We start from the raw sequence: 71,867 nt of genomic DNA on the forward strand, positions 1-71,867 counted from the left end.
TTTCCTGTAATTCACTCATGAGGACATATGGAACATAATTTTTTACTGTTACTTCAAACCTGATTTTGGCAATAGATGTACAGAAACAAACTCAGCTTTATTTCTTCAGTCAGCTTTGGTCGTGTGTGTCTTTCAGAACGCAGGGGTTCTCAAATACTCATGGAAAATGCATTTTAGGAAAAAAGAACCAGGCGTGGATTTCAAAAATTTTAGCACCAGAATAAACCACTTTGAATTCAGCTTGCTGCAGTTTTCTGAGTATGTGCGCCCCTCCACAGGGTGGACTCTGGCCTGCAGCTGCTCACTGTTGGCCCGACTGCCCCCTCCACAGGGTCCACAGCAAGCTCCCCGCTCAGCCCTGGCGTCAGTGACCGCATCTGCGCTCTCCTGGGCCGGTGAGCTGCAAGTTTATTACTTGTGCTGCATCTTTCCAGAGAATCCGTTTTTCTTTACATCAATTTTCTCTACTTTTTTTTTTTTTTTTTGACAGGCAGAGTTAGACACTGAGAGAGAGAGAGACAGAGAGAGAGTTATAGACAGTGAGAGAGAGACAGAGAGAAAGGTCTTCCTTTTGCCGTTGGTTCACTCCCCTAATGGCCGCTACGGCCGGCGCCATGCCGATCCGAAGCCAGGAGCCAGGTGCTTCTCCTGGTCTCCCATGCGGGTGCAGGGCCCAAGCACTTGGACCATCCTCCACTGCACTCCCGGGCCACAGCAGAGAGCTGGCCTGGAAGAAGAGCAACCAGGACTAGTACCCAGCACCACAACCGGGACTAGACCCGGTGTGCCAGCACCGCAGGCGGAGGATTAGCCAAGTGAGCCACGGTGCCGGCCCCAACTGCTTTTTTGATTTCCATCTTATTTATTTCTACTACCACTATTGTCTTCTTCTTTGGCTCCAACTTTCTCTAAGTGCTGATTGAGTTCCTATCCTCCTCTCTAATACAAGCATCGAAAGTGGCAAATTTCCCCTCATCAGTGCTCTGGCTGAATTCCACAAATTATAATACGCTGCATTCAGATTTTCACACGGTTCATTTATTTAGTAAATACCTTGTCATTTCTTGTCTCATTGGTTGTTTAAAAATATGGATGGTACCTAAAATTCAGGCGTTTGGGGATTTTGCAGATTGATTTCTGTTACTGAGTCCTGCCTTAATCTGATTTGGTCAAACAATATATTCCGCCTACTTTCTCTCCCCTCCCCTTATTTAATGAGGCCGCTGACCGGTCATATAGTCAGCCTGGGTTAATTTCCTGTGTGCACCCAGAGGTTACGTTCTACACCTTACAGGGAGATGTCAATCACATCAGGTTGGTTTCTGGTGCTCAAGTCTCGTCTAATCAGATTAATTTTTTATCTACTCTATCGGTTCCTGAAAGAGAACTCTGAAACTTCCAGCTACAGCCATGAACACACCCTTCATCTTCCCTGTGCCTTCAGGTCTGACATCATTTATTTTAGAGCTGTCTTACTAACACCTTCAGGACGGCAGTGGGTGGACACTCACCACCACAAAGTGTCTGCATGGCTGTGTACACCCGCCCTGGGGACTCCTTTGATGACAGTAATATAGCCACACCAGCTTTCACATGACCCACGTCTGCATCGTATGCTTTTTCCTTCCTTCTCGTTTTAACACTCCATGTCTTCCTGTGTAGCATAAATTTGCTATAAACAGAATACAGACAGATGACGAAGCTTTGGTCCGGCAGTCCCTGTGTTAACGACAGTGTTCTGACCAGTGCTGTTTAATGCCAAGCATTCCAACCTGCTAGGTGGTACCTGTGAGTCCCATTTGTTCTTTGTTCTTTTTCTGCTATATTTTGATGAGTTATATTTTACCACCCCATTTTCTGTTACTGACTTTTGACCTAAACCTCTCTGTGTTTTTCTCTTCTTTCAGAAGCTACTCTATGATTGACACTATACAATTTAACACTGGCGCCTTCACGTAACAATACAATGTTACCCACTTGACAAAGAACCCAAGAACCTTACAGCAGTTTATTTTTACCACCACCTGTCCTGGTCCTTTTCACTCTTACGTATGTAATAAACACCACAGTTAATTGTTTATTTATTCAAGATAGTTATCTATGAAGAAATTGTAAAATAAGAAAAAAAATGTATTGTCTCACATGGGGGGCTTCAAAAAGCACACGAAAATAGCATTAAACCACAGTGCCCACTTCCTAATATTAGAGATGTGTTTATTTATTTGTAAGCAGAATTAGAGAGAGACAGGAAAAGAGAGAGAGAAAGATCTGCCATCTGCTGGTTCACTTCCCAAACGGCCGCGACAGCGGAGGCTGGGCCAGGCCAAAGCCAGGAGCCTGGAGCTTCATCCAGGTCTCCCACGTGTTGGGCCACCTTCTGCTGCATTCCTAGGTGCACTAGCAGGAGCTGGATCAGAAGAGGAATAGCCAGGACTGGAACTGGTGGTGCTCACAGGTGATGGCGGCACTGCAGGCGATGGCTTACCCAGCTGCCGGCTCCAATTTCTCCATGCCCATTTGAAGCACCTGGAATTCATCATGTGCACCATCCCTCATTACTTTGTGTGGACCCAAGTATCCACCTCATATTTGTTTTTCTCCTAGAACTTTCAATAATTCTTATAAAACAGTTCTGCTCACAACAAACTGACACAGGCTCTTTGTGTTAGAAAAGTATATGTCTAAACTTCATTTCTAAGACGTGTTTTCTTTAACTATGTAACTTCGGGCTAACAGTTTGTTTCCTTCACACTGTAAAGATGTCATTCCATTTCCTCTAGCTTGCATAATTTCTGGTAAGAAGTCTGCAGTTCTGTTTCTCCCATAAAGTGTCATCAGTCTGGCTTGTTTCCTTTGCAATTATTTTCAGCAATCTGACTGTGCTGTACCTGCTGTCTAGAGTGTATGTGTGTGGGAGTTAATCCTGTTTGAATTGTGTGCATGTTCTTAGACCTCTGGGTTTACAGATTTTTATCAAAGTATATATTCTTCCAACTGTGATTCCCTCAAACATTTTTATGTTCCTCCTCCTTGCTTTCTGGGATTTTCCATTTGCTGGGTCAGCTGACATTTTCCCCATAGTCACTGATACCTGTGTATTTTTCTTGCAGTCTTTTTTCTGTATTTCATTTTCAATAATTTCTCTTACTACAAATCCAAGCATACTGCTCTGATGAACAGAATTTTTCCCCTATAGTATCAAATCTACTATTAATTCTACCCAGTTTTTTGTCTCATATATTTCATTTCCCATCTCTAGAAGTTTCATGTATTTCTTATTTTTATATATTCATCTTTATCCCATTACATTCATGTTTTATTTTATGCTGCTATAAACACACTGCATGCTTTATAAACAGCTGTCTCGGCACTGCTGCCTGCTAATGCCATCTGCTTTGTCATTCGCGGGTCTGTTTCTAATGACAGACTTCTCTCCTATCTGTGGGCCATGCCGTCCTGCCTATTGACGTGTTTAGTACATTTTCACCAAACGCTAGCTCCTGTGAACTTATGTTTTCACTTGCTGGATTTTGTTGTATCTCTGTAAAGGGCAGGAGGTTGCCTATGAATACCTCTGACGCTTTCAAGGCTTGCTTCAAAGCTGCTAACACCTTCCACCCAGCATCCCGTCTGTGTGCTTAGGGACGGTTCAGAATGGCCTTTCTTCAAGGACTAGGTTAGCCGCTCTACTCTGCATGGCCCTGTGTCCAGTCATCCCTGATCCTCTGTGGAATCTGGGAATGTTCAGCTCACAGCTCCCTGAAGACTGCTGTTCTTAGCTTCGCCCTGTGGAACTTCATATCATGCAAGTGCACAAAACCCTTGAGCAGGAGGCTCAAGGAATCCTTACACAGTTTCTGGAGCCCTTTCTCTGGCACCCCCTCCCCTCGGTACACACCCTACCCACCTCCCCCAACTGCACCTTCCACACCTTCACCTCTCCACATGACGCACACCTGCCTGCTCATCCCACTCGTGCGCCCCTGCCCCAGGATGATGATCTGGTACTGATACTCAATGTATGGAAAGTTGGTTCATATACTTTTATCAACTTTTCCTTGTGATAACGGTACTCAGGTAAATCCAGACACTTTACTCCCTAGCAGTCAGAAGCAAAAGTCTGATGTCAGATGTGGACCAGCCTTGGGGAAAGCGATCCAGGAGAGAGTATGGTACCTATCACAAGTTCTTCCAGGATGCGCTCAGCACGTGTCAGCTGCTTCGGGGGACACAGACATACACTATCTTACATCACTGCACAAAACAAGCAAGCACACGCGTGGCACAGTGGAGAGAGGGCGAACAGTTCTGCAGATGACTCTGTGAGGTGCTGTGCCCCGCTACACCAGTCCCAGCTCCCGCGACTTTCTGCTCGCTCCTCCCATCGAACTTTCTGCTTTTGATTGCTTCGCCTGTTTTACGTCTTTTTTTTCTCCTCTCCTTCTGGGCCCATTCTGTGCTTTATATGACCTCCCTCCCTCTTTCACTAACCTGACAATTCTTCCTATGCTTTTAACAGTTACTCTTGAAATTAAGGTCTAATAAAAATCATTAAATCTTTTGCCCCCTCCTGGACAAGGCAAGGACCATGGAGCACTCTGATGTCACGTAGCCTCTGCTGCCTTTGGCCATAATTTGCATGACTCCTCCCTTGCTGTCTACTCAGGATTGCACCGGAAAAGGTCGCTGCAGTCCCGTGGAGTCGGCTCGTTGTGACTTCCCCAGGCGTCGCCCCGCACTGCGCCTCCGCCTTCTGCTGCGAGGGACAGCTCCTGTCCCCACTGTCCTGTTTCGAAGGCCGCGTTTGTGCTCTGAAGGTGCCAGTGCCTCAGGTTGTGACCACCCCTCTCTGCCAGGAAGTCAGTTCTGTCCTACCGGGGCTCCTTCAAGGGCCTCCATCTTGTGCTCTAGCTCCTTGGATTGTTCCTTAGCTGTTTCACTGTCATGCACTCTGTGAGTCTCCCTAGCAGCATGTACAACCCATGGGATTCATAGTAATTCTTCTTCTTCTTTTTTGTACAGGCAGAGTTATACAGTGAAAGAGAGAGACAGAGACAGAGAAAGGTCTTCCTTATTTCCATTGGTTCACCCCCCAAATGGCCGCTACAGCTGGCACGCTGTGCCGATCCGAAGCCAGGAGCCCAGTGCTTCCTCCTGGTCTCCCATGCGGGTGCAGGGCCCAAGCACTTGGGCCATCCTCCACTGCACTCCCGGGCCACAGCAGAGAGCTGGACTGCAAGAGGAGCAACCAGGACAGAATCCGGCGCCCCGACTGGGACTAGAACCCAGAGTACCGGCACCGCAGGCAGAGGATTAGCCTAGTGAGCCACGCCACCAGCCTCATAGTAATTCTTGAGTCTATTTTAAAGATTTATTTATTTGTTTGAAAGGCAGAGTTAGAGTGAGAATGAGAGTGAGAGAGAGAGAATAAGCTTCCACCTGCTGATTCATTTCCCAAATGGCCACAATAGCCAGGGCTGGGTGAGGCTGGGAGCCTAGAACTCCATCCTGGTCTCCCACATGGTTGGCAGGGGCCCAAGTACTCAGGCCATGTTCTGCTGTTTTCCCAGGTGCATTAGCAGGAAGCTGGATCAGAAGTGGAGCAGCAGGGACTCAAACCAGCACCCTTAAGGGATGCAGCGTCTCAGGCAACAGCTTAGCCTGCTGCACCACAGTGCCAGCTCCCACTTTACCATTTCTGACCCATCTGGAGCTATCATAACCTCCAATTCTGCACCTCCCCCAGCCTGTCCCTTCTCCTTCTCAGGCTTCAGTTACAAACACCTGTGCTTCCTGGGTCCAGGGTGGGGCATTCCCACTCTTTCCCAAACAGCTCAGGCCCTCGCTCTTTGTCACCCCCTTTCTCTCCAGCCCCCAGAACAGCTCTTTTCTTCTCACTTACCCTCCCCGCGCTTCGTTTCTGCGAGTGGGAAAGGGCGACGATCGGGCTCCACCGCAGAGCGGCCATGGGGAGGAGCGGACCCACAGCAGCACACACTGAGAACAGGCGACCTGACCAAATCCCGGAGAGGAAGAGACGCCTTGCGAGCCCCCCAGCCGCAGGCGGACAGAGGGAAGAGCTGGGCACAGGGGACCGAGTGCAGCAGGGCAACTGGGAGGCAGACCACTGGGGCTGGATTACAGCCGTGGTCAGCTGCCCCACCAAGCCCCCAGGTTAACAGAGACTGCAAAGAGACAAAGGTGTGTCTGCCACTTGCATGACATAACGTGTGGGGGGGCATTTGAGGCACACTAAAGACACCCACTGCACACAGCAGGCCACAGTGCATTTGAAAGGGACCCCGTCGGGGGCTGGGCAAACCAGGGCCTCTCCACTGGCCTCACTGAACCCCCCCGCCCGTGCCTAACGCCCTGCCCAGCAGCTCACTGCCAGGCTCTCCCTGCAGGACCCCAGCGTGCCAGGGGCATTCTTTCCAGGAAGTAACTCAACACCTGCGCCTCCCCTAGTTACAGAGCAAAGTAAGGAGGCGCTGTGTCCTGAGGGCTTCCCACTTCCTTTCACATAAAATGCAAGAGAGCTCCACCGGTCTCCGCACTGCCCGGCCCGGCAGCCTGCTCTCCCTGTCACACTGCAGCGGGTCTGCAAAGGCCCTTTTGGCCTCTCTGCTACCTGGGGAGCTCAGCTCACACCGTGCCTCCCAGAGGGACCCCAACAGTCAGCCTGCACCCGCATCTCAGCCCGGGCGGCGGCGACCAGTGTGTGGGGTACCACTCAAAGGCTGCCGGGAGCAATGCGGGCAGCACTGGGCGCATCCTTCATGCCCCAAGCCCATCAGACAGTGACTGGATCCTTCCCAAGACTCGCTCTTGATGGAACAAAGACGTTCACCTCAGCCATTCTCACTCACTGCCCTCAAGACAAATGTTGGAATGTATCCCTCGTCCTTGAACCTCAGCTGGGTCTCACACCCAGCACCGTCACACCCCTGCATTCTTCCCAGGTCCCTAAGTCCCTGTGCAGCCACCTGAAAGACCAGTCCCAGGAACTCCACCCCCCCCCCCCCCCCCCCCGCCTGCTTCCCCTACCCCACCCCCATCCCTAGCCCTCCTAAAATATACAAAGGCCCCGCCCCCGGGGTTGGGGCCCTCTGCCACGTGTTCCATCAGTGTGCACGCCAGCAGCGTGCACGCCCATCTCTGCGGATTTATTTTCTCTGAATCAATTCGGTCTGGCTAGAGCTGTGTATACTGCCTCCTCTCCATTCTGCGCCTGCATTGCCCCAGGCTCAGCTCTCCGTATCACCTGTGTAGGAGCCCTCAGTCCACACAGCCTGGAAATCACCGCTCTTGGCAACTTGAAACCAAGCCCAGAACAGAACAGATAGCAGCTGGCAGCTTCCGAGATGCAGCTCTGAATCAAGACACGCCATGAATTTAAGTGCAGCCGGAAAAAAAAAAAAATCCTGCAATCCATGGAACTCAGGCCCTGGTCTGTGACCCAGAACCCTAAACACAGCATCAGCCTGGGCAGGGGACGCCCACCACAGAGCCGCAGGTGCTCCTCTGCCCTGGCAGCTCCTGGTAAAAGTAATTTTTTTTTTTGAGAGGTAGAGTTGCAGAGAGAGGGAGGGAGAGGCAGAGAGAGAGAGAGAGAGAGGTCTTCCATCCACTGGTTCACTCCCCAAATGGCTGGTGCTGGGCTGATCCACACCAGGAGCTGGAAGCTTCCTCCAGGTCTCTGTCGTGGGTGCAGGGGCCCAAGGACTTGGCCCTCTTCTGCTGCTTTCTCAGGCCATAAGCAGGGAGCTGGGTGGGACGTGGAGCATCCAGGACTCGAACCAGCGTCCACATGAGATGCCGGCACTGCAGGCGGAGGCTCAGCCTACTAACCACAGCGCCGGGCCTGTGATTTCCATCTCCATCTCTCTCCGTCTTCATTTGCTGAAGGGTCTTCTTTATCTCCGAATAACAAAATCATAAATACTGAACCCGCTGACTGCTGCTGCGATAAGACCAAGGAAACCATCCAAGTCCTGGGAGCCAACATCTTCCCCGTGGGCCCCTGGAGCAGCCAGGCAGGGAGGCCTCCAATTAGCAGGCAATCAGTGACTGGCGAGCTTTCGTACAGCGCTGGATCGGGGAGGGCTTTCCAAACGCTGAAGGACTCACAGGCGCGGAGTTCCCGAATTAGAAGGGAACTTGGAAGGAGAAGCGTCCCAGCCTGCTGTGCTCAGGCCCGAGGGCCAGGGTGCAGAGAAGCCCCACAAACCGCTGACAAGGGGCCCTTCTTGGACGTGGCACCAGCGAGGATCGGGGCGAATTCCACACTCGCCGACGGCTGTGTCCCGAGCTTCCTTCCTGGGGCCCCTCTGAACAGGACACCGCCGGGCGACTCTCTGGGGCCAAAAGGCGGCACAAGGGCCATTTGCCACCAGGCAGGCTCCAAAACAGGACAAGACCTGAAAGGAGGGGGAGGTCCCTGCCCATGAGGGCATCTACCAGTGGGAGGAGGGCTCCGGCCCACGCGTCTGCTCTCATGTGGTTTCGGTAGACTTTTTGTATTGTTTTAACATGTTTTTTGAATGTGTCTAAGACAGAAAACTTACATAACCCTTTGGACCAGTTCCCGAAGAGAAGAAGAAACCTTAAATGTCAATTTGCAGCTAATGAAGAGCAGACGCTACTTGAGCAGGCCGCCTGCCTCAGATGGACCACGGGACGGGCCCCGGCCACGTGACAGGTCGCTCCCAGTGTGCCTCTCCCGAGGACCCCCGGGGACCTCCCGAGAGCCAGCTCTCCACCATGCTGGCTCCAAGAACGGCTCCGGATTCCCAGGAACAGTCAGGCCTCCAGACAAACCAGCGCTCCCCTCAAACTGGGTTCTGTTTTTTTTTTTTTTTTTTTTTGAAGCTTCTGACTTGAGCCCTACCCTACACTGGAACTCTGAGCTGGTTTCGTGACATCGCAGGAATCTTAAACCACTTCAGATAAAAATTAACCTCTGAGAAGACTCGGTTGATGACTGGTTCTGTGATTTCATTTTCTCATTTTTTTCCAAGGAAAAGGCTTACCCAGGGAGATCCCAGTGATGTGCCAGCAGAGGCTCCGTCAGGTGCACAGGGACAACCCCGGGCGCCGGCATCTGCTTCCCTCACTTGACCCACAGCCCGGGCTGGGGGCTGTGCTCTGCAGCAGGGTCATTATCTCTGCGGAGCACCAAGGGGGGACCCTCCATGGGGAGCACTACAGTGGCAGGGAGCCAGCAGGCCCTGGGGGACCCTCCATGGGGAGCACTACAGCGGCAGGGGGCAGCCAGCAGGCCCTGAGAAACCCTCCATGGGGACACTGTGGGGGCAGGGGGCAGCCAGCAGGCGCTGGGGGACCCTCCATGGGGAGCACTATGGGGGCAGGGAGCCAGCAGGCCCTGGGGGACCCTCCATGGGGAGCACTATGGGGGCAGGGAGCCAGCAGGCCCTGGGGGACCCTCCATGGGGAGCACTATGGGAGCAGGGAGCCAGCAGGCCCTCGGGGACCCTCCATAGGGACACTGTGGGGGCAGGGGGCAGCCAGCAGGCCCTGGGGGACCCTCCATGGGGACACTGTGGGGGCAGGGGGCAGCCAGCAGGCGCTGGAGCCTCTGGTGGCCACCTGGAAGGGACCCAGATCCCGCTGTGCACAGCAGTTTGAATAGCCGCCCCTAACAAACAGGGTGGAGAAAGGCCGGCCTGTGGATGGCACACGGACACCCCAGGAAGGGGCCTGACCCACGGGGCCACGCAGCGCGCACCGTCCCGGCCACTGTGCAAACTGCAGAGCAACGCGGTCGAGCCAGCATCTGTCAGAGCTGAAGGCTTGAGGCGTAAGAGCGAGTGAGCGAGCGAGCACCCGTGGAGTCCTCCCAGACGGGAGCCGCTCAGGACACGCACACCTGCTGTGGGGTGAACACGATCATGTGACCACGAGGATGTCCCCGCACGGCACCTACAGCACCGAGAACATGACTCACTCCTCTGTGTCATCCACACTGAACCAGACGTCCTGGCGGGGGCTTTGTTTGTTGCCAGTTCGGGGGGGAGGGGTGCTGTCACCTCTCCACACAATGCACACATGGATGACACTGAGAAAGTAAAGTCATCCACAAACACACAAAGTCGCAGGATTGCTAATGCTTGCAGGGCCAGGAGCCCACCCCGGAGAGCCCCGCACCAGGGCCCGGCACACGCGAACGAGAGCTACCCTGGCCAACCCCGTGCTCCTCGCGGCTCCCTGCTCTCCACATCTCCCCAAGAACACGCGTGCTCTGGACCCACTGGGCTGCCTCTGCACACAGCTTGGTCTGGTGAAAGCCTGGACTCTCCGGAGCCTGCGTTTCCTAAGACTGGGACATTCCCAGGGACACAGAGGACCTGGACGTGTGGTCACTGAACGGAACTGAACCGGAAGGGAGGGAGGCCAGAGCGCAGGGTCCCAGTTTGACAGATGGCCCTGAGGACTGTCCTGAATGCCCCGGGGCCCTTGGTCAGCGCCCTGAAAGCACCTGCCCGGGAAGCAGCCGATGGTGTCCCACTGGGAGGACGCCACCCCCAGGGACGGGCGTGGGCCTGAACAGTGGACCAAGGCAGAGTGCGGGCCCCCAGACAGGCGGCAGGGTGGAGGTGGGCTCCAGCCCTCCTCGCTCCCCAGCCCTGCAGCTCCCACACTCTGCCACCTGTCTCGGGTGCAGACAAGGGAGCACCTCAGCTACTAACTCCTGGCAGGAGATCTCTGCCACCCAAGACATGCGGGAGAGAGAGAGAAAGCAACATACACACAGACACACATGCAGGCACACACAGGCACGCGTGCACACACACATGCACATGCACACACATACATATACATGCACACACACGCACACACAGGCATACACACATGCATGCACACACAGGCACACATGCAGGCACACACAGGCACGCGTGCACACACACACATACACACACAGGCACACATGCACACACATACATGCACATGCACACACAGGCACACTTGCATGCACACACAGGCATACACACAGGCACACACGCACACACATGCATGCATGCACACACACATGAATGCACACACAGGCACACACGCACACACAGGCACGCACACATACATGCACAGAGGCACAAACGCACACACGCGTGCATGCACACGCACACATGCACACACACGCACACAGGCACACTCGTATACATGCACATGTACACACAGGCACACACAGGCACACACACGCATGCGGGCACACACATAGGAACACACACATGCACACACAGGCACACACACGCACGTGGGCACACACATAGGAACACACAAGCACGCATGCACACACGTATACATGCACACACACACGGGCACACACGGGCACTGCTGCGTGTGCGTCAGGAAGGTAACGACTCCACTGCAGTGAGGTCTGAGTGCAGCTAATCCAATCCCATATTTTGCAGATGGAGCCAATGGAGTACACAGCCCCTTCACGTATTTTCACTTTTTTACTGTCTTCTTCGTGGTTTTGATGCTGCTTCAAAGTAATATAATGAAACAAGGGGAAGCCGTCCCAGGGCGACCGGCGCGAAGGCTGCCGCTCGCGGCGCAGCTGATTCGGCTGTGACCACCTCCCCGCGTTCCTCTCCGCGGCAGGGCGGCGCGCTGAGCCCCCGGCCCTTCCCTGCCGGCCCCAGTGCCTCCCCGCTGGCAGAGGAAGCAGCCCGCGTCCTGGAGCCAGCCCGGCGAGAACCGCGCACCGCGGCCCCACCGAGGGGGCAGCCCACTGCGCCGCCGGGAGGCCCCGCTAGAGCCCCGGCCACGGCCAGGGCGGACCCCGCCGCCGCCATCAGCCCGCCGTCTCCCCAGAACCCGCCCGGAGCCACGCGGGGCCGCGGGGCGCCGTGTGCCTCGCTGCTGCTCAGCCCGGGTTCTGCCGAACGCTCCGAGCCCTGCCGTTCGCTGGAATTAGAAATTTCTCAAACTTCAAAATTACACCCTAAAGTCGATTTTTCAACAAAAGTGGGACTTCTTCGTTTACCTTCACTGCAATTTGGTTTGGGAAAATGTGGTTCTCAGCCATAGCGAAAAAAATCGTCTTCAGAGCTCAAACTGTCTCCGGGGGATGTCATTCTTCACCCAACGTGTGTTTCCACGGAGAGTGCCGGCAGCGAGGCCAGCGGAGCTCCATTAAAATGGATCCCCGCTCTTCCTCGACTCCCCGTCCCACAATGCCCCGCTCCGCCCCACCCCCGTCCCACAATGCCCCGCTCTTCCTCGACTCCCCGTCCCACAATGCCCCGCTCCGCCCCACCCCCGTCCCACAATGCCCCGCTCTTCCTCGACTCCCCGTCCCACAATGCCCCGCTCTGCCCCACCCCCGTCCCACAATGCCCCGCTCTTCCTCGACTCCCCGTCCCACAATGCCCCGCTCTGCCCCACCCCCGTCCCACAATGCCCCACTCTTCCTCGACTCCCCGTCCCACAATGCCCCGCTCTGCCCCACCCCCGTCCCACAATGCCCCGCTCTGCCCCACCCCCGTCCCACAATGCCCCGCTCTGCCCCACACCCCGTCCCACAATGCCCCGCTCTGCCCCACCCCCGTCCCACAATGCCCCGCTCTTCCTCGACTCCCCGTCCCACAATGCCCCGCTCTGCCCCACCCCCGTCCCACAATGCCCCTCTCTGCCCCACAGCCCATCCCACAATGCCCCGCTCTGCCCCACCCCCGTCCCACAATGCCCCGCTCTGCCCCACCCCCGTCCCACAATGCCCCGCTCTGCCCCACAGCCCATCCCACAATGCCCCGCTCTGCCCCACCCCCGTCCCACAATGCCCCGCTCTGCCCCACCCCCGTCCCACAATGCCCCGCTCTGCCCCACCCCCGTCCCACAATGCCGCGCTCTGCCCCACCCCCGTCCTTTCAGCCTCCACTGCTCAAGCACCCGCGCACCAGGGTGCAGCCTGCAGGGTCACCGGGCCCTTCCGCTGCTTAGAGAACGCGGGCCGTCCCACCGCACAGGAAGGGGGCTGGGGTTCTGCTTCAAGACAGCGACTGCGCGAGCGATGGAACAGCGCGGGCGAGAGCAGGGGACGGGCCGCAGCACGGAAGAGCAGAGAACCAGCAGCGGCCCGGACCCGGAGTCCCCCGGGCAGCACAGGGACCCGGGTCGGCACACTGCGAGGACGCGCAGTCCTCTCCCTGACTCACCGGAGGCTCCGACTGCATCCTGAATTTCCCGCCACCAAATGGAAAGAGCGACGGAGAAAGGACGGCGGCCCCCTCCCGCGGCCCCCGGGGTGAGAGGTGGCTCCGAGCCAGGCCTGCCCAGCACCTGCGACCCCGTGGGGGCAGATGGCGCTCCGCAGGCCACGTCTGGGTGGTGCCTGTGCACAGGCGCGTGGGGGACAGGAGCCCGCGCCTCTCTCAGGCAGTGTCCTGGAGCAGTGAGAGGCAGGCCACCACCCACCCCTCCCCACACAGCATGGCCAGGAAGGCCAGCTGTCATTCTCCTGTCAGAACGGGAAACTGAGGCACAAGGGTGTCCAACCACTCGCCTACGTGGCCTGCAGGCAATGCAGTCACGTCTCAGAGGCCGCCTCCGCCCAGGGCCGCCCAGCGCCCACTCACGTGGGCGGGAGGAGGCGCTCGCCTGTCTCACCGCTTGGCTGCGAGGGCAGGCAGTGGTTTGCAGCGACAGTCCATCCGGGACGTTCCGTGGAAGCCCCGGGCTGTCAGCCGGGCCGCAACAGCCTGCCTCTCCCCTGGCCGGAGCCGAGCACACGGGCTGGCACTCGGCGCCCACCTCCCAGACTCACGGGGTGATGGGCTGGGACCTGACCGTACAGGACACGGAGGCAGGACGGTGCCACCTCCCTGCGGCCTCAGGGGCCAGCATCCCAGGAGAAGGACCGCAGAGAGCTCGGTGCGGCCCCAGCCAGGGCAGGAGGGAGCCCTGCGGGGCACAGGCTGAGAGCGAGCCCGCCCGCCCCCCGCGGAGGACAGGACGGGGCAGGTGCAGCCCAGCCACCCTCCCGGCCCCACGGAGGACAGAGGACGGGGCAGGCGCGGCCCAGCCACCCTCCCGGCCCCACGGAGGACAGAGGACGGGGCAGGCGCGGCCCAGCCACCCTCCCGGCCCCACGGAGGACAGAGGACGGGGCAGGCGCGGCCCAGCCACCCTCCCGCCCCCGCGGAGGACAGAGGACGGGGCAGGCGCGGCCCAGCCACCCTCCCGCCCCCCGCGGAGGACAGAGGACGGGGCAGGCGCGGCCCAGCCACCCTCCCGGCCCCCACGGAGGACAGAGGACGGGGCAGGCGCGGCCCAGCCACCCTCCCGGCCCCCACGGAGGACAGAGGACGGGGCAGGCGCGGCCCAGCCACCCTCCCGGCCCCGCGGAGGACAGAGGACGGGGCAGGTGCGGCCCAGCCACCCTCCCGGCCCCACGGAGGACAGAGGACGGGGCAGGCGCGGCCCAGCCACCCTCCCGCCCCCGCGGAGGACAGAGGACGGGGCAGGCACGGCCCAGCCACCCTCCCGCCCCCCGCGGAGGACAGAGGACGGGGCAGGCACGGCCCAGCCACCCTCCCGGCCCCACGGAGGACAGAGGACGGGGCAGGTGCAGCCCAGCCACCCTCCCGGCCCCCACGGAGGACAGAGGACGGGGCAGGCGCGGCCCAGCCACCCTCCCGGCCCCACGGAGGACAGAGGACGGGGCAGGCGCGGCCCAGCCACCCTCCCGGCCCCACGGAGGACAGAGGACGGGGCAGGCACGGCCCAGCCACCCTCCCGGCCCCGCGGAGGACAGAGGACGGCGCAGGTGCAGCCCAGCCACCCTCCCGCCCCCCGCGGAGGACAGAGGACGGGCAGGCGCTGCCCAGCCACCCTCCCGGCACACTGTATTGAAGCCAGCAGTGCTGCAGCCAGTCTGCGCCCCGCAGGTGCAGGGCTCTGCGTCTGAGCACAAGGCCCTTCCCCCGCGGTACCCCACCACGACCCCCAGCCAGCAGCAGGGCAGCTTTCTGCAGCTTCCAGCCGCCATAGATCTGGAATTTACATAATCACAGGCAAATAAAATGATAAAAGCGCTCTCTTTCATAACAGGCATATTGTTACTATTATTATTCTTAAGGCAAATTAGCTTCTGATTATAGAGATTAGTCAAAACCATGATTCTGTTGTCTGTGAGGTGGGACTGATTTTCTTTTCTTTCTTTTCTTTTAACAAGCAGAAGAGCTGTTGTTTCGATGTCAGAAAATTACATAAAGTGGCACGCAGAGAGAGAAAGTTCCTGAAGTCATCTAATTACCAGCTCTCGGAAGCAGGCAGGCACTCCAGCCTTTCAGCGCTGCTCACCCAGCCCAATATTTTACCCGAGTTTATTAACTTTTTTAAACTGTTTCTATTTAACCTCTTCCTTTTAAAAGGCTCTCCAGTTCTAAGGCATCCCGTGTTCAGGTTCTGGTGTGCACACTGGGGTTCTCCCGGCAACTGCAGGGACGTTTGTTCTTGGCCACCAGCCCTGTGGGAGGACGGCCCGGGAGGCACCGGCTCCTCTGGGCCGACGAAGGGCCTGGAGCCGAGGGCGGCCCAGGGCCTGCCAGACTCGGCGCTCCGACGGCCGGGACGGGGTGCGGGCGTGTCACCCACAGCCGGGAGGAGCACTCAGAGGCCCGCCTCCTTCCGTGGTTATCCCACGTCTCACCTGGAGGTCATCCTGCCCCTCAACTTGCTTCTGGCATCTGGCGGAGCGGGGACAGCCCCCACCACAGGCAGAGCCCTGGCCTTCCTGACATTCACCCGCTGTTGAGAGGCCCTGGTCCACTGGAAGGGAAACCCTTCAGAACCGGTCATGGCCTCTGTCACGAAGCCCACAGGGCTCTGGGCGCAGGGAGACGGGGCTCACACCTGCTTCCTTTTGGTTCCTTGGGACGCACCGGACTCATGATGACATTCTGCGTAGAATTAAACTGGGGCAGCACAAAAATTATAGCATTAACTGTCCCCATAGGTCTGAATATAGGGAGAATTTCCAAACAGAAAGATCCCTTCCATTCCCAAAACATGCACACATAAGCTTTTACGGATGGGGCTGATGAGGCCGGGGGCTACGCTGTCGCCGCCACATCGGCATCCCCTGTGAGCACCCGTGCGAGTCCCGGCTGCTCCGCTTCCCATCTGGCTCCCTGCTGACGCACCTGGAAAAGCAGCACAAAGTGGACCAAGTGCTTGGCCCCCGCCCAGCCCCCCACCATGGGAAACCTGGGTGGGGGTTCAGGCTCCGGGCTTCAATCTGGCCCAGCCCTGGTGGTTGCAGCCATCTGGGGAGTGAACCAGTGGATAGATTCTCCCCCTCCCCCTCCCCCTCCCTCCCCCAGATTTTGCCTTTCAAGTTGATTAATTGATTAAAAACAACAGAACTGCTCAGGGATGCAGATGAAACAGTCACTGGTCCACTTCCTTCACCCCGCCTCGCCCCAGCTGTGGTCAGGCGGGCTCTGCCGTGCCGCTGACCACCTTCTCGGTTCTCCCATTCACCACAGTGCTGGGGACTAACCCTGAGGCTGTGTTTCCTGACTGTCACAGGAGGCTTCAGAGGAAATCAGTTTCCCCTGCTTTAGCTCTCTGGAGTAAGACACACAGTTACATGCCCCAGGCTGCAGAGTTAAACTGGTCTCGGCTCCGCTGCCAGAGCCCCGAGCCCCACGGTCAACGGCCGACCTGCAATACACGGGTACAGCTGGGTTCTAATAAAACTTTATTTACACAATTGGGCCGTGGGAGGGACTTGGCCCCGTGACCTACTGCCGTCTTAGGTCACACATTTCCTGGAAAGCATGGGTTCAGGCAGCAGGGTGTGGGGTCCTGCAGAGACAGCCATATTCCCGCTGCCCCCAGGAAGGGGTCTGCAGGCTGCACGGAGCGGGGGTGGGGGAGAGGTTGTCGCAGCCACACCGCTCAGCACCCGGCGCCCTGGGAGCCTCTCTTGGGCTAAGGTATCGCGTTTGCTTCAGAACCCCCTGCCCCGCCCCTCACACACAGCAGGAGGGAGGTCGGCCTCAGAGGGGCGCGGTGGCCAGGGTGCCCTAGGGTCATGTGGAGCCAGGGCGTGGGCACTGATGGACTCCCCAAGAACGCGTCGCCATGCACACCAGCGCCCGTGGTGTGGGGTATGAGATCCGCATCTCCCGCGGGGCCGTGTCCCCGACCCCTGGCAGGCTGGGTGTCGGGATGTAGTCTGTGAAGGGCGCTGGGGTGCAAGACGCAGACTGGGTGTTCGGGGTAGGGGAGGCCGCCCCATGGAGGCGCAGTGAGGGCGGGGGCGCCGGTCCAGCCTGCCCACCGCTGCGGCCTCAAGCCCCGCCTGGTCCCAGCTTCCAAGCAGTCGCACCTTCCCTAGCAACCGTTGCTACTGAGAGCCCACGGCCTGACATTCCCGCACGTTACCGCACGGGCCGGGCTTGGACAGGAGCGCCGTTCCCACCCTGCAGCGGCAGGCCGGCGCGGCGGGCGTCCTTCTGTCTCCCTGTGGCCACATCCCGCTGCTCCCTGTTCCCACTCAGCGGGGTCCACGCGTGCCTGGAGCCCCTCCCTAGAGGGAAATCAGAGCAGCATCAGCAGCCCCAGGAATGACAAACGACTCAAGCATGGAGGCAGATGCTAAGTACTCCACAGTGCTCAGACGGCACCAGAAAAGCTCGGGTGAGAAAACACGCAGCTGTGTGCACATTTCCCTGAGCGCGCACCCGCTCTGCGCCCCGCCAGCCTTCAGTGTAACAGATACGCCCATTCGGCGGGGGCCACGGACCAGCAGCCCCACACGCTGCCCTGCACGACCGCGGCTCAGGCCTCCCCTCCTCCGGAGCTCGGAGCGGGGCAGAAAGTTCAGAACACACAGAGCCCGGGGCGTTCGTTTTCCCACTGGCCTCCTTGCTACATTAGCCCAACCGTGGCCAACTCGTCTGCCTCTGTCTCGGTCCTGCTCTTGGCCACAGCCATTCACAAAATGCTTTGTCATACTCAGGATGAGTCGGAGAGCCCAGGGGTGCCTTCTGCACAAAAGGCAGTCAGAGGGTGGCCGGCCTCCACCGTCCCGCTTTGGAGATGCAGGCCAGCTCTACGGTTAAACAGCGATGACAGCCAAAGGCCAGGTCAGCCAGGTATGCCATGAGCAAGATCCCCGGATGGACGGTGTGCAGGGGACAGGCTGGCCAGAGCACCAGGGTCTCCACCAACCTCCCAAGGCTTACTCTTGGCACGGCCACAAAACCAAGCAACAAACAGACCAGGCCAGCAAAGAGTATGGTAAGAACTCAGCCACCCTCACTCCTCAGACTCCCCAGGAGGGCTGGGGGTCCTCTGTCCATCAGCCAGGGGACAGGATCAAGGAGCCCCGTGGGCCAGGGCCTCTGCTCCTGCCTCTGCCTCAAACCAGGCCCCTGCCCTCAAGGAGCTCAGTTCCAGTGACATGACCAGCAATGACCACACTCAGAGACAGCATGGCCTGCACCTGACCCCTGAGCAGCCCAGGAGGTCTGGGCAAGGGCCTCGGAGGCCAGAGGAAGAGGGCTCAGTCCAGTGAGGACGAGCATGGGGAGCAGGAGAGCCTGCCCAGACAAAGCATCTGCCTGGAGCACATCCCCCTTCCTCCTCTGATGTCTTCTCCAGGGGACGGGGCCCTGGGCTTGACAGCAGCGGCCGGCCACGACAGGCACCCAGGGGCTTGAGAGCAGCAGCCGCCACACGGGCACCCTGGGGCTTGACAGCAGCGGCCGGCCACGACGAGCACCCTGGGGCTTGACAGCATCGGCCGGCCACGACGGGCACCCAGGGCTTGACAGCAGCAGCTGGCCAAGACAGGCGCCCTGGGGCTTGACAGCAGCAGCCACCACACGGGCACCCAGGGGCTTGACAGCAGCGGCTGCCACACGGGCACCCTGGGGCTTGACAGCAGCGGCCGGCCACGACGGGCACCCTGGGCTTGACAGCAGCGGCCGCCACACAGGCACCCTGGGCTTGACAGCAGTGGCCGCCACATGGGCACCCAGGCGTTCTTCCTGCTGTGTCCCTGCAGGAGTCAGAAACAACGCCCCCGCCCCCGCACCAAGGACAAACATCAAGCCCCCTTCCCACTTCTGGAGGTACGGTCTCCTCCATCTGAGTCCTGCTGGGGAAGCCATGGGGGGAGCCTCATGGCCGGCCACGTGGTCAGGCCCAGCCACTACAGGAGCACTCTCAGCCCAGGGGCAGGACCGACGTTTGCATGGAGCTGCCGGGTCGCTGTTCCTGCAGGCAGGAGGAAGGGCTGCAGACCCAGCCAGTCCAAGGCCAGGTGGGTGCAACCCTGCACAGGTTGCCGCCTCTCCCTCCGCCCCGCGATGCTGAGAAGTGGGGGACCTCTCCCTCCGCCCCGCGACGCTGTCTGAGAAGTGGGGGACCTCTCCCTCCACCCTGCGACGCTGTCTGAGAAGTGGGTGACCTCCTCGCTGTCCGGCAGGTCATGCTGCTTTCCAGCCGTGTTTATTTTCAATTGCTTCCCCCAAGCGGCTGCAAGGAACTTGTGTGTTTAAACCCCCTCACCTTTCTGTCCACAGCCGACTTCCTCCTGGGAAGGGCGGTCAGCGCCTGCGGACCCAGCATCATGTGACCCAGCTGGAAGGAACCAGGGAGCAGGGCCAGCCGGAGGCCGGGTTCACCTCGAGGGTCTGTTTCTCCATCCCCTGCCTTCCTACCCACCCTCGCCGGAGCCACGGATACACTCAGAGTCCTCACGGGGAACTCTGGACGGAACCAGGACAGACATCGATGGTGGCTGACATATGCTAGCAACACTGATCCGAGGACCACCATTTCCGAGGCACCCGCTAGCGCCGGAACCGTCCGTGCACTTCACACGTTAGCCCGCTTCTCTCCAGCACCTTACAGAGCAGGAGCGGAGGCGCAGGGCTGTGAGGTGATGCGCCGTCCACGTGTCCCAGGGTCCACCTTCGAGGCTCACGCCAGGACTCGCCACGGATACCAGGATGTTGGCATTCAGGAACCTCGCCGACCAAATGACCTGCAGTGGGCGGGAATCAGCCACGTCCGAGTGAACTTGGCGTCAGTGTCTGTCCCCAGCCCTCTGGTGTTCCGGGCAGCATTTCCTGGAGCCCCCACAGAACGGGAGAAGCCGTGTTTCAGATGCGAGGACCCCGTGTTGCTCCTGTACCCTAGCACCGGTCTCTAATGAGCCAAACGAGCAGCTGCACCCGGGCCTGCACTCTGCCTCCTTGCTGTTGCCACCTGCACGGCTCACCCTTCCACCAGGAGACCAGTGTCTGCTCTGTGACACAGAACCAAGTACGACTTCACCGGTGAACAGCTGAGCAACAGGCTGTGGCTTATGAGGTACACACGGTCACGGTCACGGTTAGCAATGCCCACGAGGTGGCTGGGTCCACGGAGGCGCGGAGTGCGTGGCGAGCATGGGCGCCCCTGGTGCACGCAGCTGCATCAGCCGCCCGTGCGCGTGCACGGCCTGCAGACCACGGCTTGCAGTGGCGCCATCCCGCAGCCGCGGCGCCCACCACGCATCAGTGTTGACATCTGCTCGTGTTTGCCTCAGGACTCAGCTGAACACAAGTGATTTTTTTTCAGGGAAGACTAAATCAAGACAGAAATGCCAGGATTTTTCTCCAAGTGGAAGTAGACATTCATTACTTAAGAAATTGCCTAAGTATCTGTTACTGAGGCCTATTATGGGGGTCCACAGGGTCCTGGGAAGAAAAACCGACCCCACTGATTCTGCAGCGGTGACTGCCCCGGGCGAATGGCCCATCTATGACCGACAGTGGCACAGACAGGCAGCACCTGCAGTGTCAGAATGCTGGGGGTGGGCGCACTCCGGTGACAACCACAGAGGAAAACTGGCCATTCCTTACAACTCAGTTCCCCTCACTTCTAAAATGAAAATGGCGAGCTTGTTAAGATGCAATGTAGCCCAACTCCCAAGAAAACGGGGGTGGAAATAACAGCCCAACGGAGAGCCCGAGCCGAGGAAACACCTGTGGGAGGGCTCTACCTCCGGGTGTGCCAGACAGCAACAATCATCTGACCTCTGACCTCCACAGCAGGGGCATCAGGCTCTCAGCGACGTCCATTCTGAAATCAGTCAAGAAGGCAACTGTCCAAATGCAACCATGGCGTCCGGATGGTGCCCCAGGCTCTGTTCCGTTGAGGTCTAACGGGCCCTCGTCCACTCTGAAATCAGTCAAGAAGGCAACTGTCCAAATGCAACCATGGCATCCGGATGGCGCCCCAGGCTCTGCTCCGTTGAGGTCTAACGGGCCCTGAGCGGGAGGATGGAGGACGCTCCCGCACGGCTGGCGGGGAGCTGCCGACTTGTGTCCGTCCACAGAGAGCGGGAGGCTCAGACCGGTTCTCCCTTCAAACATCTCCCATTGGGCACCAGCAGCCTTTCCAAGCGCATGATTCAGGCAAGGAGACTGGGCGGCTTTCTCTGTGAGCGGTCCCTGGGGTCCTGCACACCCCAAGGGGCCGAGACACGACGCGGACACCAGACAATGGCTCCTGTGCCATTGTCCTGCACCAAATATCTTTGCAAATTAGACAGTACCAAGAGAAAGAGAATGCACCTTTGCTGTCCTAGAGACCCACGTATTCTCCACCAATGCAGCGTGACTTAACTCTGTCCGGGGTTGCATCGTGTCCCCAGAACTCATGTCTGTCTGGAAGCTCAGGATGCAGCTGCATTTGGGGAGGGGCTTCTTGCAGGTTCCGTTAGTTAAGATGAAGTCAACCCAACGACTGATGCCCTCCCAGGTGGAGGATACAGATGGCGGGAAGAAGGCCACGAGCCAAGAGAGACTGGGGCGGGCAAGTGACAAGACACAACGCCAGCGAAGCCGGGGTGTGGAGAGGAAGGGTCCTCCTGGCACCGTCCACAGCCGGGACATGGAGAGGAAGGGTCCCCCCGGCACTGTCAGAGAGTCCATGGCAGCTGGTGCTTTGCTATCAGCCTCCAGAATACCTTAGTTTTTTGTAAGATATATTTATTTTTATTTGAAAGGCAGAGTCATAGAAAGAGGGAGAGACAGAAAGACATCATCCATCTCCATGTTCTCTCCCAAAAGGCCACAGTGGCAGGGGCTGTGACAGACTGAGGACAGGCACCTGGGACTCATCCAGGCCACCGCCACGGGTGCAGGGGTTCGCGCACTCGGGCCATGTTATCGCTGCTTTCCCAGCCTCGTCAGCAGGACCCTGGATCAGAAGTGACACAGCTGGGACCGGAATCAGCATTCCTGGGGGATGCTGATGTCCCAAGCAGAGGCCTAACCGGCTGTGCCGCCGCGCAGGCCCCATCTCTCTCATTTTAAGCCCCCCCTCCCCCCAGTTTGTGCTCATTTGTCATGGCAGCCCTAGGACACCAACACATTGCTGCAAATGAGCCTTGTGTGGATGTGTCTTATCCTGTGAGACTGCTGATGTGACTGGGCCATCTGCATCCCTTGTGGTGGGTGGGCCCCTGGCTACTGCAGATTGGAGTCCCCTACAAGCTTTTGGAAAAAATCCCACCGCCACGCTGCACCCCTGCCCACTGGAATCAGAACCTCGGAAGGTGGGCGTTTCCCAACCTGGGTGGGGGTGGTGACCCCAGCGGGCGGGCAGTGCAGTGGGAGGGTTTCTAGCAAAGCTCCCCACTTCGGGGTTCCTCGCGTCCTGGGCCGATTTCTGGCTCTGCTACCTCCTAGCTGAGTCCTTGGGCAAGTCACTTAATTCATCGGCTGACAATGAGACTGCCAAGATTAATCTTAAGTATGTGAAACATCTGAAACCGCTGACTCATATCCGACACCACTCAAATGTCCCTTGAGAGGCAACTCAGCGCAGGCCAGAACCCAGCTGCGGGCGCCAGGCTCCGAAGCCAGGCTCCGAAGCCAGGCCCTGAAGCCAGTCCTGAGCCACCGCGTGCCTGCCGGGAGCTGCCACACTTGCCAGCGCTCGGTTTCCTTATCTGTCCGGCATCCCAGGGCCGTCCCGGGGTGGACGCAGATGAATGAGCGATCCAATCCGGGTGCAGCACGATCCAGCGTTCTGCCGCTCGCGGTGCAGACCTGCCTGCGACACGCACGGCCCTCCCGACAAGGCGGGGCTCCCGCTTGGCTCCCTTCACTGTCAGCAGCAGGGGGCACACAGGCGACCACACGCTGTTCACGCAGAAGTGGGATGCAAGGACGCCTCTATCTGGGCTCAGGGACTTCTGAAACACGCAGAGTGTGTTCACAGTGAGCATGTCTCTGAGCCTGTCGAACACGCCTGTGTGCACGGAGTCAGAATGTTCTCTGCACCAAAATCAACTTCCTTTAAATGTCACTTCCATGACGTTCCTGGAGTCCCCCTGTCCACGGCAGAGCTGACTCAGCCCAGGAGCCAGAGCTGGGCGCTGAGCGCAGCAAACACACCGCGGCGCGTGGCAGAGCTCTGCTCACGAACACAGGGTCAATCGGCGGACCCCGGCAGCTGCCTGAGCGTGATTACACGATAGGTGAAATCGTACTTGTGCACGCGAACGACTCCAGTGGATTTATGGTTACCGTTTTATTCTGAGGTTAGGATTCACAAAAACCCACATCAGTAACTAGGACTAGAATTCTACTTCCTTGGGACAAAGGACAAAGTAGGGCTTTTTCCCCCCCCAAGAAGTTCCAGGTCAAAGGCACTGGAGTGAGCCATAAAAGCCGACTAAAGCTGGAGAGATGCCGCCGGGCTCCCACGTGCTGTGCCCTGGAGACGGCTCTGTGTGCGACCACAGGTTGGTACAACTGCTCTCCCTCTAACAAGAAATTAGGCGAGACAGATTACTAGTCAAAAAAATACACAGCGATGCCATTTCTAGGCATCAAGCTTGAAGAAATAAAATTAAAGTGGGAAACTACATAATATGATTAATAGTCTAAAAAGGACGTGGCAACTGCATTTCTGGGGATCTATCCTAACCAAATACCCTAACCAAATACCCTAACCAAATACCCTAACCAAATACCCTAACCAAATACAGTTACATTCTCCTTGTGCATGCTCCTGAGGTCAGCAGGTGGACAGCCTGGCCAGTTCCCTGGGAAGTCAGTTCACCAGGGAGCGCTGGATCCGCAGCACAGGCGTGCCACAGCGCGGTGTTACAGATCACGGTGCAGACGCAAACCCACTCATCCTCTTCCCAGAAGCACCGAGGCCCTGCCGAGAACTCACGCTGCAGAGGACTCGGACTTTCCTTACACGAGGCCTGAACTCCTGCTCCGAGTTCTGAGTTTGGGCCTCTGAAGCCGGCACAGCAGACTCCACACGGTCCCACGGGGATTTCCCCGCCTGCTCAACTGTTCACGGTACCTGGCCCAGGACCTAATCCTCAGCTGCTTGGTTGGTGAGCTCCCCGCAGCATTCAACTTGGATCTTCCAGGAACAACCACGTCGTCTCTTTCCTCACTCCCCTCTCATCAGTCAGGATCCCAGTCAACTCCATCCCAGCACCGCCACGTAAACAACCTGAAACACACGCAGGTAACCCCCAGTCAGCATCTCAACACTGAGAGCCCAGAGGCAGAGAAAGCAGCAAAGCGGTTCAGGGAGGCGTGGGGAGCAGGACCGCTCCCGCCTCACACGGTTCACACAGGCCACGTGCAAGGGAGGCGTGGGGAGCAGGACCGCTCCCGCCTCACATAGTTCACACGGGCCGCACACAAGGGAGGCGTGGGGAGCAGGACCGCTCCCGCCTCACACGGTTCACACGGGCCGCGTGCAAGGGTACTTGCAAGACTGGCAACTGTCAGGGGCAAAAACACGGTAGCGGAGTATGTTTTTACAATGGAAAACAGCTAAGTAAATTAGCAAATACCCATATGATGAGAAGGTATACAGGCATTAAAAAATGTGTTTTAAAGATTGTTTTCTGATAGAAGAAATGCCCACAATATAATCATAATAAACAATTCAATACATACTTATTATGGAAAACAGCATTTTGTAATTTTTTTGAAGATCATATTTTGTGTCTTATAAAAATCAAAGGCGGCCAGGACTCAGAGAAACGGGACTGATCTCACGCTAAGCTCTCCCTCTCCTGCACCCTCTGGCTTCGATGGAGCTGAGGCAATGCTTTTAAGAAAAAACACATCTGGGGCCGACAGGGTGGCACAGCAGGTAAAGCTTCCACCTACAATGCCAGCATCCATGTGGGCGCCGGTTCAAGTCCTGGCTGCTCCACTTCCAGTCCAGTTCCCCATTAATACGCCTGGGAAAGCAGCGGAAGACGATCCAAGTGTTTGGGCCCCTGCACCCACGTGGGAGACCGGGAAGAAGCTCCTGGCTGCTGGCTTCCGCCTGGCCCAGCTCCGGCCGTTGCAGCCACTTGAGGAGTGAATCAGTGGACAGAAGGTCTCTCTCTCTCTCTCCTGCTAACACTGCCTTTCAAACAAACAGATACATCGTAAAGAAAAGAGAAGAAAAGAAAAAGCCCGCCGTGCGGGTTGTCTAAAAATAAGCACACGTCACCTCAGGGGAAGGAAGAGGTGCGTCCCTTCTGGACAGAGTGAGCTCGCCGAGACCCAGCCCTTGCCGACGGGAACCCCGGCTCCGGCGCCCACGTCAGACGGGGCAGGCCCGGGCCAGAGATGCCGGGACGCTTGTCTCCCACAGCGGAGCGCCTGGGCTCGAGTCCCAGCTCCACCACTGACCCCAGCCTCCTACCAAGGTGCCCGGGAGACAGCAGTGCGGGCCCAGCACTGGGGCCCCTGCCACCACACGGGAGACCCAGCTTCCGTTCCAGGCTCCTGGCTTTGGCCGGGCCCAGCCACAGCTGTTGCAGGCATTTGGGGAGTGAACCAGCAGATGGGAGATGTTGCTCTCTCACTCTGCCTTTCAAATTGAAAAAAAAAAATCAGTCTTTAAAATATGTGTACACACACACACACACAAATAAAACAGGAGTTCTGGTCACTGGAGGATGAACGAAAGCAGGTAGACTGGGGAGGGAAGTTGACACTGGGAAGGCAAAGATGTGACATGTCCATGTTCACAGCTTTTAGCCTGAGGACAAGGTGCAGTTTTCACCACAGCAGTGACTAATCTCTGAGAAAACTCACAGCTGTTCTGGCCAGAGCTCAGGTTGGCCTGGGCCCTGCAGGTGCAGGGACAAATCTGGAAGACAGAGACAGAGAACCAGAGAGAGGCGCGTCAGCTGCGCGGGGGGCCCTGGGCCTCACGGGTCAGAGTGGACTCCGCGCAGCCGCGTGGAGGACAAAGCACTGGAGCCGGATCTCAGCGGCTCCACTCCAACCCAGCACCAGTCTGTCCTCCTTCAGAGAAACGCAGCAGAACCCAGACGGTACGCGCGCGGCCAAAATTACACGGCAGAGAAAAAGCAAGGAAATGTGACCTATCCACAAGAGAAAAACAGAGACCAATCCCAGAATGATGCAAACTTTAAAACTACAAGACCAGGATTTAAAAGCAAGGACAGAAATGAAAATATCTTCTCCACGCATGTAAAGATAGGAAATGTCATCATATAAATAAAAACTATAAAATAGAATTAAAGGCAAAGTCTACAGCATCAGAATACAATCCATGCTTCGTGCTGTCACGCTGGGCACACGTGATCATGTCCAAACCCAGCTCACGTCCAGCACGGGCGTGCACCTGGACTCAGCCATCCTGACGCTTAAGGTGGTTGCACAGCTCTGATGGGGACGTGGGGGGGGGGGGGTGTGCGTGGAGGCGGGCAGTGTGTGCAACTCTCTACCTTCTTCTCAACTTTGCTGTGAGCCTAGAATTGCTCTAAAAATTAAGTCTTTTTACAAAAATACAACATATGAACATTTCTTTAGATTGGGCTTACTAGCATAATGAATATGATGGAGGAAAGAGCCTATGAGTTTTGAGCCAATAGACATTACCTATTCAGAAAAACACGAAGAAAAAGACTGGGAGAAATGAACAGAGCCACAGAAACCTGTGGAACAAAACCAGCAAATCTCTCATCCGTGGAATTGATGGAATGAGGAGGAAGACAGACTAGTATAGAGAACACTCGAAAATCAATGGCCAAAAAAAAAATCTAATTTGATTTAAAAAAAAAAAACAATAAATTCAAAGATAAGAAATTCAGGGAACATCAAGCAAAAAAACTACAAAGAAAGCCACACCCACCCACCCATAGCCAAAAATAAATCCAATCAGAGGCAGGGTGGGGTGCATCGCGAAAGCAACCAGAGAAAAACGCAACGTGACGTACAGGAGACAGCACATCCAAAGCCTCTGTAACTGCCGCAGGGGCCAAAACACACAAGGGCAGCGTCTCCAACATTCTACTAAAAGTGCGGAACGCTTGCTAGCCCGGAACTCTACGGCCAGCATATGTGTCTTGTAAGAGTTAACACAAATAAAGAGAATTCCAAATACAAGACAACTGAGAATTCACTGACGGTAGATCCACATCAAATATGCTATAAGAAGTTCTTCATCCTGAAAGAAACTAACTCCATGTGGAAATTCAGATCTTGGAGACACAGAATACGGGGAGTATCTTGGTAATGAGGAAAACAACTGTTCTTCTTGATTTGTCTGTAGATGTGTATAAAGAGATGTGTATTATCTGGCTGGAAGCGAGATGTGGGTGTGGTCTATAGATTACTGATGCCGTGGGGGAGGGGGGGCAAAGACCCTCTGCAGCTGCAACCCACGTTCCACTCCCCTGCGAGAGTAACTACCAGGTAACAGTAAGTAATGGCAGGAATTCCACAACATACGTCGTGATGTCTGAAGAAACGACTAGAAAGCGCAAAGATGAACAACTGAAAAATCCACAGATAAACTAAAATGAAATTCTAAAAACAAATAAACTAAATAATCTCAAAGAAGGCTGAATGGGAAGAATGGAGAAAAAAAAAAAAAAAACACATGGGACAAAGAACACAAAGTGGTAGACCTGAATCAAGCGATACAAAAACCACTGTGTTAGCTGACTAAATATCCTAATTAAAAGGCAGAGATAGAATGGGTTTTAAAAGAGCTGGACACAACTATATGTTGTCTACAAGATAAGCACATTTTTAAATATAAAGACACAGAGGCCAGTGCCTACAGTACCGGCATCCCATATGGGCACTGGTTCAAGTCCCAGCTGCTCCACTTCCGACCCAGATCTCTGCTATGGCTTGGGAGAGTAGTGGAAGATGGCCCAAGTCCTTGGGCCCCAGCACTCTTGTGGGAGACCGGGAAGACGGATCGGCCCAGCTCTGGCCATTGTGGCCAACTGGGGAGTGAACCAGCAGATGGGAGATCCCAATCTCTCTCTCTCCCTCTCTCTCTCTGTCTTTGCCTCCCTGTAACTCTGCCTTTCAAATAAAATAAATTTTTCAAAAAAATAAATATAAAGAAACAGAGAGGTTGAAAGTACCTGAGTAGAAAAATGTATAGAATAAAAACCCCAAGCACGTGTCGGGTGACTGTATTAATAACAGAGAAAAAGGACTTCAGCAGAAAAGTATTTCTTGGCTACTATGTCCCAAACCTGGAGAATACACTCCATCAACACACAAAACCACCCTCACCAGAATCACGACAATAACGCAATTATAAATCAAGTAACCGTAAAATACCTGAAAAAATCCAAAATTTTCATCATGAAAAACACATTCACAAATAACGCATGAGTTAAAGAAAAGGTCACAGCAGAATTAGGAACTACCTGAGCTGCGTGACAGCGGAGACGGAGCGCGACACGCGGCACTGGTTCAGGCGAAGTCAGCTTCACGTGCTTGCGCTGGAAAAGGAGAAATATCCACAACCACCCGAGATTCCAACTTAAGGCACCCGAGGAAGAGGAACGAAGGAAACAGTGTGGACAAGAGGAAATGAAAGCAGTAATCAATTCAAAATAAAGCAGAAACTACAAAACATCAGTAAGACAGAAAGATTGCTCTTTGAAAGGTAAATGTGAGATGCCCCAAGCTACTCTGATCAAAAAACAGCAAAGACACAACGAACAAATCAAGACAGAGCAGGGCCGACACTGTGGTGCGGGGGTTAGGCAGCCCTTTGTGGTGCCAGCATCTCCCATGAGCACCGGTTCGAGTCCCGGCTGCCCCACTTCCCTCCCAGCTCCCTGCTGACGGCCTGGGAAGGCAGCAGCGGATGGGCCACCCCCGGTCGCTGCCACCAGGAGGAGGCCTGGACGGGGCTGTAAGCTCCTGGCTTCAGCGTGGCCCAGCTCTGGCTGCTGCAGCCGTTTGGCGAGTGAACCAGCGGATGGAAGACCTCTCCCCCTCTCGGGTGCTCTGCCTTTCAAATAAATCAATCAATCTTTTTAAAAGCTCATGGAAAATGAAATTAAAAAAAAAAGAAAGAAAGAAAGAATGAGACAGGAGACATCACTGCAGATATCGCAGATCTAACGAGAGACTCTACTAATTTTTAATGAAGAAATTTAACAATTTAAATGAAATAGATAAATTCTGTAGAGCAGAAAACCTCAACGGTCATATACCTACGCAGGAACTGGCTCCTTATCAAATGCACGCCCTCAGTCCCAGACAGCTTCACCAGCATTCAGGAAGTGAGAACAACCACGTCACTCTCCCCAGGTGTCCAAGAGAAAACCTGCCCGGCCTGTTTTAAGAGGCCACTGAGCCCTACAATCCAAGCCCGACGAATAAATTACAGAATACAAGAAGACTATAGACCAGTATCACTCATAGACACAGACGCAAAATATTTAACAAAATATCAGTAAATAGAACACAGAGTGTGCAAAACAGACACTACATCACGACCAGCAAGGTAATGCCCCAGAAATGTACGGTTGGAGTTGTCGCTCCCCGTCTTCGTGGAGGAACAACACAGGACCCTGCGCTGTTCTTTTGTCTGCTCGGCCCTTCCCGGGTTTGCTGCTGGTTCTTCCCGGGTTGGCTACCGACCCTTCCACCTCCGTGGAAGGGCGGTTCCCCCTAGCCACTTTCCCCACTTCCGCGGGGGAGCGGCACACCGCCGGCCGGCTCTCTCGGGGGCTGCACAGGTGTTCCTCTTAGATGTTCCTGGTGCATGCCGTCTCTCTCCTCCTTTATAGTCCTCTTCCACCAATCCCAACTCTGCTACCCACACGCCGAGTACGCTGCTCTCCTCCAATCAGGAGCAGGTCCTGCTGTTTATTGGTTGAACTGGAGGCAGCTGTGTAGAAGCTGTTTCCTCCTCTCCCAGCGCCATATTGTGGGAGAGCAGATGCATAGAATAAGTCTTAATTCCAGTAACTTAGTCTAGTCCGAGTTGCTCCCAGTTGCTCCCCACAGGAGTTTCATTCAAAAATCAGTGTAACTCAGTCTCAACAGACTGAAGACAAACCATACGATGATGTCAATTCACGCAGAACAAGAATTGAATGAAACTCCAGATTCATGATGAGAACCAGAAACAGCACCGGCCCCGAGCTGGCCCTGTGTTTCGTGATGGCCGCCTGAGCCCTTCCCACTGAGCTGAGGACAAGGTGAGTGTCCATGCTCGCCGCTCAGCACTGCACTGGGGCTTCCAGCCAGCACAAAAGGAAAACAGAAATAGGTGCTCACCCAAATAAAACCACTCAGAGCGAAAGAGGAGCAGTAGAACTACACCTACACTACTCACTGAGTCAGCAAGGTCAGAGGATTAGAAGGAAAATACATCAAATCCAACTGCAGGAAACAGCGGAAAAATAAATCTCAAAAATAAAATTTGTAAAATGAATTTCAAAATTAATTCCACTTACAACACCATCAAAAACCACAACACGCTTAGACATTCAACAAAATCGCTTCAAGACTGAAAACCACAAAATACTTTTGAGGAAATAACGGTGTGAGCACACAGAGAGACGGGGTCCAGTAACGAACGGAAGATTCACACGGCTAAGCCATCAACCCTGCCAAACGGAGCTGAAGATTCCGTGTGACCCCAACTGTGGTGCCAGCACTGGCCAGCTCCTCCCAAACACGTCTGGAAGTGCACAGGGCCCACAGCGGAACTGTCCAGTATGGGCGTCCTGACCACCCGCGGCTCAGCTCCTCATCACGCTGACCACATTCCAAGTGCTAGCACCCCACATGTGGTCAGTGGTGACCCTTCTTAAATGGTGCAAACGTACAACAATGCCACCACTGCAGAAAGCTCTGGTGGACGGCGCTGATCTCCAATGTGTAAAGCAGCCCTGAAACCCAAACAAGATGAGCGGACTTAGGCGATCTGACTCCAACACCTGCCACAAAGCCACGGGGATCAGACACTGCGGCACCTGCGCGGAACAGCAGAAGCTGCTCATGGCTTGAGCCAGGCAAACGTTGTGGGCACAAATCACACAAAACAACAATCATAACAGAAAACACTGGATAAGCAGAGTTCATCAGAATTAGAATCCTCTCCTCACGTGACATCCTAAATTTGGTGACTTTCAAAGTTTACATGGTATGAGTGAAGGATTACTGTTTGCAGCCACATCTGTTTTTCCTGCTGGACTGCAGCCATTTTACTTTTTATTTGTTGAACCCTTAATTTAGTAGAGTCATTAAGCCTCTGACTATAATGTAAATTTAAAATGTCATCTCGAGGGGCTGGCGCTGTGGTACAGCAGGTAAAGCTGCCGCCTGCAGTGCCGGCATCCCATATGGGCGCCGGTTCGAGTCCCGGCTGCTCCACTTCCCATCCAGCTCTCTGCTATGGCTTGGGAAAGCAGTAGAAGATGGCCCAAGTGCTGGGGCCCCTGTGCCAGTGGGGAGACCCAGGGGAGGCTCCAGGCTCCTGGCTTCATATCAGCCCAGCTCGTCTCTCTTTCTCTCTCTCTCTTTCTCTCTCTCCCTCTCTGCCTCTCTGTAAGTCTGCCTTTCAAATTAATAAATAAATGTTTAAAAATAGTTATATCAAAAAATACTAAATAAAATATTAAGTTAAAGAAAAAAGACAAGGAAAACTCCTAGGCAAGCCACATCCTGAGAAAAAAAGATTTGTAAAACCAAAATCCTTACCTAGATTGGCATCCAGGGCACAAAAAGAACCCTTGAGACACGGCATAAAATCACAAAACACGCATCCTCAAAACCAGAGCGCGGCGAAGGTTCTCAGCACCGGGCGTCTGGCACAGTGTGCAGATGCTACTTGGGATGCCCAGCTCAGCTCTCCAGTCCAGCCTCCGGCCAGTGCTCCCCCGGGGAGGCAGCAATGGTGGCCCAAGCACTTGGGTCCCTGCCACACACACGAAACACCAAGACGGAGTTCTGGGCACCTGGCTCCAGTCCAGCCCAGTCTGCTGTGGGCATGTGGGGAGTGAACCAGCACGTGGAAGATCTGTGTGTGTGTGTGTGTGTGTGTGTGTGTGCCTTTTGTTTTAAAAAACATTTAAAGACATTTCCAAAACAGGATAAGCAAATATCTACTAAGCACATGAACAAAGCACTCAACATCCTAGAAATCAGGACAATGAGGATCAAACCCACCGTGAGATGGCATCGCGGGCTCAGCTGTCAGAGCTGCTGGCTGGGACGCAGTGCGGCTACGCTGGGACAACACGTCACAGTCTCCTGAAAAACTCATCTGACAACCTCCTGGCACCAGCAGGTCCTAACTAGGTATTTACTCCAGAAATAAAAGCATATTTTTATTTGCAAAAAGACTCGTGCAAAAAAAATTATAGATTTATGTATAACAGGCAAATACTAGATATTGCTGACCCTAGCTCAACAGGAAAATGGATGAACAAATGATGATCAATTCCTACAACAAAATTAGACTCAGTAACAGAAAGGACCTACTACTGCTATACGGCATCATGGATAAATCCCAAAATTATGCTAAGTGAAAGCAGCCTGACCCCAAAAACAAGAAAGAGAGAGAGACAGAGACAGAGAGAGCGAGCTCTGTGTGGCTTCCTTTACTTAGAATACTCGAACAGGCAGGTTGACCTACTGCCCCGTCTGAGCAGGACCAGAAGGGTTCTGCCCTGGGCTTTGAGGACGGGGACCCAGAAGTGGCGCGAGGCAGCCTGTGCGCACCTGGCTGGACAGTATGATGTCGTCACCACGTGGCACATCCCTTCCCTACCGCCGCGTGACGAAGTACCACAGACAGGGCCTCGGCCTCACAGCCCCCGTCAGTCCCACCGCAACCCACTGACCGGCAGCCGCGCTCTCTCCCACGGCTGGGGAGGCTCCACTTCCCGGCTCACCCGGGTCGCTGACTGCAGCCCTGGCTGCCCCTGGAGACTGCCCTCGGGGCCCAGGCCCCACCGCCCCCAGAAGATCCCTCATTTGCTTGTCACATGGGCACGTTCAGATGATTTTTAATGTTAGTGCCGAGACAGAGAGGAAAGCTCCAGTCTGCTGGCCCACTCCCCGGGTGCACGCCGTGACCGGGGCTGGACGAGGCCCAAAGGTGGGAAGCCGACACTCGATCCAGGTACCCACGTGGTGCCTCTCGGGGTCTGGGTCACTGGGAAGCTGCAGGCAGCGGCCAGAGCGCGAGCTGAGGCCAGGTCCTCCGATGTGGGCACGCTCATCCTGCGGCCACTCACTCCTGACGACAGCCTCGGGCCCGTCTGCAAGCTCCATGCACGTGCTGAGGGGACGCCCGCGGCCCCCGGGGGCTCTGTGAGGCATGGCCCTGGACGCTCTGACCTTTCCGTCTCCGGGGTTTTAGCAAGAGGCTGAAGGGCCACACGCTCAGACTCCCTAGAGAGCACGGTTTTCTAAAATCACCCGATCCTAGGTCCTCTGGGTTCACCTGTTCCTCCCTCAAATCCCCCTCCTCTTACTTCTTACTAAAGGCTGCAAGAAACTGGGCACCCTTCCACGCGGCCTGGGGTTCTCTGGGGCTGCAGAGCCCAGTTCACTGCCTACGAATTCTGCTTCCCGCGTGACCGAGGTGACACTGCGTGAGCTTTCTGTCACCACGCCACAAGGACCCCCTTACCTGCTCCGAGCCTTACTCCGAGCCTTCATCGGCAGTGTCTTCAGCTCCCAGGTTGCTGCTGCTAACAGTCTTCCCAGGAGACTCGAGCTTTCTCCACCACACTTCTCCGCCCACTGCTGAGATCCGGAACTGCTCCACGTTCTCAGGAACGTGCTGCAGCTAGACCCGCCCTCAGGTACCACTTCCTGTGTTTGCTTTCTGCTGCTGTGTCCCAAGCTCCCACGCCCTGAGCGGTTTCACACAGCACCTATCTGCTATTCGCGTTCCTGCAGGCCAGCTGTCCAGGAGCGTCGCTGGGCTGACGCTGGAGTCTGCGAGGCTGCAGTCCCACCTGGACGCTCACCTCGGGGAGAGTCCACTTCCAGGCTCACCTGGGAGCTGGCTTGAGACTCCTCTGCTTGGAGCCCCGCGACCCAGGGCAGCCTTCCGCTGCTCACTGGCCTGCGGCCAGCTCAGGCCCCCGCCACGTGTGTCCATGCACCGTGCCCACGGGAAGCGAGCTCCCGCCTACCAGAAATGGAGGCTTCCACAACACCTAACGACGATGCAGGGACGTCCCCTCTCCAGAGCTCTATGTCACTGGTCATGCTCAGCCAGGGAAGGCCGGGGAGGGAGTGAGCCCCGGGAGGTAAGTGTCAGTAGAGTCCACGTGGCGTATATCCATCACAGTCCAGGCGGGGCATCGTCCAGGTGTGGGCGTTTCACGTCAGAGGGAAAAGCAGAATGAACTCTAGAAGTGCAGGCTGAATTGCTGAGGGCCAGTGCATGCATCAGAAATGAACAGGGGCCGGCGCTGTGGCACACTAGGTTAATCCTCCATCCGTGGTGCCGGCATCCCATAGGGGCGCCGGTTCGAGTCCCGGCTGCTCCTCTTCCAGTTCCGCTCTCTGCCGTGGCCTGGGATAGCAGTAGAAGATGGCCTAAGTCCTTGGGCCCCTGCACCCGCGTGGGAGACTGGGAAGAGACACCTAGCTCCTGGCTTTGGATCGGCACAGCTCCGGCCATTGCAGCCATCTGGGGAGTGAACCAACCAAAGGAAGACCTTTCTCTCTGTGTCTCTCCCTCTCACTGTCTGTAACGCTACCTCTCAAATAAATAAATAAAATCTTTTTTAAAAAATGGACTGATGGAGGGACAGGAAACAGATGGGTGGATAAACATAGTAAAGCAAGAAGAGTACAAGGTCAATGGCAGAAACTAGGTAAGTTCTAAACATTTATCTGGGGACCAGTGTCACGGCACAGCAGGCTAAGCCACCACCCGCAATGCTGGCATCCCGTATCACAGCGCCAATTCCCAGAATGCTCTTCCAATCCAACTTCCTGCTAATGTACCTGGGAAGGCAGCAGATGATGGCCCAAGTGCTTGGGCTCCTGCCACCCATGTGGGAGACCCAGAAGGCATTCCAGGCTCCTGGTTTCAGCCCGGCCCAGCCCTGGCCCTTAACAGGGGGGAATGAACCAGCAGGTGGAAAATTTGTCTTTCTCTCTGTCCCTCCCTCTTTCTCTGTAACTGCCTTTCAAATAAATAAATCTTTAATAAATAAAAATATATATCAACATTTGAAATTTTTCATGACAAAATATCAGAAAAATAAAAGCATATGTATTAAGAAGACGCAGCAGCTATCACTCACTGAGCAGTGATAATGAGAGTTACCTGTTTTTTATTGCTTTTTGGCATCTTCTCGTCTTACTACAGTAGGCATGAATTTTGGATAAAGTCAGGAGTTGGGAGAATGATCAAGCAGCCAGCGTACCGGGCCGCAGATCTCCCAGGCCCGATCCCTGTCTGCCTGAATCCGGCCTCCCGGAGACGAGGGGCGACCCCGGCCACTCTCGAGGCTGCCTAACGGCCAGCGCAGCTCCATCACTCAAGCGGCTCCATCCAGCGGCTCTTCTGTGTCCCACAACCATCTCCCTCCCGTGTCTGGTCTCCGCTCCGGTTCTAGCATTTCTGTATGTGGTAAATAAACCTAAGTCCATGCTAATCTTAGTGATTCAGTTTTTACATAAAAATTAATACGCAGTATGCAGAACTGAGCACTCGGGCAAAATAAACAACACAGCCAGCAGCACTGTTCGAGTCGCGCCTTTGCAGGTAAATTAATGAGTCGGTGCGGTTTAGACTGTGTCGCACCACAGCCAAGAAAAACAACACATGTTTGGGAAATGAAGTAACTGGTATACACAGGCCCAGACGTTAGCTTTTTTGTTTTCTTTTTTTTTTTACAAGAAGGGATGGTTCTGTCCAGTCGCGCACATTATTAAGGATTCACACTGACGAAGTGGGTCCCGACACATGGAGAAGGTTCTGAGGCCATTCACCAGCTGCCCAGAGTACCTGTGTCCCCCCAGGACCAGCAGTGCTCACCTCCCCCGTGTTAAGTCTGTGCTACGGGCAACGCTATCAAAAAGACAGGAAGTAAATACACATAACCATTAGCAGGCAGTACAGTAGGTAACTGTGTCAGAATAATTAGCGATCCAGTTCAGCATTCCTTAGGTCACACGCTCATAAATCAGCAGAAAAGGTACTGCTCTTGCCTCAGGGGTTCCCAGCAAGAGCAACAGAGGGAGGCAGACCCTGCCAACACCATCGGCTGCGCCTCATCCGGCTTGGAAACCCACGGAGGTGACGAGGAGGTCAGGATCGGAGGGCAGGAAATCCAAGACTCTTAAATGGTGGGTCCGGATTGGACAGCACAGGAAGAATCAAGAGAGAGCCTGAAACACCATCTCCACCCATGGCGTAACAAGGATGTCCTGAAGTTTTCACGGTGACCTGCCTGCTCCCGGGAGGGAGAACCAACGCATACCAGGCCCTGGAGTCAGGGGAATAACCGTGTCTCCCGATGAAGGATAACTACATCAGCACCCCATGACGTCAGTACCTCAGCCAGCGTCTGATGACGTCAGTACCTCAACCAGCGTCCGATGACGTCAGTACCTCAACCAAGTCATTTCCAGATATTGGCAGTTGCCAAAAAAGCTCAACCAGCGTCCAACGATGTCAGTACCTCAACCAATGACGTCAGTACCTCAACTAGTGTCCAACGACGTCAGTACCTCAACCAGCGTCCGACGTTGTTAGTACAACCAGCATCTGACGACATCAGTACCTCAACCAACGACATCAGTACCTCAACCAGTGTCCCCCGTGAAGGGGTCAGAGGCACCAGGAGAACGGGCAGGGTGGGGTGAGCACCTTCACTGGCCACTTGTGTAGGGGGTGCCACCTGAACTTTTAACATGCAGCAGACACCCAGTAGGCTGCATGTACCGAAGGGCTGCCCTGTACCTGCTCCTTAACATCCAATGGGATTCCATCCTGATAGGTGTTCAAGCCCAAGTTCATTTACACAACTGACCTCCTCACCACCACAGCTTCACCGATTTCACCGTCGTGGTCATGCAGATGTGGCCACCACCTAGCATGGCAGACTGACTCTCACTATGTATCAGTAGCCTGGGGAAACTTGAAATTCAAAGTATGGCCTCTACAGAATGAACGCCACTTTTGCACCATCATAAAATCGAACAATCCCAGTCAATAATAAGGGAACCACCCATATTCACTCATCCAGGAACTCAACCACTGCACAGGTGACAGTGAAATGTCCATCGCTCCCCACTCACCCACAAAGTCAACCACTGCATGAGAGACAGTGAAATGTCCATCACTCCCCACTCACCCACAAAGTCAACCACCGCCCAGATGACAATGAAAACGTCCATCGCTCCCCCCAGGCACTGCCTTGTCCCCTTGTACTGCGTTCACACCACCCTCCTCTCCCATCATGCTCAGGCACCACTGATCTACTCTCTGTCGCTATGTCTTAGTTTGTATTTTCTGAAGCTTCATATGAGGGTACTTTGAGAAGTTTGTAGAAAATAGAATTAAAAGATAAATTCATTTTTGTGCAAAAAATATTTGGAAATCCATGCATCTTTTTTCATTATACACATTTCCCGAGAACTTTTTCAAAATACGCACAGATCTCAAAAATTTTTGCACCAAAATAAATTTAACCTTTAATTCTATTTTACCACAAACTTTTTGAAGTATCCTCAAATAACTAAATTCATATTGCATATATCCTGTCTGGCTTCTCTCTCTCAGCGTAAGTATTTTGCAATTCCCCCATGTTACAGCACGTTGACAGTCTATTTCCTTTTATGGTTAAGTAGTACTCCATTGAATGGATATACCACAGTCGTCGTTTATTTGTGGACAGATGTTAGACAAGTCATTTCCAGATATTGCCAGTTGCCAAAAAAGCTGCTACAGACATTTGTCCAGTGCTTTGCACGGTCACAAATGCAGGTGCTTGTCTTTTCCCTCTCTTTTAAAAAAATTCTTTTCAGAGAAAGACAAAAAGAGATCTCTCTCCTACTTGGTCACACCCCAGATGCTCACACAACAGTCAGGGCTGCACAGAGCCAAAGTCAGGAGCCCAGAACTCAGTCTGGGTCTCCCATGTGGGTAGCAGGAAGCCAAGCACTCGAGATTCCACTGTTGCCTGCTAAGAGGCTCCATCGAAAGGAGGCTGAAACCAGGAACCCCAGCAGAGAGTTGAACCCGGACACCCCAACAGGGGACACAGGGATCTCGAGCAGTGCCTTCACCACCCCTGCCCCATGTCACTTCTCTCAAGAGGCACGCGCGACCGGCAGGCCAGCCCCCACCCGGGCACGCGCGACCGGCAGGCCAGCCCCCACCCGGGCATGCATGCACGACCGGCAGGCCAGCCCCCACCCGGGCACGCGCGACCACCAGGCCAGCCCCAACAAGGGCACGCGCGACCGCCAGGCCAGCCCCCACCCGGGCACGCGCGACCGCCAGGCCAGCCCCCACCCGGGCACGCGCGACCGCCAGACCAGCCCCCACCCGGGCACGCGCGACCGCCAGGCCAGCCCCCACCCGGGCATGCATGCACAACCGGCAGGCCAGCCCCACCCGGGCACGCGCGACCGCCAGGCCAGCCCCCACCCCGGGCACACGCGACCGCCAGGCCAGCCCCCACCCGGGCACGCGCGATCGGCAGGCCAGCCCCCACCTGGGCATGCGCGACCGCCAGGCCAGCCCCCACCCGGGCACGCGTGACTGCCAGACCAGCCCCCACCCGGGCACGCGCGACCGCCAGGCCAGCCCCCACCCGGGCATGCATGCATGCACGCGCGACCGCCAGGCCAGCCCCCACCTGGGCACACGCGACCGCCAGACCAGCCCCCACCCGGGCACGCATGCACAACCGGCAGGCCAGCCCCACCCGGGCACGTGCGACCGCCAGGCCAGCCCCCACCCCGGGCACACGCGACCGCCAGGCCAGCCCCCACCCGGGCACGCGCGACCGCCAGGCCAGCCCCCACCTGGGCATGCGCGATCGCCAGGCCAGCCCCCACCCGGGCACGCGCGACCGCCAGGCCAGCCCCCATCTGGCGTTCCCACTGTGAAACCCCTGCAGTGCGAGGCGGTTCCATGTTTCACACCCTTGCCCACACTTGCTGTGGTCATTCTTTCTAACGTACCCATTTCAATGGATGCGCAGTGACACCTCATCGCGTTCTAACGCCAGTTCCAGCGTCTCTCCCAGCCCTTCCCTGCCATCTGTACGTCTTCCCTGGTGAAGGCTCATTCAGATCGTCTGCCTCATTTTTAATTGTATTGTTTTTCCTTATTACTGGATGTTTACAGATTCTGCAAACAAGTCTTTACTGAACATGATTCATAAGCATTTCCCCCATTTTCTGTTTTCCTTAAAATATCATTTGAAGAAGTGTTTAATATTAAGTCCAATTTATCAATTTTTTCTTGTATCGGTCCTATTTTTTATGTGGTGTCTAAGAAATCTTTGGCTGATCCAATGTCATAGAGGTGTTCTGTTTTTCTTCTACAAATTCTACAGCTTTAGGTTTAAGGTTTCTGAGTTAGGTTTCTGTATATGCTTGGATCAAAGCCCCAGCCCTGGCTATTGGAAAGATTATCCCCTGGCCTGCATCTCCTTCCACGGATAAATCTGGCCCTGTTTCAGCCAGCACCGCACTGGCTTCCTTATTGTCACTTTATGATAAGTGTTGAAATCACATCACACTGATCTTCATTTTCAAAGCTGTTCTGGCTACTCGAGGGCATTTACATTTCCTTAGGGATTTTAGAGTCATTCTGCCAAGTGCTGCCACAAAGCCGCCCGAGAGCCCAGCTGGGGCCGCGTTAAATCCACACAGCACCCCTGGGAGAAGCAGCAGGTGAACTGTAAGCTCCCCCGACCGACCCGCGGGGTGCGTCTCCTCTGACTTCCCGGCAACGCTCCGTGCGCAGTGACCACAGCGGGCGCGCCTCTCGTTGAGGCGTCCTCACACACTGCACAGGTCCCATGCTGTATTACAGACACTTCAAAGTTTCCGTGTATGGTTTTCTCATTCTTAATGGATACAAAGACCATTGATCTCTGTGTGTTAACTTTTAGTTCTGGTAGCTTTTTTGTAGATTCCATTAGATTTTCCACGTGGACAACTGCAGCATGGGATCGCTTGGTGTCTTTCATTTCTGTCTCCTGCCCAGCTGACCTGGTCATGGACTGGCCACGGTTGGGACACAATCCAGTGCTGGCAGCTTCGTCCCAGTGTGGTGTGTCAGAGGGTGGAGCCTCCAAGGGCTGCAGCCTAGTAAAGGCAGTGAGGGGACTGGGGAAGCCGCTGTGGGAGGGATTCACGCAATTCCTGTCACCACAGAGCAGACCCCTGAAGTGTCCGCTGCCCTCTGGTCCCACCATGCGGCTGTCCCCTCCACACACAGCCATTTCCCGTCCTCTTTGTCCCAAGGACCTCACCAGAGACCAAAGAGACGGGGCTGACCATCTCTGTCTTTCTGCCCCCCAAACTGTAAGCTAAATAAACCTCTTTTCTTTATAAAGAGCTCAGCCTCAAGTATTCCGTTAAAGCATCAGAAAATGGACTGAGGCTGGGGTGGGCATTTGAGGCAGCACTGAGACGCCGGCATCCCATGTCAGAGACCCTGGTTTTGGGTCCTGGCTACTCCACTTCCGATCCAGTTTCCTGCTGTTGCACGCCCTGGGTAGCAGCAGGTGACGGCTTAAGTAGTTCAGCCCCTGCCACGCATGTGTCTTTCCCTCTCTGTCACTGAAATAAGATCTGAAAAAAGAGAAGACATGGACGAAGGCTCAAAGCAGTGAGAGAACGCATCCTTGCCTTGCTACGAATCCCAGGGGAAGGTCAGTATTTGACGTTTGCTGAAGTCTTCCTGTGGAGGCTCTGAGCGGACCCCGTCAACCCCTGGTTTGCTTAGCGTTTGCATCCTGTCCAGACGCTGGCTTCTGTGAAGTGATGTCTGAGAGAAGAGGGCACCTACTGAAATAACCATGTGGTTCTCTGTCTCAGTGTATTAACACAGTGTGTTGCAGTGACTGATTTTTCTAAAGTTACTCATTATTGTGTTCCTGGGGTAAGCCACACAGGTCATGATGCATTTTCCTTTATGAATATTGTTTGATTCAATTTGCTGGCATTTTGTTTACAATTGTTTGCATTTATGTTCATGAAGGACATGGGTCTGTACCTCTTTTCTTATAACGCTTTGGTCTTGTTCTGTTCATTAGGATCATATTAGCCTTAAAAATGAGACATACTTCTTCCTCTTAAATTAAAAAAACAAAAACCTGTTCATGTGTAATTGGTATTATTTCTTCCTTAAATGCTTGGTGGAATTTACCAGTGTAGCCATTTTTGACTTGACATTTTCCACTGTGGGTAGGTATATGACTACAAATTCCATTTCTGTAACAGTCCTAGGGCTGTACAGCTCATTTAATTTTTAATGAATTAGCACTGGTAATTCCTGTCTTCCAAGGTATCTGTCCATTTCATGTAAGATGTAAATTTGTTGGGATAAACTTTTCCTATTATTCCTTTAGTTTAAACAATATAATTCATAATGATGACGCCTCTCTCATTTCTGATGTCAGAGGTTTTTCTCTCCTTCCTCCTGGTCAGTCTGTATAGAGGCTCATTATTTCATTGATCTGTTCAAAGAACCAGCATTTGGTTCCATGCATTTTTCTCTATTATTTTTCTGTTCTTTTTTACTACTGATTTCCACTCTGTTCCTTTAAGGTTTCTTTCTTCCGTTAATTTCGAGTCTGCTTTGACTTTGTCTCATTCCCTTAGGTGGGAAGCCGGGCCGCCGGATGAGGTCTTTCCTGGCTGCAGGTAGGCGTCTCCTGCGGGTCTCTGCCGCGCCGCCATCCCAGACCCCGACACTCGGCTGCAGGCCCCACTCACTCACTTCACAGCACGTCCTCAGCTCCCTTCTGATGTCCTCACTGATCCACGAGGCACGCACAGTGTGTGTGCGGTTTCTAGTTAGTTAGGGACTATCCAGGTATCTTTCTGGTACAGATTTCTAACTCGGTTCCACTGTGGACAGAGGACACTCATCGTATGATTCAGAACCTCTTTAATTTACTGAGACTTGTTTATGGCCCCTAGTATAATGCATGCTGATGCACGTGTCACGTTCAGTTGAAAAAACCTGCCCTCCCCTATCGTCACACGTTCTCCACACGTCGGCTCACGTGGGCCAACGGTGCTGTCCAGGTCTCCTCTGTCCTTTCCAATTTCTGTCTCCTTGTCGCGCCGTTCCCGAGGAGGGCACTGCAAGTGTATACGCTTCTCTGTGTCCTCGCGGGCCTGCAGGTTCGTTCCCTCTGCTTTAAAGTTCTACTGCTTGGGCACATGAACTGTTACGATGCCCTCTTGCTGAACTGACTTCAGTATCTTTGCTGAGATTCTCTGTGTACAGAAACATTATTTGAGATTTACCTCGTTTGGCATTAATACAGAAACGAGATCTTTTTAAAATTATGACAAGAACACAACATGCAAGCTGCCATATTAACAAACTTCTAAGTGCACAGTACCTCTCCCTGCATGTCAACTACGTGATTATTATCATCACGACACGTCTTTTTCTGTATATCTGTGTCTTCATGTGTCTTTTATGTGGACAGGATGCACTCTAACAACCACCCCGTCTACATGGGGTTAATGGGGTCCTGCACCATTTACATTAGTGTGATTATTTGTGCGCCTACATTCACATGGATGATCTTACTGTTTGCTTTCTAGTAATTCCATCTGTGCTTCCTTCTTTTTCTTCTTTTGAATTAATTTTATTTTTGTAATTTTATGAGTTGTCTGTTTTATTATGTTAGTAGTAATTTTGGGATTTATAGTATACGTGCTCGCCTGTCGCTGTCTACCTTCAGCAACCGTTATATCACTACATACAGGATATGAGCTTTACAATATATATTTCTATTTCCCCTTATGATCTTAGTGCTACTGCTGTCATGCCTTCTATTTTTACGTGCTATAAACTTCACACACCACATTATTTTTTATTATTATTTTTTGACAGGCAGAGTTAGACAGTGAGAGAGAGAGACAGAGAGAGAGTTATAGACAGTGAGAGAGAGACAGAGAGAAAGGTCTTCCTTCTGTTGGTTCACTCCCCTAACAGCCACTATGGCTGGTGTGCTGCACCGATCCGAAGCCAGGAGCTGGGTGCCTCTCCTGGTCTCCCACGTGGGTGCAGGGCCCAAGCACTTGGGCCATCCTCCACTGCCTTCCCAGGCCACAGCAGAGAGCTGGACTGGAAGAGGAGCAACCAGGACTAGTACCCGGCACCCCAACGGGGACTAGAACCCGAGGTGCCGGCGTCGCAGGCGGAGGATTAGCCTAGTGAGCCACGGCGCCGGCCCACACCACATTATTTTTAAAAGCTGTCAACTATCTTTTGTTTTTTTAAAAAAGATTTACCTGTTTATTTGAAAGACTTACAAAGAAAGGGAGAGAGAGATCTGTTATCTGCTCCCCAAATGGCCACAATGGCCAGGGCCAGGCCAGGAGGAAGCGAGGAGCCTGGAACTCCGTCCAGGAACTGGATCAGAAGTGGAGCAGCCAGGACTCGAACTGGCACTCATGGCATGCTTGCACTGCAGGTGGCAAATTAACCCACAGTGTCACAAAACCAATCCTGTCAGCTATCTTTCAAGTGGACCTCAGTAATAGTAAAACTATCTAAAATATTAATCCAGCGTTATACATGCATCCGGTGTCAGGCACTCCCCAGAGTAGATTCCTTATTTTACATCGCGCCAGTTTCCTTCTATCTTTGAGAATGCAGGTCCGCCTGGTGATGCATTCTTTCAGTTTTGAGTGCTTATAATTATCTGAGCCTAGAGAGTGACTATTTTATGTGTGAACACAGACGGTCTGAGGGGTTTACTTTTCACATGTAATGAGTAAGTTTTCTAGGAATATGATGGTTGTGCCAATAGAGCTAAAAGATTATTTCTCGTTTTTCTATTTGTCCAGGAATCGGTCACCGTCTCAGAAAATCACAGGACCGATGGCAACGCCACTCATGTACTGAGCCGCCGCCAGTACAGCAGACTGCGCCTGCGGCAGAGCTCAGGATGACGAGGCGCATGTAACTGCTGCGTCATGACTTCCAGTGTGGCCATGCGCATGCACCTGCACATCATCTCGCCTGCGGATTGCGTCCCTGCTAGCCCCCGTGTGATGATTAGGTTATTACACGGCTAAGTGTACGTGTGCTAGGTTACATGACCCGTGACTTTCAGAGGAAACAAAGGGGAGTTTCGGTTCTCTCTTGATGTTTGAGGAACTGCCCCCACGCTCAGTGGCTTTAACAGCAACTATTTCCTCACTCGTACTCCTGTGGGCTGGCAATCTGGGCAGGGCTCAGCTGGGACGGTTCATCTTTGCTCCACAGCATGCTGGCTTTGTGCTTCGTTGGCAGACCCGTAGGGGGATGGCCCATCCCCGAAGGCCACCTCTGTGTGGCCAGCTCAGGCTCCATCACACAGGAAGAGGAAGGAGGCGGAAGCCACAAAGCCTTAGAGACCTTTGCTCCCCACTCCTACTGCTTCCTGCTGGTCGTGATTCATCACAAAGCCAGCCTGGACTCAGGGGATGGAAACAGGTGCAGGGTGCAATGACAAGCTGGCACTATCACGTTGCAGGGGGTGCGCACACAGGTGGAGAAGTCTGCAATCCTGTTTTGTCACTGACCCCGGAGCACTACCAAGTATACATTAGGTCTAACAGGGTTAACAACTTTTGCCATAAACAGTATTTTCCCCTTTCCAATCCTCACCTATCTGAAGGCCTCTCTTCCCTCCTCTGTTCCCTCTGTGTGCCAGGTCCCTCCACTGTGGTCTCCTCTCCAGCCTGCGGCTGCAGTAAGCCTTCCTCACAGAGCATTTAAGCATCAAAAAGAAACAAGGAAGGCCAGCATTGTGGCGTAGCAGGTAAAGCCATCGCCTGCAGTGCCGGCATCTCTATTGGCACTGGTTCAAGTCCTGGCTGCTCCTCTTCCAATCCAGCTCTCTGCTATGACCTGGGAAAGCAGTAGAAGATGGCCCAAGTCCTTGGGCTCCTGCACCCGCATGGGGGACCTGGAAGAAGCTCCTGGCTCCTGGCTTCGGATCATCTCAGCTCCAGCCATTGCAGCCATGTGGGGAGTGAACCAGCGGATGGAAGACCTCCCTCTCCCTCTCTCACCTCCCCACCCCCATGCCTCTCTGTAACTCTGCCTTTCAAATAAATAAATATTTTTTTAAAAATGAAAGAAACAAGGGGCAGCACTATGGCACAGCAGGTTAAGCCACCACCTATAATGCCAGCATCCCATAAGAGCACCAGTTCGCATCCCAGCTGCTCCACTTCCAATCTAGCTCCCTGCTAATGCACCAGAGAAAGAAGTGGAAGAAGACCCAAGTTCTTGGGCCTCTGTACCCACGTGGGAGGTCTGGACAGAGTTCTAGGCCACTGGCTTAGCCCTGGCCATCAAGTCCATTGGAAGAGTGAACCAGTGGATGAAAAATCACTCTCTCTCTCTCCCTTTCCAATAAATAAATAAATAAATAAATAGGAAACAGGTGAGACAGGGATTTGGTAGTTAGCTGCTTCTCACTTCTGCTTTGTCTTGTTTTGTTTGTGTTTCTAGAAACAGACAGACCAGCACACAGACAGCGTACATGAGTTCTCAGGTGCAGGCCCTGTCCCCTCCTCCAAACTCCTGTGCTGGGATGCGTCCCAGGGCGACGGCGCTGACAGGCGAGACCTCTGAGGCAGTGACCGTCAGGGATGAGGACGGGCCCCCGTGAACGCGCTGAGTGACCTCTGCTGAGGACGGGCCCCTGTGAACGCACTGAGTGACCTCTGCTGAGGACGGGCCCCCGTGAACACGCTGAGTGACCTCTGCTGAGGACGGGGCCCCGTGAACGCGCTGAATGACCTCTGCTGAGGACGGGGCCCCGTGAACGCGCTGAGTGACCATCAGGATGAGGACGGGGCCCCGTGAACGCGCTGAGTGACCATCAGGGATGAGGACAGGGCCCTGTGAACGCGCTGAGTGGCCTCTGCTGAGGACGGGGCCCCGTGAACTCGCTGAGTGCCCTCCGCTGAGGACGGGGCCCCGTGAACGCGCTGAGTGACCATGAGGATGAGGACAGGGCCCTGTGAACGCGCTGAGTGACCATGAGGATGAGGACAGGGCCCCATGAATGCGCTGAGTGACCTCTGCCATGTGACGGAGAAGCGAGAGGGCCACTTCTGTGAAGCAGGCGGCGAGACCGCACCTGACACTGAACCTGCTGGGGCCCGGTCACAGCCTTCTCAGTCCGCAGAACCGTGGGCCTAAGTGTCTGCTGTCTATAAATTACCCGGCCCCTGATTCTGTGACGGCAGCCCAGACAGACTAAGACGAGTCTTCGTCATTGCCTAGCTGGGAATTGTGTACTGTCACTGGACAATGGACACATTTCTGTACCCAAGTGCTACACAGACTGCACCTGGGCTTCTACCTGGTGGTATCCCCTGCATTAGAGACACGAAGAGATGGGCACCCAGGACCCAGAGTCTAGTCGCGGAATACAATGTGTGTGCTGGCCGCATCTGGTCATCTCAACAGAAGCAGGGCGTCCCCCCTCCAAAGTCATGGTTTTCCACTGGGATGGTCCTGGGAGCGAGTGCATTTCACATCCCACTCCCAGGAGCCGGGCCTTCCTGGCGGGGTCTGAGCGGCACACAGTGGACACTGTTGGTCTTCCCAGCCCCTGACCTGGTCCCTGTACCTCCCCAGCTGCTGCTGCGCCGTGCTCCCAGCTGCCTCCCCAGAGGCAGGCCACAGACAGACCCACCCTGCAGTAGCAAAGCCCTCACTGCCTGCAGGTGGGATCCACCCTGTGGTACGAGTCGGGCTCCAGAGCCCGGGTCCTCACTCAGCCCCTCCCCTGCCCTGGCCTGCACACCTCGCTTCCTTTCTCCAGAGACGTGGGCTCAGGGAACAAGGGCAGCACTTCTCCGAGACACACACTCGGGCAGAGGGGCAGAGCCCTCTTCACAGCCTTCAGGAGCACCACAGCACACACCATCCACCTTCTGAGGGACCGCAGGGGTCCTGCCGGGGGTGCCCAGCCCTTTTGGAGCCGCTGTGTGTCACAGGAGGTCGTATGAAGGCACCGTTCACCTAACATGTCTGTGCGGGCAGAGGCGGAAGCAGTGGACACTACTCCAGTGCTGTTCACACGACCGCACTCAAAGCAGCAGGAACTTTAGAAGGAGAGCAGCTAGCGAGTGCAAAGGCTGCAAGGAGGGAACAGGTGATGGAGGGTGAGGTGCTGTTTGGGTGGGGTGCAGGGAGACACAGGTAATGGAGGGTGAGGTGCTGTTTGGGTGGGGTGCAGGGAGACACAGGTGATGGGGAGTGAGGTGCTGTGGGGTGGGGTGCAGGGAGACACAGGTGATGGAGGGTGAGGTGCTGTTTGGGTGGGGTGGGGTGCAGGGAGACACAGGTGATGGAGGGTGAGGTGCTGTGTGGGTGGGGTGCAGGGAGACACAGGTGATGGAGGGTGAGGTGCTGTGTGGGTGGGGTGGGGTGCAGGGAGACACAGGTGATGGAGGATGAGGTGCTGTGTGGGTGGGGTGGGGTGCAGGGAGACACAGGTGATGGAGGGTGAGGTGCTGTGTGGGTGGGGTGGGGTGCAGGGAGACACAGGTGATGGAGGGTGAGGTGCTGTGTGGGTGGGGTGCAGGGAGACACAGGTGATGGAGGGTGAGGTGCTGTGTGGGTGGGTGTAGGGAGACACAGGTAATGGAGGGTGAGGTGCTGTGTGGGTGGGTGCAGGGAGACACAGTGATGGAGGGTGAGGTGCTGTGTGGGTGGGTGCAGGGAGACACAGGTGATGGAGGGTGAGGTGCTGTGTGGGTGGGGTGGGGTGTAGGGAGACACAGGTGATGGAGGGTGAGGTGCTGTGTGGGTGGGGTGCAGGGAGACACCAGCACGGTCACACATGTGCAGACACAGGTTCCTGCACACTCCCAGCAGCAGTAACTGCCCGCCTGACTCTAGGTCTTGCTTTCTAACACCCTTCTCTACTAACAAGGAACCAGGTGCCCTTGGGGAAGGGGCTGATTGTGGTTGGAGAGGGAAGTCTGTAAGATGAGCCCAGACCACCTTGTAGTTACACCAGGTAAAACGACGCAGCACCTCCACCTCCCCCACAATCCACCGTTCTGGGTGCATGCACAGGACTGGGCCCAAGAGCCAACCGAACAGCCTCCCGCTAGCCAAAGCCAGAACAGTGTGAGGATCGAAATGAACAGCACAGTAGATGACTGCCCGAAGCGTAAACGAAACCTCATGGGTCTGCACTGATGATGAACGAGGAAACAGCTCAGTGAGGGCAGAGTGATGGGTCTCCCGTGCAGAACAAGCGGAGACGCCCGCAGCCGCCCTCCTCATGCCCGTCTCCCAGTGGCCACTGCGCTCGGTGACCGCCTTCCCCAGACGTCAGCAGAAAGGGCAGAAGTGAGAAACCCGAGACACGAGGGCAGCACCCACCGTGGCAAGTCGCCATGACACCACGTGACGACAAAGGCCTCGACGTCCGCTGTCCTCCTCCCAGAACCCAGAACCCACATCCCTGGGAGGAAAAATCAGACAAATCCCAACTGGGGACATCCCACAGGATGCCTGACCAAGGCTCCTCAGAACTGGCCAGGTCACTGGCAGCGAGGAAAATCACAGCAACTGCCACAGTCAAGAGACGCCCGGCGAGACGCGGTGTTCTGGAGCCGGCAGCCCAGAGGGCGGCAGGGAGTCTGGAGCAGGTGCACGGCATCCACACGGTGTCTGACCACGGTGGACGAGCCACGCCTCCGAAAGCCACCAGTCACCCGGCAGCCTGGCGTGGGGCACGCAGGAACTCAGCCCTGCATCGGCAGGTTTCCCTGAACCCAAAACTATTCCAAAATGAAAATGGTATTTTTAAAAAATCCATGGGAAACCTTAAACAGAAACACAGGGCGAGGAACACGTGTGGATATCCACTGTAACTGCTGACCAGCTATCAGTTCACTAACGCATAGTTCATCTTGCAACAGTTCACTCTGAAGGCCACTACGATGTCAGACACTGCCACTGACTCCTGGGATATCACTCTAAAATAGGCTGACGCTGTCACACCAGGACTCACGTTCCAGAAAGGGAGCAGAGGCAGGGGCTCCTCCAGCCTCACCCCCCAGGACAGGCCCAGAGGTGGCAGGAGGCGCTGGCGCCGCACGTGCTGGCCGCCAGGACCCCTACCCAGACGGCATGCGGCTGCACGCTAGCCCGAGCCAAGTGGCCGTCTTGGCTCACCGCCCCTGCAGCCAGCGCCGGCGGACAAGGAGGGCGACCCAAGCTGAGACGAAGGCTGCGGGTCATGGCCCAGTGAGTCGGTAGCTCGCGGCTGTGTGGAGAGGCCGAGCGGCAGCACGGCTGCACTACCTGCAGGGTGAGGCACACGGGGCTCGGTCCACAAAACGTTTACCCAGAAACCCCTGCTCCACTGCCAGCAAACCTGTACCTATTCAAAGGCACTAAGATGTTTTTAAAGGGACTAGGGCAAGCCGGTCCTGCTTACATTTTTAAATGTTAAAGCAGATCTAATTAAATCTTGATTGATTTGTCACCTCTGTGCTGTCTAGAAAGAAAGGTAACGTCAGTGCCAACGAAACCCTTGCTAACACCCATTGACATGGCCAACACTGGACCCCCGCTGGTCCACCCGATGCATAGCTCCTGTCCCTGCACTGTGACGTCCAGAACTACCCCCAGCCAGCCATCAGCAGCTGCCCGGGTGAGAGCAGGGATCAGCCCTCTGCAAACTAAGATTCAGAAGCACGCTGCCCGCTCATTCCCCGAGGTGCGGCTCAAGTGGCAGCGCCCACGAGGCCCTCACAGTTCGCTGCCCAGTCCTCACGCACACGTCTGCAAGCGCTGCCCCGGCCTCCCCGGTCCTCCTGGATCCACACGGCGGCCCTGCCTTGGCCTTGCTGCCCCCTGGGCCGGGTTTCACTTGGCATCCGGGAAGCCCGTTTCTGAAGCCTGATTTTGTCCCTGGGGCCTCCCCGTGCTTGGGATGAACTGAACTCCCTGCCCTGCCATCAGCCCCTGCTGCCACTGCCCGCCTCTGAGAGGCGTGTGTTCTCCGGTGGAAGAAAGCCCAGCCCTGACCTGCAGACTCCAGCACTCCAGTGGAAGAGTCTGGGTCACACGGCATCACCGGCCGGAGCCTCACCTGCGGCAGCAGCCGCGGCCCTCTGTGCTGTCGGCTCTCATGCCCGCCCAGCTGTGCCTCCAAGGCAGCAGGACGGGGACCACCGCCTCCTGCAGGGACAGCAAGAGCCACGGGCACTGTGGGCCCTTCCGTACATCCTCCTGGTCGCTAGATACTCAGGGCCACCTGTGCACCTCCCCCGTCACCTCCAGATGACTGATAATTCCTAACGCAACACAAGAGCCGTGCGACCGCCGTACACTGCATCATCTAGGGGAACACCAAAGAGGGAAGTCTGTCCGTGTTCAGAACACATGCAACTTTCCCCCAGACATTTGCAGTGGGTTGAATTTGCAGGCGAAAGCCAACTGCACGTGTAGTTCAGGTGCTGACCACTGCCCTCGTCCATGTCTGTGCCTGCAGGAGAGCCCGGCACCTACTCTGCGTTGAGCATCCTGCAGCAGGGACTTCCTGTCCTTAGGATGACCTGAAACAGGAGACAAATGAACTCCCTCTTGTAATCTGGTGCACACACAGATTACATGTGTGCATGTGCGTACATGTGTGTATAGTGTGTGCACGTGCATGCATGTGGTGTGCATGTGTGTACATGTGTGTGAGCGTGCATGTGTGTATGGTGTGTGCATGTGCGTGCATGTTGTATGCATGTGCATGTGTGTGCCTGTGTGTATAGTGTAGGTGTGTGGTATACATGTTTATTTAGTGTATGGGTGTGTGTGTGATATATGTGTGCATGCGTATGTGCGCATATGGGTATATGAGTGTACATGTGATATGTGTACATGTGCATATAAGTATGTGTGCACACGTGTGAGTGTGCCCATCTGAGAGACATGTCAGATGGAGCATTTACCTCTACCGTGCACATTTCCTACTGCATTTTCTAAATGCCGGCACAGCTCACTAAGCCTCACTAACCACTAGTGCACTGGGACACACAGTGCAACAGACACGCCTGCCGCTCCTGGCAAGGTGCCTCGCTCGACAGACGCCTCCTGACACAGTGGCCGAGAGGTCAGGTGACTGCCTGGTGAGGAGAGGCAGTGGGAAGGAGCTGATCTATGGCTCTGGGCCTTTGGGTCTTTCTGGTTTGTCAGACTCTGTGGTGAGGCCCCTCCCAGGGGTCCCAGAGTGCTGCTATGAGGGTCTCCCCAAGGCCCAGGCTCCCCAGGAGATGCTGTAATTTGGGGAATATTAAGATCACGGACCATCTGAAGAGAACCCACAATGAGCTCAAAGCAATCCCTCCAGCACACAGCCACGAAGACCGCACGCAAACGAACCAACCGCACAAAGGAAAAACAGCAGAGGAACCAACCGCACAAATGAAAAACAGCAGAGGCATGGGGAGCTGTGCCGGGAGAGCCCAGGCAGGATGGACACACGAGGACACCGCCCTGCATCCACACACCTTGGCTGACCACGCCCACCAGCCCCGGGCATGGCTGCTGCGGAGCCCTGAGCACCTCCCGCTCTGCCATGCTCGCTCCTGACACCAGGAGGAACGGGCTCCCGCGCACAGGGACTTCAAAAAGTCTGCAGAGAGGTGGAATTCAAAGTTCATTTGGGGGCAAAGTTCTGAAATTCATGTACAGTTTTACAAAATGCACATTTCCCATGAACATTTGAATACCACTCACACGCATAGATTTCAAAACCTTTTGTACCAAGATAAATTTATCTTTTTTTCTTTTAAAGCCTTATTTATTTTAAAAGTCAGAGTAAGAGAGATCTTCCATCTGCTGGTTCACTCCCCAGATGCCCACGACAGCCAGGGCTGGGCCAGGCCAAGGCCAGGAGCTAGAAACCTCATCTTGGTCTCCCACACGGGAGCCATGTGCTTGAGCCATGATCAGCTGCCTCCAGGCACACAGCAGGAGGCTGGGTCAGAAGCAGGGGCAGGACTCAGCCCCATGCACTCCCACAGGGAACGTGGGTGCCCCACATGCACTCCCATATAGGACGAGGGTGCCCCACGTGCACTCCCACAGGGGACGTGGGTGCCCCACGTGCACTCCCATATAGGACGAGGGTGCCCCACGTGCACTCCCATATAGGACGTGGGTGCCCCACATGCACTCCCACAGGGGACGTGGGTGCCCCACATGCACTCCCATATAGGACGAGGGTGCCCCACGTGCACTCCCATATAGGACGAGGGTGCCCCACGTGCACTCCCACAGGGGACGTGGGTGCCCCACATGCACTCCCATATAGGACGAGGGTGCCCCACATGCACTCCCACAGGGGACGTGGGTGCCCCACATGCACTCCCATATAGGACGAGGGTGCCCCACATGCACTCCCATATAGGACGAGGGTGCCCCACATGCACTCCCATATAGGACGAGGGTGCCCCACGTGCACTCCCACAGGGGACGTGGGTGCCCCACGTGCACTCCCACAGGGGACGTGGGTGCCCCACATGCACTCCCACAGGGGACGTGGGTGCCCCACATGCACTCCCATATAGGACGAGGGTGCCCCACGTGCACTCCCATATAGGACAAGGGTACCCCACATGCACTCCCATATAGGACGAGGGTGCCCCACATGCACTCCCATATAGGACGAGGGTGCCCCACATGCACTCCCATATAGGACGAGGGTGCCCCACATGCACTCCCACAGGGGACGTGGGTGCCCCACATGCACTCCCATATAGGACAAGGGTGCCCCACGTGCACTCCCATATAGGACGAGGGTGCCCCACGTGCACTCCCACAGGGGACGTGGGTGCCCCACATGCACTCCCACAGGGGACGTGGGTGTCCCACGGGCACTCCCATATAGGACGTGGGTGTCCCACGTGCACTCCCATATAGGACGAGGGTGCCCCACATGCACTCCCACAGGGGACGTGGGTGCCCCACATGCACTCCCATATAGGACGAGGGTGCCCCACGTGCACTCCCACAGGGGACGTGGGTGCCCCACATGCACTCCCATATAGGACGTGGGTGCCCCACATGCACTCCCATATAGGACGTGGGTGCCCCACATGCACTCCCATATAGGACGAGGGTGCCCCACGTGCACTCCCATATAGGACGAGGGTGCCCCACATGCACTCCCATATAGGACGTGGGTGCCCCACGTGCACTCCCATATAGGACGAGGGTGCCCCACATGCACTCCCATATAGGACGAGGGTGCCCCACATGCACTCCCATATAGGACAAGGGTACCCCACATGCACTCCCATATAGGACGTGGGTGCCCCACGTGCACTCCCATATAGGACGAGGGTGCCCCACGTGCACTCCCATATAGGACGTGGGTGCCCCACGTGCACTCCCATATAGGACAAGGGTACCCCACATGCACTCCCATATAGGACAAGGGTACCCCACATGCACTCCCATATAGGACGAGGGTGCCCCACATGCACTCCCATATAGGACAAGGGTACCCCACATGCACTCCCATATAGGACGTGGGTGCCCCACGTGCACTCCCATATAGGACGAGGGTGCCCCACATGCACTCCCATATAGGACGTGGGTGCCCCACGTGCACTCCCATATAGGACAAGGGTACCCCACATGCACTCCCATATAGGACAAGGGTACCCCACATGCACTCCCATATAGGACGAGGGTGCCCCACATGCACTCCCATATAGGACGAGGGTGCCCCACATGCACTCCCATATAGGACGTGGGTGCCCCACATGCACTCCCATATAGGACGTGGGTGCCCCACGTGCACTCCCATATAGGACAAGGGTACCCCACATGCACTCCCATATAGGACAAGGGTACCCCACATGCACTCCCATATAGGACGAGGGTGCCCCACATGCACTCCCATATAGGACGAGGGTGCCCCACGTGCACTCCCATATAGGACGTGGGTGCCCCACGTGCACTCCCATATAGGACGTGGGTGTCCCACGGGGCAGCTTAATGTGCTGTGCTCCAAACGCCTACCCCTATCAACTCACCTTTTACTTTCACTTTCCCACAAACTCTTTGATGGACCTCAGACTATAAACTCACATTCCGCCAGGCAGGACAAACTTCACTTTGTCTTATTTATGGCTGCATTTACCACAAAGGGGTCCATGAACTTGAATGGAAAAAAACTGGTCTTTATTTCCATACGCTGTCGCAGAACTTCAGAACAGGTGCTTTGGTTATGAACTGAGGCAAGAAGCCTCGGCAATAGCTTCAAATTCTGTGGCTCTGTCATCGACAGAAATCACAAATACCTTCTGATCACACGGAACTCGTTATGTCACAGAATCTCTCTCAACACTGATCGCTGCTTCCAAATCTGTGGTAGCTGTTAGCTTTGCCGATACTGACGGCGAAGCACACAGTCTGCCTTTCGGTGTCGTGTCACTTTATTGCAGCACAGATTTCTGTTGTATTTTAATCCATTCATTCAAACACATCAGAACGCCCAGCAGAGAGGGCCCGGCGATGGGCCCACGGCACGGGGAAGAGCTCTGACCAATGCTTCCGTGGGACACGCACTTCGTGAAACAGCTTCTTCTCATTCCCAACCACTCGGTCAATTTTTTAAAAAGTTTATTTACTAGTAGTTTCCATTTACACAAATACACTATTATGACAAGCGAATCAGTGTAAGAGAAGGTTACGCCAGGCCACAGTCTCCTCCTCCCGCTCCCGCCCCTCCCCACAAACACCAGCCCGCAGACGCGCACAGACAGGGCGCACCTGCTGCTCACTGCACCGAGAGCCCCTTCCAGGCACTGCCCCGGTCTCCATCTGCACCTGACAGAGACACTGCAACAGATTCCTACAGTCAGCGAGGATGGATCTGAGCACTGCCCCGGTCTCTATCTGCACTTGACAGAGACACTGCAACACACATTCTCACAGTCAGCGAGGACGGATCTGAGCACTGCCCCGGTCTCTATCTGCACTTGACAGAGACACTGCAACAGATTCCTACAGTCAGCGAGGACGGATCTGACGACGCCTTTTCCAGTTTCTTTAGGCACACTTACATAAAACTTTATGTGAATGAAAAGATATCACACATGTCATACTTTTTTTAGTACAGTCTTTTTCTTGTAGTCTTTCTTTTCTCCCTAATTGGTGTCAGTTCTCCCTCCCTATGTAACTCAGAACTTCGTGCCTCAAAGCAACCACACATGGGCGCGTGGGGCACTGTGGCTCTGAGCTCCCGGTGGTCAGGAGTCGGCAGCGCACGGCAGTAGCTGGCTCAGGGCTCTCGAGGGGCTCCTGCAAGGCTGTGGTCAGGACGTGGGATGGCGCCGCCATGCTCCGGGGGGCCGGGGGGCTGGCAGGTGCGGCCGCAGGTGGCTCCGGCCGGCCGGGCTGCTGCCAGGCGTGCCCTCGCCTGCTCTGATGCTGACCATGGTGGCTGACCAGGCTGGAGCAACAGTGAGGGCACAGAGACTGCCGCGCCTTCGTGGGCCAGCCTCAACGTGCCACATCTTCCTTCCTCAAGGCCAGCTCTGGTCACTGCGGGAAGGAGTGCCCAAGGACCCTGGTGTTCTGGCCAAATGCAGCCCACCACCCCCCAGCACAGCCTCTCCCAGGTGGTCACGCTAACAAGCCGTGTGGCCCCTCTATACTTCCCTGCGTGCAAGCCATGGAGATTCCTGTCACCTCAAGAGACAGGTATCACCAAAATTTAAATGTTTATATTTTTAAACATTAATATAAATCTTTAACTTATAAAATTTAGTAAGCTTTAAAAACACCAGGAGTCTTCAGTTCATGGGAAATGTGCACTATGAAAAATATCTTTAGGGGCCGGCGCTGTGGCACAGCGGTTAATGCCTGGGCCTGAAGCGCCGGCATCCCATATAGGCACCGGTTCTAGTCCTGGCTACTCCTCTTCCAATCCAGCTCTCTGCTATAGCCTGGGAAAGCAGAGGAAGATGGCCCAAGTGCTTGGGCCCCTGCACCCACATGGGAGACCTGGAAGAAGCTCCTGGCTCCTGGCTTTGGATTGGCACAATTCCAGCCATTGCGGCCAATTGGGGAATGAGCCATCGATGGAAGACCTCTCTCTCTCTCTCTCTCTCTCTCTCTCTCTGCCTCTCCTCTCTCTGTGTAACTCTGACTTGTAAATCAAATAAATCTTTAAAAAAAAAAACTTTAAATTTCAAGTATCCAGGAATTTGGGGATGTATCTTCATAAATATTTTTAAATATTTAAAAATAAAGACATCAAAACTCTGGTCCAAAATCATGGGACTAAAAAGTGGAGCCGGGCCGGCACCATGGCACCATGGCACCTGCAGCACCAGCATCCCATATGGGCGCCGATTTGAATCCCAGCCGCTCCACTTCCAATCCAGCCCTCTGCTACGGCCTGGGAACTCAGTGGAAGATGGCCCAAGTCCTTGGGCCTGTGCACCCGTGTGGGAGACCCAAAGGAGGCTCCAGGCTCCTGGCTCCTGGCTTCGGATTGGTACAGCTCTGGCCATCGCGGCCAATTGGGGAGTGAACCAGCGTATAGAAGACCTCTCTCCCTCCCTCCCTCCCTCCCTCCCTCTCTCTCTCTCTCTCTCTCTCTGCCTCCCTCCTCTCTTTGTGTAACTCTTCCAAATAAAAAAATAAATATTAAAAAAAAAAACAGTGTAGCTGCCGGCACACAGAGGCAAGATAGTCCGACCCAAAGCACACTCTTCCAGCCCTACCTAGCCGGCCCCCTGGGCCACAGCCCACGGCTCTCTGCAGACAGGGTCACCACTGCGGTGCTCAGGAAAGTGACGTGTGGGCAAGGCTGCCCTTGCAGGCCCTGTGCTCACTGCCCAGAGCCCCCGCGTGAACACCGACGCTGCCCGCTGAGGCCGCCCATCAGCGAGTCTGCCGGGAGCCCTCCTCCCTCACAGCAGCGGTCCCCAGCTCAGAATCGACAAGCTTCCCGCACATTGCATTCCTGCAAGGGAAGAGGAAGATGCTACTGGAGGGCTCTGCTGCCCAGCAAAGGGCAACCGGAGTGGACAGCTCCACACACGCCATTCCTCGTCGCCGCTGCTTCCCAGCTCCCAGACGCAGCACGATTAGCAAATCCAAAGCCGCGCCCTTCCGGGATCCACACCGGACAAGGTCTGCACAGGCACTTCCAGCACAGGGAGAGGAGGCGGCAAAGGCATCTGCCCTCCACGCCATGCCCACCCCAGCAGCATGGACAAGGCGCTGTAGCAAGCACAGGCACATTAGCAGGAGGCTGCGTCAGAGCGGAGGGAGGCCTCAGCCCCATGCACTCCCACAGGGGACGTGGGTGTCCCACGGGGCAACTTAACTTGCTGTGCCCCAAACACCTGCGCCCATCAACTCACCTTTTAATTTCACTTTCCCACAAACTTTCTGAAGGACCCTCAGACTATAAACTCACATTCCGCCAGGCATGGCAAACTTCACTTTGTCTCATTCATAGCTGCATTTACCACAAAGGGTTTCATGAACTTGAACAGAAAAAATAGTCTTGGGGCCAGCACTGTGGCGTAGCAGGTAAAGCCACCGCCTATGGCGCTGGCATCCCATATGGGCACCGGTTTGAGTCCTGGCTGCTCCACTTCTGATCCAGCTCTCTGCTATGGCCTCAGAATGCAACAGAAGTTCACCCAAGTCCCTGGGTCCCTGTCCCCTCGTAGGAGACCTGGAAGAAGCTCCTGGCTTCGGATCGGTGCAGCTCTGGCCATTGCAGTCATCGGGGGAGTGAACCAGTGGATGGAAGACCTCTCTCTCTCTCTCTCTCTGCCTCTCTTCTCTCTGTGTAACTCTGACTTTCAAATAAATAAATAAACCTTTAAAAACTAGCCTTTATTTTCCATACTCTGTAGCAGAACTCCAGAACAGGTGCTCTGGAGAAAGGCGGGGAGGCTGGGGTGAAGCGTGAGGTGGGTGGCGGTTCCACTGTGGCGGCAGTCCATGGTCACCCCGGCAGGGCGGGGCTGCGGCTGTGGGGGATGGGAGGGTGCTGGCTCACCCGGCAGGCGGCCTGCATCTGACCCGCTGCAGCACATCGCCATGTCCGGGGGAGCGGGAACACGGGAGGGGGAGACTTCAGGAGGTCCGTGGGAAGACAGAACTAAAAGACAAGCTGCCTTACAGGGCAAGAACTTGACATCCACACTGCGTGTTCTTCCTGAGGCCCGTTTCCAGGAGCTTCGTGAACACCCCTCGCACTTGAGCCCTCAGAATCTGAGCCGCCCATGAAATCCTCCCCCGCGTCCCCCCCAGGAGATCGCTTATATTCCCCAGAACACAGCCCAGGAACTGCTGAGACAGGGTAATCCAAGTGCTGTCCTGACCTCAGCAATTTACGGCACGCAACCAGCGCCGCGGCCCCTTGGCTGCCGCCCGCTAGGTTAGGGACGAGGTAAGACTTCTCTCCCGCCGGAGCTGCTCACCCATTAGGGGAACCAGCAGAGGTCTCACCGCCGGGGCCCTACCGCCCTGCGGACTGCTCCACCTTGCTGGAGGAGGGCCCACTCACTCCCAGGTTTTCTAGAACCGTCCTCAGTTCAACCCCGCCACGGTTTACACTGCGGCCCACATGACAGAATCCCACTGGCATGTGGCTCCTCGGCGTCCCTCAGTGGGAGTGCTGAGCTCCCAGGGACGCACTCAGAGGGCTGAGGGCGCCCAGCCAGCCGGGGCCGCGTGCGGTCAGCCATGGGTCCCGCCTCCCCGCCAAGGGCAGAAGGCAGCCCCTCCCCCACCCCCACTTCCCACGAGCCGCGCCTGCTCACTTGGAAGCCCGTGGCCTAAAGACTCGCACCCCACGTGCCCGGCAGCAGCCAGCAGAAGGAAGGGACTCGGCCACCCCCGAGCCAGTGTCAGAAGTCAGAACGTTCCTCTTCCACACAGCTTTCGAAGTGCTCGGCCAACAAGTCCTCTCGGTCTTTAAGGCGGCGTGGGTGGCTGCAGTCCCTGCACAGAGTGAGGGTCCTCTGGGATGGGAGGTCCTGGTAGCCGCGTCAGGGCCGTCGGGGCACGGAGGCCTCCCTCTCTGTCCATCCTGGTAGCCGCATCAGGGCCATCGGGGCACGGAGGCCTCTCTCTCTGTCCATCCTGGTAGCTGCGTCAGGGCCGTCGGGGCACGGAGGCCTCCCTCTCTGTCCATCCTGGTAGCTGCGTCAGGGCCGTCGGGGCACGGAGGCCTCCCTCTCTGTCCATCCTGGTAGCCGCATCAGGGCCGTCGGGGCACGGAGGCCTCCCTCTCTCCATCCTGGTAGCCGCGTCAGGGCCGTCGGGGCACGGAGGCCTCCCTCTCTGTCCATCAAAGACCTCCCAGAGGGCAGGAAAGACAGGCTCCTCTGACAACCTGCCGCCCACGCCCACTCTGCAGCACAGGTGCACTCAGAATGGCACTGAAGGGGACAGTGGTGTGGACGGTGACGGTCGCTCAGTCAGGACACACCCTGGCCCTCTCCCCAGTCTGGGCCGCCTGCCACCCAAATGGCTGCAGCCCGTCACGGCCAGCCCATCACCTCCGATGTGGACGATGCCCAGGCTTCCCTCGTCCCGGTGGGCCCCACGATCGTGTTTCTACCACACCTGGCCTGCAGTGAGAACACCCATGGGCGACTACTCGGCCTCCACTCCTGACATCCAAGCTGTTTTAATCCCCCCAAGTCGAACATAATATTATAATTTCAAGTAATGCAACAGCGATTTCTCCCATCATTGGATACCAAGCTCAAGATGTTACAGGAAAAAGAAATAGCTTTTACTGCTGATACGAGAATTTTTTAAGCGAGACAAGTGTGAGCAAACAAAAGCTGTCACATCAAATACTGTGGCAAAAAAAAAAAAAAAATCTAGAAAAAATGCCAGAAATGCTCAAATCTAAATAAAGTCATTTATTTGTCGTCGTAACCCCTTCACAGCCGAGCTCCTGCGGCACCTGGCTCATCCTCCACAGGCAGCGGGCTGGTGCAGTAACCACCGCGTCTCTCTCGTCTGCTCACAGAGGGTCCCACAGAACTGGCTCGTACGCTCTCTCCAGCCAGTCAGGCACAGAAACCGGGCTGGGAGCACCAGAGGCCAGGGGTCGCTCAGCCGCCACCTGCCGCGGCTCCCGCAGAACACAGGGGGAGGTGCTCCTCGTGGTTGCCATGTCGGCAGGTAACGGCAGCTCAAACACCACGCACAGGGGCTCCCGGGAAGCCAGGAAGTGGGAAACAAACGCGAGAGACCCAGGCCGAGCCCCAGCTCCTCCTCAGTGAGTATGGAAGCTGGCTTCCTGGCTCGAGCTTTGATAAAAATTAGGATAACATTGGCGAAAGCACGTCACAGAGGCCTATGCGAGCGAGGGCAGTGCACAACTGGGTCCTCACTTCGCACCAGGTGCGTGGGTGGACCCTGACCCACTCCCCCACCCCTTCTCGGCCCTCTGCCACCCAGGGAGGCCTCCCTGCCCCGATGGCTCCGGCAGTGGCTACCAGGCCCTCTGGACCGAGAAGACCCTGGACGGTGCAGCCCTCACTCTGTGCGGTGACTGCAGCCACCCACACGGCTGACCACCAGACTCAGGCCAGCCTCGCGGTGGCCCTGCTGATGGGTGCTTCCCCCACGGTAATGCCATTCCTTGCCTGGCTCCTGGGACCAGCCCAGGATGTGGGTCATCAGGGCTCCTCCTCATCCCCCACTCGGCCACACAGATACCCTCCCCCCAGGTCCCCGTCTTATCGCACTGCCACGGGTGACTGTGCTCACTGTGGGGCCCCTGCCCGATCAGCTCTGAGAGGCCCAGGGCTCCCAGCCTGAGGACACCCGGTGCTTGTGCCTCCCCCGGGCTCTGCTGAGGGGCCACATCCTCAGCGTTTCTCGCCACCTCATCCCTTGGGGCCCTCACACCTCCCCCGTGCAGGTCGCCAAGGGGCCTGTCTGCCCCGCAGTGCCCTCCAACAGTGCCTGTCACTGGCTACGCCCAACCGCAGGTCCCCACGCCAGTCCCAACGTGTCAGTGCCGCATGCAAAGGCATCCTGGCTCTCCAGCCTCCCCATGGAGGCTCCCCACAGACCTGGCCCAGCTGCCACTCCTCAGCCCTGCTCAGCCTCCCCTGCCATCCCCCACCCACTGCTCCTCTCCCACATCTGGGTGCCCACCCACCTGCTGTCCCCCCATGTGGTAAGGCCCTTGCGGGCAGGAGCCACACCTGCCTGCGTTGGAAGCCCAGGGCCTCGCAGAGTGGCACGGGGCTGAATGCAAGATGCTTACTCCACAGAGCAAAAGCAGTTCCTTGGTTTCTAACCGGCAAAACTCACTTCTAAAAATGGGCCTTGGTGGCCCAACGGGGTGAGCCACGATGTGGGACACCTGCATCCCACACTGCAGTAGCTGGCTCAAGTCCCAGCTCCTCCACGCTTCCAACCCAGCTCCCTGCTCATGTGCCCGGAGGCAGCTGATGAGGGGCCAAGTGCCTCTTCCCCTGCCACCACATGCAAGGTCTGATTGGAGAACCTGGCTCCTGGCTTCGGCCTCGCCCAGCCCCAACTGTTACAAGCATTTAGGGGATGAGTGAGTGCATGGACAATACCTGTGTGTGTGTGTGTGTGTGTGTGTGAGAGAGAGAGAGAGAGAGAGAACGAGAGAGAGAGACTGACTCTCACCTTTTCAAATAAACAGACCTTTGAAAAAGTAAAAAACAGAAATGAGTGTGGTTAACAGATGCTGTGGTTCTGAAAGCCACACGCCAACAGACAGGGCTCACAGGGACCCCCACCCAGGATGGGACGCCTTGGGCACCTGCGACTGCTTCCCCGCCCCAAATTCCTCTCCTCACCTCCATTTGGGGACTTTCTGGTTGCTTCCTTGCCTTCTGCAGAGTTGCTGTGGGGGTTGGGAGGTGCCTGGGGGCTCTGCTGCCCAGGCGGGGACCACTGTTTGGCAGGGGCTACACTTCCAGGTCCCCACACCCCAGGCTCCTTCAGGCAGGTCCACAAAGAGCAGCCACCGGCCTCTCGCCGGGCCACGTGCTGCAGCCCAGACTCTCGCTGTGGGCTTCTGTGTGGGAGAGCAAGAGATGCGCCCGCCCTCCGCAAGTCTAGAATTTGTGGTTTGTGTTATCTCACAACTTCATATTTGGCAGAGGTGTTTTTAAATTTCTTAAGAGTTGTGAATAATTATGTAATTCTGCCACCTCCTTAAAACTAAGAGTTTTGAAACTGAATCCTGCAGTCTGGGGCTGACAGCCTGAAGGGAACTTTGCGGGTTTGTTTTTCCCTTTGGGTTTGAAGCAAGTATGTGCCAAACACATTCTTTCGTCCGGCTGAAATGGTTCGTTATGGGGAACTATCCTGTTTTAAAAAAAGCCGGGTGGGGGATGGTGGAAGGGATCCATCTCCCTCCAAATTAATTCTCAAAGGACCGCCTCTGAAACACTGAGGCTGCCCGGACGCCCCGAGGCGGCCGCACACCGCAGGCTCCGGCACTACTGAGCGTCTCCAGCGCTGCAAGGCTCTCCCATCTGCGGCTCCGCCCTGCGCCCCCAGCAACTCCCCCCCGGGGGTCTCCCTTACTCCTCTTGGGTTACTTGAGAGCCCAGGGACGGGCTGGAAGAAGCCTGCACCATCCACGCCCCACAGTCTGCCCAGGGCTCACCCACGCACTTCAGGCCACGTCCCAAGGCCCCTCTCTCCACTCCGGACGCTTCGCTGCCAGCCACGGCGCTGCCAGATCTGCACAGGTTTCTGAGCACCTGCGGCATCCGAGACTGGGGGGAGCACAGGGCGGGTGAGACCACAGCCACCCACGCCACGGCAGCACCGCGGGAGGCGAGGGCCTGGCAGGAGTTAGGAATTGCTCCTCTTTTGTCCCTGGGCATCGAGTCCTCTTTTCTCACGTGCACCCGCTAGCCCTGGCTGGCATCTAAGTGTTGGCACCAGGAGCTGTGCCACAGACTCCAGTGGGCGAACGAGAGCTGGGTTACTCTTTTTCCCCTGGAAATGAGGACAAGCACATCTGGATCCCAGCAAAACAGGAGCCCAGCAGCTGCCTCCTCCACCCACATGTTCTCGGGAGACGGACGGGGCACGGGGGTTCCTGTCGGGCACATTTGATCATCTGTGACCTCACTTACGCAATAAATCAAGTGTGTTGCAACACACAGATGCCGGAGACCTGGTGTGCAGTTGCTCGCTCAGACGGCTGCTGGCTCCTCTTGGTTGCGACTGGGTAACGAAGCCCTCGGGACCTGTTCCAGATTCGATCGCGTGCAGCCCTCAATCGATATTTCATTAAGTGTTACTATCTTTTGCCAGTATTCCCCAAGTTGGGGTTTGACGTGTTCCTGCCGAAGCTGCTGCTGCTCTGAGAAGAGGAGGACCCGGAAGCCTCCCCTCCCGCACCTCCAGCAGAGCCCCTGCCCTCCGCACTCGTCCCTCCACCCGCTCCGCACGGCCTCCTGCGGGGACGGGGTCTCCCTCTGACCCCAGCAACTGGCACAGGAGAGGTGCTCAGGAAGCAGGAGGGATTCTGAAGAACAAAACTGGGCTCTACCCCCCCACCCACGACTCGTTCACAGTGGGGGCGGGGGCGGGAGTGAGGGCGGGGTCCGTGCTTGCAACATTAGTGCCCCCTTAAAGCTGTGCAGGGCAGAGTCAATCCAGGGTCAATCCGGGAGCATCCCCAGACAGCCGTGCACACAGGAGAACATCTCTGAACCCCACCGTTCCGACAGGCTGCCTACTGCAAGTTGGGGTGCTGCTGTGAAATCTGCCGACAGTCCTGACATCCGCCGTGCCTGCTGCTTGCTCCATGGGCTGTCATACAAGCAGCTGTCAGGAGAAACTGAAGAAGCCCACAAGCCTCTGCCACCTGGGGGGCGGGAAGCACCCCGGGCTCTGGGGGTTCTTACGACAACACGTTTTATAACAACACACTTCAGCGCCTGGCCTGCCCTCGTCACGCACGGTGAGACCCAGCTCCGCCACCCACAGTGAACTGGGACAGGAATCTCCTCCAGCGAGGCCGGGACTGGAGAGAGGCTGGGGGGAGGCGGCTGTGGGAACACCTGGTGGCATACTTTGGCTTTGTCTTCTCTTTAACACAAAAGTGAACACAAGGTGAAAAAAACCTGAAAACTGCTGTAGTCAGCAAAACGTGCGCGTGGAAGGCAGCGGGGCCCACGACACGCTGGTCCCCAGGCCACGGCTGTGCTCCGCACCCACACGGGTAAATGCAGCCATGTCTCCCCACTCCCACCAGCTTGTGCCTCATGCCACAGGGACCAGACCACCACCTGCCGGAGCACATGGGAGCAGGCCAGGCCCCTCCCACCAGAGGAAGGAGACAGAAGCCTCTCCCACACCCTCAGAGGCCTTTGGCGCAGAGGAACAGTGTTAGAGTCCCGCTTCCTGAGCTTGTCCTCACAGCAGCCCGCGCTCCGCAGCCTCAGGCCGAGGGCCGAGGGACACAGAGGGGGCTTCCCCCGACCGTGCTGCTTATGGTCCACGGAGTTCACACCTTGTGTTGGGCTCCTCCTCGGCCCCAGAGCAGACACGGGCTACTTGCAAACTTTGCAGAACTGGACACGGGTGTGTGTGTGTGTGTGTGTGTGTGTGTGAGTGAGAGAGAGAGAGAGAGAGCGAGCATACATCACAATAACAACCTAGTAGCTTCCATGGCCAACGAGGTGTGACGCTCGCTCTTCAGGACTGGGACACGAGCACGTGCAGTCATGTAACGGACGGCAGCTGACACGCTCTCTGCGCCGTTTGGAAACCATCGCACTGACAAAGCAAATGCCCAACCGCCCAATTCTGGTTTGGTTTCTGCCTTACCTGGCGCTCAGGGACTCTGGGCCGACCTGGGGCTGCCGGGGGAATCCTGAGGAGGCGGCAAAACCAGGCGCAGAGAACAGCCCGCTCCACAGCACAGCGCCAGCACAGCCCGGGGTCCTCGCTCTGCAGGCAAACCACCCGAGCCACGCGGCCTCCCCACGCAGGCCCTCCTCCCACACTGCCCGAGCCACGCGGCCTCCCCACACACGTCCTCCTCCCACACTGCCCGAGCCACGCGGCCTCCCCACACACGTCCTCCTCCCACACTGCCCCAGCCACGCGGCCTCCCCACGCAGGCCCTCCTCCCACACTGCCCCAGCCACGCGGCCTCCCCACACACGTCCTCCTCCCACACTGCCCGAGCCACGCGGCCTCCCCACACACGTCCTCCTCCCACACTGCCCCAGCCACGCGGCCTCCCCACGCAGGCCCTCCTCCCACACTGCCCCAGCCACGCGGCCTCCCCACACACGTCCTCCTCCCACACTGCCCGAGCCACGCGGCCTCCCCACACACGTCCTCCTCCCACACTGCCCGAGCCACGCGGCCTCCCCACGCAGGCCCTCCTCCCACACTGCCCGAGCCACGCGGCCTCCCCACACAGGCCCTCCTCCCACACTGCCCCAGCCACGCGGCCTCCCCACGCACGTCCTCCTCCCACACTGCCCCAGCCACGCGGCCTCCCCACACACGTCCTCCTCCCACACTGCCCCAGCCACGTGGCCTCCCCACGCAGGCCCTCCTCCCACACTGCCCCAGCCACGCGGCCTCCCCACACAGGCCCTCCTCCCACACTGCCCGAGCCACGCGGCCTCCCCACACAGGCCCTCCTCCCACACTGCCCCAGCCACGCGGCCTCCCCACGCACGTCCTCCTCCCACACTGCCCCAGCCACGCGGCCTCCCCACACACGTCCTCCTCCCACACTGCCCGAGCCACACGGCCTCCCCACGCAGGCCCTCCTCCCACACTGCCCCAGCCACACGGCCTCCCCACGCAGGCCCTCCTCCCACACTGCCCCAGCCACGCGGCCTCCCCACGCACGTCCTCCTCCCACACTGCCCGAGCCACGCGGCCTCCCCACACACGTCCTCCTCCCACACTGCCCCAGCCACGTGGCCTCCCCACGCAGGCCCTCCTCCCACACTGCCCCAGCCACGCGGCCTCCCCACACAGGCCCTCCTCCCACACTGCCCGAGCCACGCGGCCTCCCCACACAGGCCCTCCTCCCACACTGCCCCAGCCACGCGGCCTCCCCACACAGGCCTTCCTCCCACACTGCCCCAGCCACGCGGCCTCCCCACACAGGCCTTCCTCCCAGACGCCCCAGCACCCTGCGGTCCATGATGGACCCCGGGGGGCCTCTCGTCTGAGGCCCACCCAAGGAGCCACACAGACCTGAGACCACAGCGTCTTAGTGACTGCGCCACGGCGCACTTCCCCGGGAGGCTCTCCAGGGCGTCTCCACCTCCACCTCTGGGATTCACCCAACCTCGCCTTGGAAACGTCCCGGGATCTTCAAGGACCGCGAGGAAAACACACACCTGAAGCAGTGCAAACTCACGCACAACACGCACCTGAAGCAGTGCAAACTCACGCACAACACGCACCTGAAGCAGTGCAAACTCACGCACCCAGACAACCCCATCTCCCGTCTCTGCCTCACACACGGCGCCTCGGCACACCGCTCACCATGTGCGGGGGCTCCGTGTCGTCCGAGGGTCTAAGGTGCGTGGGAGCCACGGCAGGCACGGAGCCCAGCGGGAAGACTCCCGCAGCCTGCACAGAGGGCCTGGCCTCAATTCCTGGCTCCAGCCACCTGCTGATGCCGATGCTGCCGATGCTGCACAACCCGGGAGGGAGCAATGTTGGCTCAGCGATCTGGCTCCTGGCATCCACACGGGAGACCAGGATGGATCGCCTCACCCAGCCCAGCCAAGGCCATCACGCTGTTTGGGCTGTGAACCAGCAAATGAGAGCACGCGCTCTCCCTCTCTCCTGCCTCGCACGTCAGTAAGTGAGGAACAGGAAGAATGTGCAAGGTCCACGCAGATCCCGCAGCACTGACGTCAGGCAGGGGCGCACCATGGGCTGGGGTCCTGGGCCCCATCCTCCGGCACTCTCACCCTGAGACTTCGTAGTGAAAAGGACAGGAAATACCAGCCTGAATACTTTCTAAGGCTCGCTCAGTGATGGGGACGTATAAGCACACCAATGCTAACTCGGCGTACCGGTCAGGGAGAATTTATCTGACGTGGCTCTTCCTGTGGATTTATTTCACACTGTGACTTAGAGTCTCCCACTCCCTCCCACTCTTCAGGGATCAGGCATCACTCCGTCGAGGCTGAGTACTGGCCCACAGCGGGCTGGCCTCCAGGAGGGAGAACACAGAGCCGGGAGTCAACAGGCGCATGCTCATGGGAGATGTGCATCCCTCCCTGTCCTGTCGCTCTTTCCAGCAAGACAGAGATTCATCCCTGGGAGCTCAGGTACCGAGAGTGTAGGCGCCAAGGAGGAGCTGTCAGTAAGGGCGAAAATGAAAGATTTTCACACCTGAAGCCGGTCCCTTTCTTCATGGCCAAAGACAGCCATGGCTGCACCACCAGAGACAGACACACGGCTGCTCCCACCCCAGAGAGACCCACAGCTGCTCCACCAGAGACAGACACATGGCTGCTCCCACCCCGGAGAGACCCACGGCTGCTGCACCATAGATGGACACGCGGCTGCTCCCACCCCGGAGAGACCCACAGCTGCTCCACCAGAGACGGACACGCGGCTGCTCCCACCCCGGGAAGACCCACGGCTGCTGCACCAGAGATGGACACGCGGCTGCTCCCACCCCGGAGAGACCCACGGCTGCTCCACCAGAGACAGACACGCGGCTGCTCCCACCCCGGAGAGACCCACAGCTGCTCCATCAGAGACGGACACACGGCTGCTCCCACCCCGGAGAGACCCACGGCTACTGCACCAGAGATGGACACGCGGCTGCTCCCACCCCGGAGAGACCCACGGCTGCTCCCACCCCGGAGAGACCCACGGCTACTGCACCAGAGATGGACCCACGGCTGCTCCCACCCCGGAGAGACCCACGGCTACTGCACCAGAGATGGACACGCGGCTGCTCCCACCCCGGAGAGACACACGGCTGCTCCCACCCCAGAGAGACCCACGGCTACTGCACCAGAGATGGACACGCGGCTGCTCCCACCCTGGCAAGAGCAGAGGTTCCTCGTGCCGCACGCCCAGCAAGCCTCACTTACTCCCAGGAACAAACAAGACTGGCCGAGCCGCTTGGCAGATGTGGTTTCGTACAAAACTGGTGATGCTGTTGACGCCCCACCATCTTGAACATGCTACAAAAACTCTCTTTTCAAAACGGTTTTTCTACAGATTCGATGCCACCATCTTCACTGAAAACCAGTGGGCAGACACGTCTCCTTGCTTCTGGGGGACGAATCCTGGGACCGTCTGGAAACCCAAGTCCGACTCCTGCAGCACCACAGCGGCTAACTCGGGGCCTGCCGCAGCGGACGGGCCTCCTGCATACTGACCTGAAGTGCGGCTCACGCTGCACATGGAAGCTGCCCTTCCCCCAGCTTTATCTGAGCAGCCTGACAGTGGTGACAGGCACAGGACCAGCTTCACCGGCTGAGACAATTCTATCCGTGATCGACTGACAGCCTCCACGATTTTTAAGTGCAATTAAATCCTAAGCATTTGCCCAGAAAAAAATATCTACCACATTAAAAAATTTTTTTAAGAAGACAAAAAAACAGCTGAATTGAACAAGTAATTATGAAAAGGTTGCTCTTTAAAAAAAAAATAAGATATTTGTCTGAGCCCAGAAATCAACTTCATTATATGGTTTTCAGGACTAGGAAGCTGAAGGCCACGTGGATGCTGGGCCATTTTGACCACGTCCCCCACGTGACACCTTCCCCACACTCAGGACACAGATATGACACCCTCCACAGACCTCAGCTCCCTGCACACCCCCGCTGCTGTCCATGGCCCACACCTCCCTCCCCCGCCGCTGTCCACGGCCCCCGCCTCCCTCCCCCGCTGCTGTCCACGGCCCCCACCTCGCTCCCCCGCTGCTGTCCACGGCCCCCGTCTCCCTCCCCCGCTGCTGTCCACGGCCCGCACCTCCCTCCCCCGCTGCTGTCCATGGCCCCCACCTCCCTCCCTCGCTGCTGTCCACGGCCCCCACCTCCCTCCCCCGCTGCTGTCCACGGCCCCCACCTCGCTCCCCCGCTGCTGTCCACGGCCCGCACCTCCCTCCCCCGCTGCTGTCCACGGCCCCCACCTCCCTCCCCCACTGCTGTCCACGGCCCCCACCTCCCTCCCCCGCTGCTGTCCACGGCCCACACCTCCCTCCCCCGCTGCTGTCCACGGCCCCCACCTCCCTCCCCCGCTGCTGTCCACGGCCCCCACCTCCCTCCCCCACTGCTGTCCACGGCCCCCACCTCGCTCCCCCGCTGCTGTCCACGGCCCCCACCTCCCTCCCTCCCTGCTGTCCACGGCCCCCACCTCCCTCCCCCGCTGCTGTCCACGGCCCCCACCTCCCTCCCCCGCTGCTGTCCACGGCCCCCGTCTCCCTCCCTCGCTGCTGTCCACAGCCCCTACCTCCCTCCCCCGCTGCTGTCCACGGCCCGCACTGCACGCAGGATCCCCCTCAGGTCAGACCACAGGTGGCCCCTGGAGGGCTCACCAACATGGCCGTCTCAGACCCACAGAGGGGGCACCACCATCTGTGTCCCCTCTTGGCACCCACGCTTCGAGTCCTTAGTCAACAGGAAGCTGACCCCACACGAAGACAGCTTGGCCAGGCAGCGGGAAGTGGCGTCCTCTGTAGTGACGCTCGCTTACACCCAAAGCCCTGGAACCGCTTATAAAATGGGAGCCGAAGGGTGAGCACTTCGCACGGAAGACGCTACTGCAGCCCCGGCTTCCTGTCCAGCTTCCTGCTAACGCACCCTGGGGGCAGCCAAAGACTCCGTGCTTGGGCCCCTCCCACCCTCGTGGCAGGACCAGAGGGAGTTCCAGGATCCGGGCTTTTTCCTGACCCAGCCCTGGCTGGCACAGGCACCTGGGGAGCGAACCAGCAGACTGGAGCTCTTTCTCTCTCTGCCCTTCAAATCGTAAATATAAATCAAAAATTCAGAAGTGTTTGCGCTAGAATGTGAGCTCACAGCCACAGAACATTGTAACCTGAGAGCAGAAAACAAACACCAAGGTGAACCCCGGGAAGCCAGGCCGCGGCCACCTGGCACCTGCACATAGGCCACGGCCACCTAGCACCTGCACGTAGGCCGCGGCCACCTGGCACCTGCACTAGGCCGCGGCCACCTGGCACCTGCACTAGGCCACGGCCACCGGGCACCTGCACGCAGGCCGCGGCCACCTGGCACCTGCACGTAGGCCACAGCCACCTGGCACCTGCACTAGGCCGCGGCCACCTGGCACCTGCACATTCTACAGACCTCCTGCCTGCCGGGAGGCCCCGTGCGGCAGCACCGCCCCTCAGGGCCTGCAGTCACCTGGCTGCGGGGTTGGCGCCGCCGCGGTCTGCAGTCGGTGAGTCCCATCACAGCAGAAAGCACGCTGGTCCCGCCGTCCGCCGGGGCCCGGGCCGGCGCTCTGGGCCTGTGTATAGAAGAAACGGAAGCAGACAACGCTGACACACGGGTGCCGCCCTCAGCCTGCACGTCTGTAACCCAAGCCTTCGAACATCTCTCCACGGGGCGCTGGGGAAAGCGTCCATCAGGGTTTCTCCGTCGCAAACGCCCGAGTCCCCAGAACGGACCTGCCGCATTGCGACCAGCGCTAGGCCGACAGGGCCCTTCTCGCGAGCCCACCTCATCGCCTGGTCTCGGAGGAGGGAGCCCACACCGCCCTTCCACACGCGGTGACCCCCTTCCACACATCACCCCACGCCCTCTGCTCTTGGCCAAGGCCACCCGATCCAATCCTGGAAGACCCACCCTGGGGCCCGCCTCGCTGAGGTGCCCGCCTGACCCCGCCTGGCAGGAATGCATCTGAGCTCTGTCGCCCTCACCCGGCAGAGCCCCTCGCCAGGGCCAGGGTCTGGATCTGCTGTCGCCCCGCCCCGCCCCCACCCCTGCCCCCTACCTGAGTCCTGCTCCCTAGCCCGACTGCACCTTCACCCACTTCCTGATTTAAATCCTGCAAACCTGAATGGACGGCGCTTCCCACGCAGACGCTCTGCCACGCACCTGGAGCTCCCTTGCAGGTGAAAAGGCGACAACAGGATGGAAACGTCGCTCTGCGGCAGGCACCCGTCCCCAGATGCCGAAGCGGCCTGTGAGGGTCTGCGGCACCGTGGCGGTCAGGGTCTCCCTGCCCGGGTGTACACAGTACGTCCCTGGAGCCGTGAAGGGTGGGCCGGGTGCATTTCCAAAAGCACCCAGAACGGCACCTTCTGGAGATTTGCTGCAGGGAGCGCTGCCCCCAGGGACCCAGCCCTCAAGCCC

The 71,867-nt window shown here is 56.7% G+C and overlaps 1 long non-coding RNA gene across 1 annotated transcript; it reads right to left on the reverse strand.

Moving 5' to 3' along the window:
- Positions 1-2,197: 2,197 nt before the first annotated feature.
- LOC138847266 (uncharacterized) lies at positions 2,198-38,722 on the reverse strand. The gene is made up of 2 exons (XR_011384978.1): positions 33,952-38,722; positions 2,198-2,526 (listed from the first exon to the last, which is right to left on the reverse strand). It is a non-coding gene; the product is annotated as an uncharacterized lncRNA (long non-coding RNA).
- Between the last annotated feature and the right edge of the window lie 33,145 nt (positions 38,723-71,867).

The sequence above is a fragment of the Oryctolagus cuniculus genome, chromosome 20 (assembly GCF_964237555.1).
Source record: "Oryctolagus cuniculus chromosome 20, mOryCun1.1, whole genome shotgun sequence".
NCBI lineage: Eukaryota > Metazoa > Chordata > Mammalia > Lagomorpha > Leporidae > Oryctolagus > Oryctolagus cuniculus.